Source organism: Ochlerotatus camptorhynchus, unplaced genomic scaffold (assembly GCF_037179485.1).
Source record: "Ochlerotatus camptorhynchus isolate MF236.1 unplaced genomic scaffold, CSIRO-AGI_Acam_v1.1 ptg000182l, whole genome shotgun sequence".
Classification (NCBI taxonomy): Eukaryota; Metazoa; Arthropoda; class Insecta; order Diptera; family Culicidae; genus Ochlerotatus; species Ochlerotatus camptorhynchus.
In genome coordinates, this window is record NW_027040672.1 from 1,654,379 (window position 1) to 1,726,467 (window position 72,089).

Sequence of the window (72,089 nt, forward strand, 5' to 3'; positions counted from 1 at the left end):
GTGCAGCTGTTTGGATTTAATATTCCTCAACTCTGTATTCGTCCGATTAGTAAGTGGTATGTGTCTCCTGTGGGATGCCTTGGCCCTCTTATCATTCTCAAGAGCTGTCATATACTAAATTTACCTGAAAAAGAACTGGCATCACTGACAAGTTCGAAATAAGGTGACTTGCTTAACGCTTCAGTGGCGCAGTATGTGATTGTGAGTATTATGTCTGTTTGTCTGTGCCCATAGTGTGTTTATTCTTCACACGCATAGTTATTTATATATATTTATTAACACAGGACTGTAAAACTAGTTGTTCGTGTTTTTTTTTAAAGTAAAATCTTCACCGATTTTTTTTTTCAAAATTGCCAAACGACCATCATGCCAAGCGACTTTAAGCCAAATGACCTACAACCCATTCACCCCTATTCTGGATTCCTTTTGAAGCGGATTCTCAATACAAATACAAATTGTATGGGAAACTGATCGAGAGGGATAGATTTTTTCTGAATTGTAAAAGTAGGTAGGTATTCAATGTCATCAAACTCCGCATAGTATTTTTAATACAGCTGAGTTTGAATTGTCGAATTGAGAAAAAAAAGGCATCGAAACGATAACTTCTATTGACGTACGCACTAGAGAGGTACAACTGCTGCTGTCAACATCATCGACAACGGTTGAGATCGAACAAGATTTTTTTTTTCAAATTACTGGTTGCACATGATAAAAATATGTATGTTAAAACTGGCCACATCAATCCTAGCCAGGTATCCTGAATGTGATATCTCACTACTGATTCAATCAAATTAGAATACCATTCATCGGTACCGTGTCTGGATTATTTAAATTGGTTTAGTTTTTTTATTATCCTGTTCCAAGATTTCGAAATAGCAACACAATCGCATTCGCATTTTAGATACATCGTTACCACTAGCTCTCTCTCTCTCTCTCTCTTTCACATTCGCTTTCGCTCTCTGCTACACACATATACAAATTGCTCCTAAACAGCGTTGGTTTCTTTTTCTAGCGGTATTCAATTTGTTTTTTTTTTCTTTTTTTTAACTTCCTGCATTTTCAAGAGGGGTGCGGGCGAAAACTTGCATGTGTGACTTCTTTGTTTTCCTATCTGTCCTTATGAATGTGATTTTTCTTCTTCTTATATTTGCTTTGCTAATTATTCTTAGTTTATGCACTTTTGTGTTACATTACTATAATAGCATGTGTGTGTGTATGTGTCTGTGTGGGTGAAAACATTGTTGTGAACTTTTACTCGTTAGTTAGTGTTGTTGAATTATAATATTATTCCTTCATTAATCATGGTTTGCTGTTTCATAACGAAACGAATATTTTTTATTTCATTTCTTTGTTTAAAAAATCTCTACTTCTCGCTCATACAAATTCCGCGTTCTCTCCTTGTCTCACTTACTTTTTCGCTTTCTATTAGCAGTACTGATGGTTTCTTCCGTTATTTGTTATTTAGCAATATTTATCTGCTTTATTTATGAATTTATGCACTGTTTCAGTAAATGTAAAAAAGCTCTAGCATTAATTTTTGTTTCCATTTTTTTCGTTTACAGAATGCAGCGGTTGTTATACTTTTCGTGTGTGTGTTTTGCTTGAATTAAATTAGTTTATCTAGTCGTTACTTTTTTCATTAATTGGAGAATTACATTGCATTATTGTTTATTAATAAATTGATTTTTACTTCCGTTGTATTTAAAAACTAAAACATTAAATAACTAATTTCAGTTGCTTCACATACCTCTGATGCTGATATTAACAAATCTGCTCTCTGGTTTCTCGGTCTAAATCTTCTGTGCCAAATTAAACGAGTATGGTTGTGTTAATTACACAATTAAACTAAGATAAATGTACAAAAAAACACGAGGGAACTGTTGTATAGAGCGGAAATGATACAATACTAGGTATAAATATAAATTAGTTCTGTTCACTTCTTTCTCTCGTTCTAGTTAACGTCTAATAATATTGTGATCTATCCAGCGCGGTCGTTTATCCACCAAATGCGGAATCACTGACCGCCGGCGCAGAGTGCTCCTATTGATATTCGTTAACGATATATCTTGTTGACACTGGAAAACTATGAAACACAACAGAAGTTTTCCCTCCTATCGAATATCTAGGTCCGTACGGTTTACTCATATTGTGTTCTACTATTATGTAATAAGCGAAGTAGTATTATTTATAAAGTATAGAAACTCGCCTTGTTCACTTCACCCACTCTACGCGACGGTTGCTGGGTGGCGAGAGCCCTGATGTTTGCTCGGAGGTAAAACTTCAGTATTGATAATTACAGACGATGAACTATTCATTGGTAATGATCATAATGGTATGTATCTGGATAATGCCATCTAATTCCGTATAGTGTATAGTAATTCAAAAGTTCCAATTCATGAACATTGTGTTATTAAAATGCCAATCGAAGACAACATATTAAAAAGACTGGTAACTTTGTCAAGGTAGAGCTTTAACCTTTGAGTTGTAGATGGCGAGATCGTATATTTATCATAGCGTTTGCAAGATTTTTGTGTTTGTATTATAGGTCATTCGTTACTAGTCCAGGGATGAGATTTTAACCTTTAGCGTGAGAGGCATGGATGCTAACCACTAAAACAGGCTTGTCCTCACGTTTATAAGAAAACTCACGAAGGGTGGTTGGTCTTTTAGACGAGATATCTTTGATGCAAATCAGTAAACTATTATACCGAATTGAGCGTCGTTATCCGGAGCAATGCCACGCTAGGTACTTACTTTCGTCTCGAACGATTTCGATCATTCGATCATTGGTCGCAAGAAAGTGTTCCAAATCTTCTCCGGGAAATCGGATTGTGTAGTTAAGTCAGTTAAGTGCAGTTCTGTCAGAAAGCTTGAAGGCTGCCGGTGGACGTGTAACTGTCCCTTGTTGTATGGAATTAACTACAATGAACATGGGACAATTATGCTTCCGCTGCATAAATCGATACGGTCGGCAACGACTTTCTCAAAAACCGGTATTATCAGAGTTAAGCTGCAAAGAAGCTTTTCTCTCATAATGTTTGTTTGATAAGACTCATTGTCTCATAAAAAATCAAGACCAACAATTGAAATGGCCTTAACTCCATTTTGTAAACAAACCTTGTAAGGCCATTTTCTCGCGAACCGAAGTCCGCAAAGGCAAACCAACATTATGAACAGGTAGGGAAAATTCTCCTCTACCCGATTGTTTGCGAATGAAGGTTTCGGTTAGCGAGAAAATGGCCTTACAAGGTTTGTTTACAAAATGGAGTTAAGGCCATTTCAATTGTTGGCCTTGAAATTGTGCCAGTGAGCATGACATATTCATGTATGGATAGTGATGATAGATTGCTTTAACATCGATTTCTTCTGGTTTTGTAGAGCCTCTTATAATATTCTGGTTGCTTGAACTACTATTTTTGCTTTCCTCTGATGACGCAGATTCATTGAAACTGATTTCTTCTATTCATCCCACCCTGACATGAATCCCACCTGGTGACCCTCGGCCTTGCAAAGGAAACATTTGTTCTGCAGTCCGTCGTAGAACACCTCACACATTGTGATACGCTAATTTAATTCCTAATTAATATCACACAACATGAAGATCCCGCGTTTCGAGGTGCTCTTAAAAATTGTCTGGAATCAACTTGAGCTCAAAATACATGCCTTTAGGTACCGTCAAGCTACCAGTCATAAGTATCATTCTCCTCGCTCTACAAGCTGTTTCAAATGCACATCTATGTGAGACTTTTAGAGGAACAATGCGGGTTCGGGCATTCGATGGTCCATCAAATTAAACGGATGTCAAACGAACCAAGGCGGTTTTCACAACAATGCTTACAGTGCTACTGAATGCAGAAAAACAATCGGTAGCATATCGGCTCAAGATCTTGGAAACAGAGCGTAAAAATATTGCCTGCTTAAGCTGAGTGTGAAAGCGCTACACTATTCAATCCATTGCTCAGACCGTTTGTACCAAACGGTAAAGGACGTGGCAATGAAAGAGCACAAAAACATTCAGTCACTCACGAACAGGCGACTCACACCGCTTGCCTACGCTCACATAGCTCACACAGCATGTAATTGAGGTATTTTTCCATAGAAAATGTACGCTCAGTCGTTCAAAACAAGGATTGGGTACCCACACGGAAGAATAAACGTGCTGACTGAGCTACTGACTGAGTGCTCGGCTGTCAGTGACTCGTTTAATTCTCAATCATTCAAACTCTCACAAGGCAGTGAATGATGAGGCAGATGGCAGTTCATATTCATATGAAAATGACTCATTGAACCTGAATGTTTTGCGCACTGCTTGGAAATCATCAGGACTTCTCTTGCAAGCCTCCTCCAGGGCTTACCATGGAAGTCTCCAGGACTTTTCTTGTATGTATCCCTGATTTGTCTTGCAAGTCTCCAGTGCTTCTCTTGCAAGTATCCAGGACTGCTCTCGTTAGTCTCCAAGATTTCTTTTGCAAGTCCCTTATTCCTTATCCCCAAGGCATATCTTACTAGGCCCCAAGGCTTCTCTTGGAAGTCCCCAGCCAGTGCTGCAAAATCTCGTCACTCATTTGATTGTCATTGATAATAATGCCGTCAGTGACGAACATGTGCAGATTTGTAGAAACGAAATTAAACGACTTGATCAAACAATTGCATGGAGCCGTTAAAGTGAACAAGCATCTACGTCCTGAACTGGTTTGATAACAATAATGTGACTCAGAATGCACGAAATTACACTTTTAGTTACCAGGGTAACTTTTGTCATTAACGTAAAACATAATGAGATTTTGACAAAGGTTTTTTTTTTTTTTTTTTGAGCTTTAAGTCTATCAGTGACTATGTGAAAAACAATTTTGTCAATATCGCGCAAACGTCTATCAACGACATAATGCCGTTTGGTATAATCGCAAGTTGGCATCACTACCGTTTAGCATAAACACAAAAAAAAGAATAGCTCAAGTTCAAAAGAAGGGTAAACTCCAATTAAAGGATTATTTTCCCTTCTTTTTATCATCAACTGCAGAATAGGCCTAAATATAACTAATTAGTGGTTCTCCACATTTATGCCTAACGACCATTATTCAAAACGGCTGTTATGGCAACCGGGGTAGAGCCAATGCTCCTATGAAAGCATATCTGAATTATTTTGAGACCCACAGATTTGGACTGGCATCGTCCGAACTTAATAACCGTAAAGACATTGGATGAACAGTAATAAGCTTCCCGACAACAACAAAACAATCCACCGAATGTTACGAAGTAAGCGAAAGAGTGAATAGGTACAGTGTCAAAAAGAATAGGAAAATAGACAAACGTAAAAATCGCGATGAATGAGCAAAATGCAAAGTATGATCATCAGTTAGTAGCACGGGACCGAAAGGAACGGGAAACACGCACCCCAAACGCACGACTCTACTTCGACCCAGGTTTATTTTTGTTTTCATCCTCTATGAAAAGCAGTATTGTATATTAGAACAAGTTTGGTATTACAAGCAAATGTACGACTATTTACAAATGAACTTACAAGCGCGCGCGGTTACGCTATCAAATGGGCCTACCTTAGCAACTAGGAATCATTCGAATTTAACATGAGTATTATCGAGGGACCGACCGACCTCCGTTCGTCCGTCGCTACAGAAACGCTTATCCCCAGTTCCTATGGTCAACGACATTGGCTAACTGATGCCTCATACTGCCAAGTGATGAAACGAAACAAATTGACTAGAATTTAGAAGGTTTGATCATACGTTCTGTGTTCACTTCCGGTAAGAAATTCGATAAACAAAAGTAATACATAGGACAGAAAATAAGCAACATAATTTCTACATTGATAGGTACACGGCAAAAAATTCATAAACATTTTAGTGGTAAAAACGCATAACATAAGGTATGCAGAGCTCATAAATAGGGGTGCAGCTCCATCCCCGGGCACTCGCCACCACATAACCCCCGTACGTCTACTGTATACGGAACTATTAAAATTACACATACTCAGTACTCCATGCGTCGTATTCGTCCCTTATTGCAAGCGCTTTGCTTTGCTCTCTTTCTGTTCCACTCGACTTCACCTACATAGAATTATGACTCGACAACGTTTGCATAAAACGAGATTTATGCTATAGTGAACCCGCCGGGAAGCTGGTAGAGCTGTTACTGTGAGCCAAGCTAAGCATTGACCCCGACAGGCTACCCTCCTCGTCCGGGTAGGTTTCCTTCGATGCTTCGGCCAACGCCAGTGCACTGCAAAATGTGGGAGCAAGTCAGAATTTAATGTATAAATGGAAAACATTAACGCATGGGTGGCGTACTAACCTGAAGCCCATCCGTGCCGATTCCTCATCGAACGCCTCCAGTTGCTTCTCGTGTCGCTCCCGGAGTAAGCGAATCCGTTCTGCGCGTTCCTGATTGAACTGCTGCAGTTCAGTTTCCATCTGAAAAAACATAAGATAAGATTTTACTTGAAGATTAGAGAGACGTCCCTTAAATCTATTAAATTCTGTACATGGTTGCTCGCTCGTTGTTGAATAACAAGCAACAATTTAGTAGGCATAATGTTCGCCGGACTGCGATAGGTTTCGTTTCATGCTCAAACTGAACGAATTAAAAGGAAATGATCTTCCGACTTTCAGGGAGACTATAGATGACTCTGATCATGATCTCGTTGGCAATAGGTTTGTTCTCGTACTTGCTTTTTTTCGTTTGCTGTAAGTTGCTGTAAAAAAAATAATACGGGAATCCCAGATCTATGCGATGGGTGGTGCATTTCACAACAATATTGCAACCAATGGAGCTGATTTTGTGTATGTGATTAGGGCCAACCACAAACTCGACACTCACAAAAAGTCAGCTCATTTGGTTGAGACTGTTGAGAAATGGCGGTGGGTAGACGGCACCACCCACCGCGCAAAGCGGGGATACCTGTAGTATGGTCTTACAGCAACTTACAGCAAAAGCCAAAAAGCAAGTGCGGGAACAAACCTAGTATTGTTTGGGGACTACCCCTTTGGTATACAGTCATTTGGCACAATGCCGTTTGGCATAAACATTTTTTTACAAAGAGCAACAAAACATATTTTTGAATCAACAAAATGGTTTTTAGAATCAACGAACAAATTATTGACTCTACAATCGGTTTGTTGATTCAAAAATAATTTTCTTTGAATAAACCGAATAATATATTTGAATCAATACCAAAAATATATTAGGCCATGGCCAAAAATATATCTATTTGAATTTAAACATCATTTCTCTGTGTGTATCCGTTTCCAGATAGTATTCTAAGAATTGCTGGAATACTCCAACAGACCATTTTCTTGTTCGCACTCACCTTACTTTCCAGCAGTGCTCGCCGCACGCTGACGCGATCCTCGAGCTCCTTCCGCTCGCGGTCCCGCTGCGCCTGCGCTTGCATTCGATTTTTGCTCTGGTAAGCTGTGAGGATCTCCAGCTCGTACTGTAGCCGATCCTTCAGCTGATGGCATTCGACTTCCTGACTTTCGTCTAACCTCAAACTCTGCTTCTGCAGCATGTCGGCAATACTTTGTTCATACTGAAAGTGAGGACGGGTATTTCCATTAGGAATGTCTTTCTCGGTTTAAAACTCAAGAAGCAGAACCTACCTGATCACCCAATAACGTTAACTTACGGTGTTGCTCCTCTTTTAATTTCTTTATCACAGCTTTTTGTTCCTCCTTAGGCGTTGTCTGCAGGATTTGAGCTTTCAGTGCCTTGTACTGACGCGTCTGGGTTTTACACGTCTCTCGGAACTGTTTGCGTATTTGGAGTTCTTTTTGCTACAATTGCAAAAATCAGTTAGAATCAATGTCACTACATCAAGGTCAAACCAAATTACCTTCAGACTCTTCGGTTGCTGTTTGAGTTCCAGCGCATGCCGCCTCAACAGCTCCCGCTCGGCCCGATCCATGTACTCCTTTTGGTTACGCAGCTCACTTTCGTGTTGTTTTGATATCTAATCGTACGAGGAGGTCAATTAATATTTCATTTCACATCGATGTCAACCGGTTCGGTACATACCTGCTCTTCGCGGAGAGCGTGAACACTCTTTTGCTGACGGTATTCTAAATCCTGAGTCTTTTCGTGGTGTTTGATAAGCATGCCGTGCGCTTGCTCCAGCTGCTGTTGTTTTTTACTCAATTCCTGCGGCAGGGGGAAAAAACGTCAATTTGAATCATGCTTATACGCAGAGTTGGTATAAGATGTTGAACTTACATCACGCAGCAGCTGGTTTTCGAGCTCGTGCAGAAGAATCATCTTTTTCCTTCGGAACTTGCGCATCTCTAGATCGATGTAATTCTTCTGCACTCGCAGCATCCGCTGCTCTTCTTGAGCCTCCGCTTGCTTCAGATTATCCTTTTGGGATCTGAAAACGAATGACGGTTAAACAATCGTTCTTAGAAGTGATCAAATAAGGCATCTTACTGAAGAGTAGCATCCCGCTGCCGCTTCGGAGTCGAATCGTCCATCGATAGCTCTCGCTTCCAGCGTTCCTTGTTGGCTTTATACTCTTTCTTTTTATGCATATCGAACGCTTTGCGATCGCCTTCTTGTCGAGTTGATATCTCCTTATAAAGTTTCTTTTCGGCAACGGTGTTTTGCTTCATCCTACGATCGATTTCTTGTTGGTGCTTTCCCTGTTAAGATTCACAAAAAGAGAAGTAAGTTAAGCAGTTTGCCGACTATATGGATCATCCTTACCGATAGTTTGTCTAAATCCCTAGTGAAACTATGCAATAGCAGATCATATTCCTTGTCCAAGGCTCCTTTGTGCTGTTCCATTTCGACCTTGCACCTTTCCTCTAGTTTCACTAAGGCTGCTTGATGTTCCCGGCGCATTCGCTTGTAGCCGGACATTTGCTCGTGCATTTCCTCCTGATTGAATGGGAAATTTACGATAAATATTCGCAATTCGCTCACCACAGCAAGTTAACTACGCTGAAACAACCGAATCCACTCACCTGCATATGTTCCTTTTGCTGTTTCGTCACAATACTAGTAGTCCTAATAGTAGCAAAATTGTTGGCACCATGCTCGGCAACCGCATTCGCTGCCGCCTGCGACACGTGATTATGATGCGGATGATGATGAGGTACAACGGGACTAGATGAAGAATTTTGATACCCAATACTAGCACCCATACTGCCGGATCCGGATCCACTTCCACCAAGGCCTCCACTACCCATGCCACTGCCGCCACTTCCTCCGCTCACGCCCAGACTCAACCGGTTCAGGCCATCACCCACCATCAGACCATCTCGGCCGCCCGAATTGTTCATACTGTTGTTATGCATCGGAGGCAAACCAGGCGCCGGCATCCGATGCCTGGATGCATTTCGCAGCACACCTCCGTGCTGGTCCACCGAATGTAACGAATGTTCCGAGGTTATACTGTTACTCTTGCTGCTATCACCACCAATCTGCTCATCCGGAGTGTCTTCAGCATCGCCGACATTACTTTCCGTCTCGCAAGAGTCCACCATTAGGATCTTTTTCATCTTCCTATAATTCAGATTGTCCAATTCCCTAACGGCAGCTTTAGTTCTGGAAAAGAAAGAAAACACATAAGAACGCCATAAAAAGCTAGTATACCCTTACCCATATACGAACCTCGCTATTAAATCAATCAGTACATTTGGCGATCGTATCCTCGTCATGAAAGAATGGGTTAACAGTTTACTGGAATTTGGCCTTTCGTTCGGGGATTTCTTCAAGCAAAAATCCACAAAGCTCCGAAAAATATCGGACCAGTCTGGAGCCTGCAAAACATAGAGCAAAAACGTACATCTTAGTTATTATGACCTGCCGCACTGTGTGCACACGTCCACACCAACCCACCTGTAGCGAAGGAGCCTCATTTTGCGCAATATGATACAGCGCAGACATCGCGTTCATATTGAAGTAGGGAGGTTTCCGCTCCGCCAGCTCGATGCAGGTAATGCCGAGCGACCACACGTCCACCTTGCCATCGTACTGACCTTCGTCCATCGCCAGTATAACCTCCGGTGCCATCCAGTACGGTGTCCCCACGAAGCTGTTGGCGGGACATTTGATGGCTGCACTGCCGAAATCGGCCAGCTTCACCACACCTTGCTCGGTCAGCAGAATGTTGCCCGCCTTGATATCACTGCAGGATGAAAAGAAAATACGGCAAGAGAATTGATTAGATGCTATCGATTGTCTATAGGTAGTTCAAGTTGAGATGCAGAGAGCATGGTAGGAATTGACAATCAACTTTTAAAAGTGTCCGGCTTTGTGAACTAAGTTTCCTAATTCGAGCCTTTACGGTATTGAATCGTTTGATTAAACCATCATGGTTTGTGTTTATGTAATAGGTCTAAATATTGAAATGCTTAGAAAGCCCTAAAGAAAGCTGTAAATTACAAAGTTGGAAAGCATTTAAAATTTTTACAATGAATGGTTCTGACTTTGGGAATAAATCGTTATATGTGTATGTTCTGTGTAACTGTCAAAAACTTACAGCTTTTTTTGTAGATTATAGCTAGACTAACATTTGAAAAGGGCGGAATTCGAAAATCGCCATATCGAGAAAACCGCTTCCGAATTTTGATGACCACAAAATTAATCCCATTTCACATATTCCTATTTTCTTTGTGATTGTATTAGCTTGACATATAGTTACCAGTGTAAATCTAACATCATGCATCACTAAAAACTAAACAATGTTTTTGCCGTGAAATTGAGAAAAAAAAACATCATACACCCTGATAATTTCTTACATGTTGTTACCCCCCGGATATTCCACCCTGAACTGCCAACACTGGTGATACGCCGTGGAAATACACACTGGATTTTATGTTTGTTGTTCCGCCTTGTTTCTTCGTACGCAAATTTTGTGAGAGTGGAATTCTCGCGTAACTTTTCCAAAAGGTCCTAAGTAACAAGACCGTCATGGATCACTGTTACGAAATTTTAGTTTTGACCGAAATATGGCTCAATTATCGAACCATTTCAAACTATGTCTTTGGTGCTGGCTACGAAATATTTCACTGCAATCGAAACACGAATAATAGTAGGAAAACTACTGGGGGAGGCGTCCTTATCGCAGTTAATTCCAAGCTGAAAGCAGAAGTTTTCGAGGACGATTCCTGGAACAAGGTTGAACAAGTGTGGGTGGCTATTCAACTTGGGGATCGTCAATTGCTTCTCTGTGCAGTGTACATCCCTCCAGATCGAACCCGTGACTTGGACGCACATTGTCGATCCGTCTTGGCCGCTTCAGACAAAGCAGGCCCTTCCGACGAAGTTATTGTTCTTGGCAATTTCAACCTACCGGACATTGCATGGACTCCAACCCATAGTGGTTTCTTTTGTCCTGATCAGGACAGTTATAGTACCGCAATAGTCTGTTGAATGAAAACAACCGCACCCTGGATCTCTGCTTTGTGAGTGCTCGTGATTCAGCTCCTTTCCTCTCCACGGCACCCGAACCTTTAGTCAAGGAAGTGCATCATCACCCTGCTTTAGTTATCGTGATCGAAAATAATATTGTCTATGATTTCACCAGCACTCCAAACGCTGTGTCATATGACTTCCGTAGAGCTGACCATCGCAGTATTGTCCATGTGCAGTCTAACCTAGATTGGGAGCATATTCTAGATCCTGTAGACGCCAACATTGCTGCACAAACCTTTTCTCACGTCTTGGCATATGTCATTGACAGACACGTTTCCAGTGGATGACGAAAGATCTTCGCTCGTTGAAAAGAACTAAGAAGGCTGCTCTCAGAAGATTTACTAAACTCCGCACACTGCCGCTGAAGGATTCAACGGCGGCTAAAATCACACCCGAAATCCTTCTGGAACTTCGTAAATGAGCAACGCAGGGAAATCGGCTTACCCTCTTCCATGATTTTTAATGGTGAAACTGCTGGAAATCAACAAGACATTTGCAGCCTGTTCTCAGCCAAACTTGCTAGTGTGTTTCAAGCCGAGCAACTCTCCGCTAATATCATTACTTCCGCGGCCAGTAATGTTCCTTTGATCAACCAAACGCTCAGCATGGTCGAAGCCACTACAGATACGATTTTTAGAGCAGCATCTAAACTTAAGACTTCAACTTAGGCTGGACCCGATGGTGTTCCGCCGATCATTCTTAAAAAGAACATCACTTGTCTTATAGATCCACTGCGCCGCATATTCCAGCTCTCTCTTTCCAGCGGCATCTTTCCGTCTGGCTGGAAGTCTGCGGATATGTTTCCTGTTAATAAAAAGGGAAGCAAACGCGACGTAAACAACTACCGAGGAATCACGTCGCTGAATGCTGAATCAAAACTTTTTGAATTGGTTGTTGAGGGTCCCTAAATGCGCATTGCAAGCAATATCTAAGTATATATCCGCGTTCCACAACTACGAGCCTGCTGTGCCTAACGTCTTACATCAAGCTTGAAAGGCTAGGGATCGGTGGAAATCTTTTGAGATGGTTTCGTTCATACCTCACGGAGCGCCAATTGACAGTAATCTTCTACGCAAAGTCCGGTAAAGCTCAGGGTAGCCATCTGGGACCATTGGTATTTCTCCTTTACTTCAACGACGTTCACCATGTCTATTGGGCCACGATTATCGTTTGCAGACGATCTGAAAGTTTTTCTGCGGATCCGCTCACTCGCCGACTGCCGTTCTCTCCAAAATCAGATTGACAAATTTGCAGACTAAGTCTAAACCGACTGGTGGTCAGCCCAGCTAAGTTTACAGTTATTACTTTCTAACGCAAGAAACAACCGATTATTTTCAACTGCAAACTACTAGACACGTCCTAAGTAACATTGCTCTATTCTCTTCATCGACTATCTCTTTCGTTAATAACTTGGGTACAGAACCGTTACTTGTCGTGTTTGTCGTAATAGAAGCTATATAAAAACTTCTTTCATCGATCGGTGTGCTGAAAATAGCTGGGAATGTATTAACATGGCCGTTAGGATGCAAAGAGAAAGTCGAAGAAGAGTATCTGTAAATGTTACTTAGGACCTAATGCATTGATTTTGCCACATATAGAGAGAACAGTTCTCGCGTCACTTTTCAAATAGACCAATGTAATATATCCACCATTTTGAGAAAATTGAAGTTGAAGTTCGACAGATTATTATTTTAACTGTTTAAAAACAATACATTTTGCAATACTATTTTTAATGTAGTCAGTATATAATAACGTTGAAAATTCAGAGAAACGGTAAAATCACAATTTTACTTTGAATTTCATGCTACAACATAGAAAAAAACCACATAGGACGTTTTCACAAGTCGAGTTGTACATCGGACATGTTACATTGGACGATTTTTCTCACTGACATAATCAATGAGTGTTACATTGAACGTTTTGTCTACATGATACTAGATTCCCTTTCACAGATTTCAGAGTATAGTGCCTAATTTAGATTGGCCCCGCCTTTGGAAAATGAGCACCAATCATGTTAGGCACTCCGAATGACCGAAGTAACAATCATATACCCATCATTTCAAACTGTACATTGGACAATTTTTGATCAATGATTATTGTAAATAAATGAAAGTAAATTTGGATGGATGTTTTTGTATCACATACAATGATAGAAGAGGAAAAGTTTGTATCGACTAATTCAATTTGTTTACATTTGTTACATTGGTCTATTTGAAAAGTGACGCGAGAGTTCACAAACTACTCAATAAACACGAAAAAGTAGACGAAAACGACGAAAAGATCATTTCAGATGATCAAAAATGCTTCTTTTTACATGGCGTATTTCCAATTTTCAACTCTATAATACATCGAGTTGTTACGCCTTGCATCAAAACTACGAATTATAATGTTTTAATATGCAAAACGCACTTATTCTGTAGCATATAGTCACACCCGATTTATTTGAAATGAATCCGATTGATATTTGACGTGTAAACAACGAACAAAAAGAAGACCAAAAATCTCCGTCCACTCTCACAAAAGTTGCGAACGAAGAACCAAGGCGGAACAACAAACACAAAATCCCGAGGGTTTTTCAGCGTATCATCAGTGTTGACAGTTCAAAGGGTGGAAGATTGAGGTGTAACAATGTGTAAGAAACGATCAGGGCGTATGATGTTTTTAGAGTTTTTGGAGTTTTTAGTGCTCGATTTCACTATTCACTATATGTCAAGCTAATAAAATCACCCAAAAAATGGGAAGCCGTGAAAAGGGATTAATTTTTTGGTCATCCAAATTCGGAAGCGGTTTTCTCGATATGTTAAATTTGGATTTATGCTCTTTTCAAATCTAGACTAACGTGTTTATTGAGTAGTTTGTGAACTGTTTTCCCTATACGGGGTCAAATATGGTTTGTTTACATTTTGGCTATTCCGTTCTTTTCAAATGTTGCATAGATTTATTTAGATATGCTACTTAGATATATTTAGATTTATTCGAACCGCCACAAGAGAAAAATAAAGTGCCAAATCAGGCTTGTTAAAAAAAACGCTAGCCGTCATCCGAACCCAATGACGTTTATATAAGATCCGAGCCAACAGGTAGTGTTGTCAGATTGTTTTCAAGCTTATCGGTATCAATGATTATAATAAATCGGTATTTATCGATATTTACTATTTTAATTAATTTGGTGTAGTGGTAAGCGTGATTACCTCTCACCCCAGCAGGCCTGGGTTCAATCCCAGTCGGCGCCGCCGGGATGTTCTAAGGCATAACATCTCTTATCACGCCTTTCTTCGAAAAGGAAGGGCCGTTGCAAGTAGTAGACGAAATACGCGTATCTGTCAAAAGATAAGCAATTATAACGGAACTTAAAGGAAATAAACCAACACACTCAAAGCTTTCACTGCAATTTTCTCTGACATTTGAGCGAAGGTAGACAATTATCATTTTGATATAACGTTGATTTAAAAAAAAAAACGGTATTCTGAGGAACCTTATCTGTATGTATATCGGTATCAAGTTCGAAAATCGGTATAAATACCAATGGTATATATGGCAACGCTGCCAACAGGTGTTAGAATAAAAAATATTGTAAATATTTCAACGTCACTCTACCACAACATTCCATACTGCGAACAGTGAGAATGACGTCACTGCCAACAGCTATTTCGTGTAAAAAAATAAACATTGCAATAAAATACGAACACCACTAAACATATGCACATTTCACTAACCTCAATAAGCCTGTCGACCCGGTCCTTATACGAAGGACATTGGTTTTAACGTTTTAACTACCTTAATTTCATACGATCACAACTCTTTTCAGAATTTCTTTAAAATAAGCTTGAGATTATCTCTGATATTTTCTTGAAACTTGGTTATTTTTTTTTTATTTCATTTAATACACCCTACGATCTCTTCGAAATTTCAGTGACTCCTCCTAAGAATTCGCAGAAATTTCCATCCAAAATTCTATTTGACATTCGCCTCCCTTAGCTCAGTCGGTAAAGGCGCAGCTACAAAGCAAGACCATGCTGAAGGTGGCTGGGTTCGATTCCCTGTCCGATCTAGGAATCTTTCGGGTTGCAAAATTTTTCTACTTCCCTGGGCATGGAGCATGATTGTACTTGCCACACAATTATACTAATGCAAAAATGGTACCAGGCATCGAAAGCTCTCAAATAATAACTGTGGAAGGAACTAATAGAATTCCACACATTTTTATTGACGAATTTCCATGTAAAATTCCACATGATTTTCATGTGACCACACATAAACAGAATCGACCCAGAAGCACACATGAAATGTATGAGTCAAATGAATAGTATGTGTGGTTACACATGACTTTTATGTGTACACATATTAAGTATGTGTCCGACACATAGATATCATTTGTTGATCACATAAAAACAATCTTTGAAATTTTATCAGTGTAGAACACTAAATTGAGAGCACGCAATGAGGTGATATGCGATAAGCAATAAGCTTGAAATGCGAAGAAGAAAAGGAAGACTACAACACCAGCACCGATGTAAACTATAGTCGCTATATTCATAGTCTGGCGGATAGAATCTCGGGAACCAATTGAACTGTCAAATAGCGGAACCAATCGAGCAAATCACGACCAACAACAGAAAAGAGCACAACAGCTATTGCGAACAAAACTTCGGAAACCCTTTTCTTGTGACTCAAGGCTCGCCTACGCAAACTAACACTATCTTTGCGTTGGGGAAAGATTCCCCTATCCGGTGATGCCGGTAATTTGCGTTCGATTGTCAAGGAAAGAATAATCAACATTTTGTTTATGAGTGTTGATAGGACCTTTTCAATTGTTGGTCTACAAGATATTGAATTGGTTCCGCTTTTTGATAGATCGAAATTCTATCCGCCAGACTATGAATATAGCGACTATAATGTAAACCCTCATTAGTCAGTGATGACATAATCCTCACTAAAAAAAAATTGTTTTTGCTCTAAGGGCTCCCAATATCACGCGTGATATTGGTATAAAATATCAAGCATTATATTGATTTTTTTGATATTGCGAGTCTATTCAGAACATGTAAAATGGTAGCTACATATTAACTCAACATAAAAGACTGTTGGTTATCGTGGGCGTGCCTTGAATTCCTATCGAAAGAAATCATTGGTTACAAACAGTGCTGAGATTTGTCATTGTCATTGACAGAATTTCACGCGATATTGACAAAATTGTTTTTCACATGGTCACTGACAGACTTGATCCTCAAAAAAACCTTCGTCAAAATCTCATTCGTTTTTTCGTCAATGGCAAGATTCACCTGGTATAGCAAAAAAGGGTAAGTCACATTTTTGTTATCTAAATAGTTCAGTACGTAGATGCGTGTTCACTTTAACGGCTCCATGTAACTGTGTTGCTCAAGTCATTTAATTTCGTTACAAATTTAGTTAATAAAAAAATCTACACATGTTCGTAACTCAGGCATAACGGCACAAAAGCATTTGTAAACAAACTTTCTAATGCCCTTTACATGCGAACCAAAGTACGCCCACGCAAACCAACAACATCATCGGATAGGGACAACACCTTTCCGAAAGTGGTATTGGATTGCGTGGGCGTACTTTGGATCGCGTGTAAAGGGCCATAGAAAGTTTGTTTACAAATGCTTTTGTGCCGTTATCAAATGTTATGCCTGAACTGACTGCATTGTCATTGACAATTGACATGGTTTGCCTTGACGATGACTGTTAGCTCCAATGAGTGACCAAAGCAGAATTGTCAATATCTACGTGTATTGACGAGATTTTGCAACACTGATTACAAAAAACTGTTACGCCCTACTTCCAGCTCTATCTATAACAGTGGCGTTTCCTTAACCTCAATCTACTTGTGCACCAACTCTCAAAACATAAACAATTATCAAAATATTGCTTGCAATGAATAGATATCGAGTAAACTAGAAGATTAAGTGTATTTTTCACAGTGGCGTCGCGTAACCTCACTTTTTACCTGTTCAACAACTTTGAAAACGTTATTTAGGGGTATGCTTACATTCAAATCAGTTTCAAAAGGCACAGGATCTTCTAGTTTCACTGATTTGTATCCATTGGAATCAGTATTGTTTTATTTGTTTACGTTTTGTGAGTTGTTGAACAGGTAGATTGAGGTTAGGGCGACGCCACTGATTTTTCAACCGACTCGAGTATGAATATGGTATGGTAGAGCACTACTTCGTCTTAATCGCCCATTTCCGTTCTATCGATCAGAAAAGATCAATAATATCAATGATTTCACCATGCACAAATCAATAATAGGTTTGTTCCGATGCGTTCGTTCATTAGCTACAACATAAATCCTATTAGAGCGCATTGTATGAATATTTACGCTCATTGTTCTCAAAACAAAAGAAGCACTCCTAGCGAATCCCCTTTTTCTACGTTTATCCGTAGGACGAAGAAAATCTAACGGCGTTTCAATGCGTTAGGACGGAATTGAAACTCGTAGAACGAATTTAGAATCAAGAAGCAGTATAAGATTTTAAACATATCTCAAAAATGTGTGACTCTTTATCAAATCCAACGGTACGTATGGAAAGGTGAATAAATTTAGAAGTCATCTTTGAGAGAAATTTTCCATTTTTTGTTCAAACCCGTTCAAAAAAAGGAGGTAAAGCGCGGGTTGTGCTTAGTAGGACGGAAATTAGATCAAAAACCCTATTAAATCTGGTTTTGAAAGTTGGTGCACAGGTAAAAAGTGAGGTTACGGGACGCCACTGATATAAAGAAATAAGACTACAAGGATGGACGGCAAAACTCATAAGCAAATAATCTCAATCATGAAATTTTAGTTTTCGAGTTTGCAATGGCGAACCCCTTTGTGATTCACCGTACAAGCTTGCCCCACCCTAATGAGCATGCTATCAGTTGATGTTTGGGCGGTTTTGTATGAGCTTTAAGAAAATGCATGAGAATCTCAAGAATGAGATACGTTTTGCAGATTCGCACGCAAGTTTACTCTCTCTTGAGCAGTGCTGGAAAATCACGACGATTATCAAAATTCTGCTTTGCTCACTTATTTGAACGAACAGTCATCGTCGTGGCAAACCATGTCTATTTTCAGTGATAATGCTGTGAGTGACTTGACCAAAACAATTACATGGAGCCAAAAGTGAACAAGCATCTACGTCCTAAACTGCTTGGATAACAATAATGTGACTCATGTCGTTTTCGTTTTGCTACACTACACCGGTTTAGTGTAAGCAGCAATAAGCGCGAGTCATTGACAGCTCGTCATCATTTGTTTGTAAACAACCATAGCTACACCCTATTTTTTTTTCGGTGTTCGGTGGTGTAGCACATGTGTAGCTACACCGCAAAAACGAAAACGACATCAGAATGCACGAAATTGCACAGTAACTTTGTGAAAAACAATGTTGGCAACAGCGCGCGAGTCAATGTCAATGACAATACAAAATTTCAGCACTGCTCCTGAGCGCTCAATGAATGAGACGTGAGAATAATTTCCCATTATTAGTACGTGCGTAAGGCACACAGCCACCAATCAAAAAACATCAGAAGAACTCATCACGACCCTTTTTCTGATCCGAAACAGTGTTTTTTTATTGAATGATCGTAGAGTTGTTTTTAAAGACTTTACTAGACTCCGTAAAGTTTGCCTAACCCTTTATAAGGCCGAGCGAACCAAGCATGCGATACTTGTACTACAGTAAAAGATAAGTTCATGTGGTTTTTAATTGTTTATTAATTTATTTGATAAGGCTCAACCGAATTAACTTTACAGAGCCGAGGATTCTTGGTCACTATACAATACATTTTAAAACTATAGTCAAAAGGTACAACACAATAAACACTTTATCTTCCGCTATCCAAAAAGCCTCCTCCATCAGAACTGGAGCCGCTTCTAGTAGTTTCATTGTATGGCAAATTGTTGTACGCCAACGAGGGTCAGAGCGCGTCCATTGCAGCAATGGACGCAAAACGTGGTCAGCACTCACACACTCATCACGAAACGGTTGCTTTCCAAAGTCGACGACGCATCGACCGAAAGAACTGCTGATGAAGAACAATGAGGAGGACCACACAATGGTTGCTGCCGAGAAAACAGACGATCGCGTAGCACACATCGAGAGTGAACTGCTTTTGTCGACAGCCGAGTGAACACTGAAGTTCATGTGGTGTAATAAACAATTCTCAAAAAAAAAAAATGTAAAATTGTTCTTAAAATTTCTGATTTTATTCAAAACTGTTCAAAGCGGTGTATCAAAATTCCTGAAATTTTGATTACTGATTGAACAAATATTCACTATTATACATCTGTACAATTTTGGGCTTGAACGATTGGGTCTGTCGGCTGCTTGAGCAACTCCTGCTGCTTGATTAAATCTCTTCTTATTGAGAAACTTGTTTCAAATTGCTTTATTTTTAAGAGCTAGGAGGAAAATGACCTGAAATGTTGCTAATTCATGAAAATTGCATAGATCTTTCATTTTATTATACCGTAAACCGCTCTAATTCTGCGCATCGCCTAACTCCGCGCATTTTAAATCAAATTAATGATTTATGTCAATTAAATGCTATGTTGAGCCTGAATTGTCGATGTGTGGCATGCTTTACTGTATGAAGATATGTGCTGCGTTGAAATGAACAACAATAAACATCCTGTGTCGCGTAGAGAAAAAGAAAATCACTTGCGGATCCTGTCAGTCGCCATTTTTTCGCTGCGTTCGAGCGTTGTATGTATTGTATAAACAAGACAATTTTTTTTCTTTTAAAAAGTGTTGTTTGCAGTGATATAGTGTACACTTTGAGTCTCGACAGGAATGTTTAACATATTTCAGTGGTTATTTGAATAGTGACATGCATATAAAGTGAAATACAGCAGAAAATCTCTTGCGCGGAATTACGAATCTTTGTTTTTGACTTCGGCTTAATTCCGTGTGTTTACTTTTCAGAATGCCGTCACGGAAAAATATGCAGTACTCACTGGAACATTTATCAACAGCACTGGCATCAATCCGGAAGGGTAACCGGATCCGTCAGGTATCTCGTTCCAGTGGAATCCCGGAGAGCACACTGCGGGATAAATTGAAAACAACCTCCCAACAAGAGAAACCTGGAGCGCCCACCGTTTTAACATACGATGAAGAAACCCGCATCGTTTCTTGGGTTTTGGATATGGTAAAAGTGGGATTCCCTGTCAATACCCAGAAATTGACCGCATGTGTGGCACATTACGTTCAAGGAAGGAAGAGAAAGTTTAAAGGAGGCATTCCGGGCGGAAATGGATGAAGCTTTTTTTGAAACGTCACCCAAACATAGCTCGACGTGTCCCAAGTGTGCTTCCGAAGCACCGAGCTGCTGTATCCGAATGCCAGATCAGGCACTGGTTTACGGAAATTAAAGGATACATCCAAGCTGAGGGCCACGGATATATTTTGAAGGATCCATCGAGAATACTTAACATGGACGAAACCGCAGTGCGCACAATACCGACTAAAGAAGTGGTTTTAGCTGACACAGGAACCCGTCATCTTCATGTTCGTGTTGGCAATTCCGATAAAGAGTCCTATACTGCTTTATTTGCCCCGAACGCCTCCGGAACATTAGCGCCAACTCTATTGCTATTTCCATACAAGCAACGGATTCCCGGAGAAATTTTCAAAAAATTACCACCGAATTGGGCAGCTGGGAGAACGGAAACGGGATGGATGAATAGGGACACGTATTATTTGTACCTTCGCGACGTGTTCCATCCATGGCTGCTGACAGAGAAGATTGCTTTACCGGTTGTAGTATTTTTAGACGGCCACAAAAGCCACGTGTCCCCCCTCACTACGGAGCTGTGTCTGAAAGCAAATATAATACTGATATGTCTACCACCCAACAGCACGCAAATTACGCAGCCACTCGACGTTTCATTTTTCCGGCCATTGAAATCTTTTTGGAATCAATCATTAACGGAATGGAGAATCGATCACGGAGGTGAAATACTTTCAAGAAGTGAAATCGCACCTCTGCTTCAAAAGGCCATTGGACAGATGGTTCATTTAACATCAACCTTGGTGAATGGCTTTCGGCGATCCGGATTGTACCCTTTTGATGTAGACGCAGTCAACTACGATTCATTGGTAACAGACAATAATGAGACATCGAGTCTTGAACACCACGAACAAGGAGCTTCCACATCGTATCCACGATCAAACAATGATTTCGTGAAGGAATTGGAAACATACTTAACACCTGAACAACAACAACGTTTCCAAGCAAATATCGATACGGGAGATTGGGCGGGTCCGATCCAGGACGCTAATTTATTCTTTGTATGGAAAAAAGCAAAATTAGGAATGGAAGCCAGTTTTGTGTCATCATCCATGAATTGTTATTTTGATGATCTTGAAAACGAACCCCCATTTAAGGGTTTTGGAGTCGACGATCAGAAATCGAAAGGTATTCCGTTTTGTTTTACTTTTTTGTTCACCAGCTGTTCAAAAATACGTAACTTGTTTTAATTGTATTAAGGTAACACCCTTGATGTATCTGCACCAAGCATCGCTAACTCACAGGAAGAGGCTAATGACAGTTTCAGTGAATCATTTAAGAAGCCAACATTGAAGGTTCCTGCCCGAAAGATGAAGAAAGGCCATCCGCCGTCGGTAGCCACGAGCAAGGCCTATAAGGATTATGAGGATGGAATTGAAAAACAAAAGCTGCAGGAAGAACCCAACAAACAATTTTAGCTGCAGACTAGCTTATACAGGCAAAAATTAGCTGTATAAGCCAATTTTGGGCTGTATAAGCTAATCTGCAGCTAAAATTGTTAGCTGGGAAGTGGAACGCCAAAAGAAAAAGGACCAGAAAATGCGCAAGAAAAAACAGAAGGAAAGAGAAATGTTAACGAAGAAATTCGATCGATTGCTTAAACAGAAGAAATGAAGAGCAAAATTTTGGAAAGATCAATTCCAAACCAGGTTCCAAACATTGTTTTTAAAGCTCAGGACCAAGTAAACCTTTAATATGCTGAATTATTGAGTTGTTTTTCATAAAGACATGTGTTTTTTTTTTCATATGGAAGAATCAACTAAGGGAATATCCATAAATGACATAGCATATTGTTGGTTAATTTTAGACATCCCCTTCTCCCTTGTAGCATTTTTTTTTCTTTACTCTATACATGGTTAGTCACAACTTGTGTAAGCCCCCTCTCCTTTCCCACAAATGCTACGTCATTTATGGATCGTCCCTATGGGCGTGGGATATCCCTGGACATGCTTGGCAAGCACAGTTGTACACACCAACTGCTCATTTGGTAATAACTTTTTCACTCAGATGTTGAAATTTATTTTTCTTTAAAGTAATTGATAGATTAGGCTCATAGTTTACTATAGATATGCGAATATTAGGTAAAGCTTAACATTTGAATCAACACTAATCAATTTAACACTCAAATTCCGAGATGTGTAGTGAACATTGCTCACCTCATTTTTACAATGCAAAAACAAATACAGTTTACTACTAGCATTAAAATCTACTTTTTTTTACATATCTATAACAAGCTTACACTCTATTCTATCTACTGCTTCAAAAAGAACTATGTTCCGTCAACTGTGTGCAAAGTTATTAGCAAACGAGCAGTTCGTGACCATGACTGTGTATGCCAAGCATGTCCCTGGATGTACGACTAAGTCGCAATCACAAAAGCGCAAAAAATCTCTCAATTATAATTATTTTTAACGTGCGCGGAATTAGGGTCATTTTTGCACGGAATTAGGATTCGCACTTTTCAAATGCGCGGAATTAGGCACAAGTACATCGAAAACAATTTCCGTTTAAAAAAAGTTTTGGTCGTAGATTTTGGTTGTGCTTCATTTTTCTGACATACTACTATAATAGCACTACTTTCGGGTAGAAACAGTTTATCGCTAGCATCTATGATATTTTTTTAATACTTAGTTGAATTTTCATATTCCTTAACTGCGCAGAATTAGGGCGGTTTACGGTAATACGTTTAGTTGGAACGACCTCTTTGGAACGAAGTTACAACAGTTTAATTTTGTTTGTATAAAAACTGGCTGTTTTTTATAATTTATGTTCGTATAAAAACTGGCTGTTTTATAAAAGGATAAAAGTAGTTTAGTTTGTAGGTAGCATTATACGAAATCTTTCAAGAACTCTAGCAAAGATTTCACCTGAAGCATACCCTTCAAAATGATCTTTTATATAGGTTCTCCCCTGATGCAAAGAATACGGCGGATATCTATAAAGCTTAAGATACCATAACGTATTCACGAACCATTTCCTTGTCACCAAATGATTGATACTTGAAAATGACCAATCGTTCTACGAATCATAACCAACCAACTACTTACCGATGAATCCTTCCGAGACCGTGCAAGTAGCTCAACCCCCGCAGCACTCCATCGCAGATGGCCGATATTTCTTCCTCCTTGAGGGGCCGCTTGTGCACCTCGATTATATCGGAAGCCGATCCGACGCAATACTCCATCACCAGCCATGCCGTGTTCTCGTGCAGATAGCATCCCTTGTACTCGATCGTATTCGGATGGTTCAGCTGCCGTAGGAAGCGAATCTCCTTCAGGATATCCTGCCACTTTTCCATGCTCTGTTTGCCCATGTAGGACATTTTCTTGATCGCGACAATCTCGCGCGTGAGATTGCATTTTGCGTAATACACCGCACCGAACGATCCATGGCCGATTTCGCGCAGATCTTCGAAAATCTTCTCCGGGTCATGCTTGTTGAACAGCTCGGCTATCTCGGGATCCTTCAGGCTACCCGGCCTCATTATAGGCATACTACTGACAGTAGTACCAGCAGCACTAGTAGTGACGGTAACGGCGGGGCGATTATCACACTCACGTCACGTTTTGAATTATGTTTACCTTTCCGGATTGCTTCTGTGCTTTGCACCACTTTTTCACTATCGCGCCGCGATTGCTGTTTAATTGATTCGCTTCTTCCGATGAGCCACTACCAGTGACGTCGCTGTTGTTTGTGTATATAACGAATCTTCACCGCAATGCACTAACTACCACGAACGGTGATGAATTGTGCACCATCCGTTTCTACACCGCTTTGATTATTGTCATGTGTTTGCTAATTGATTAGACCACTCGGTGCCACCGGACTATTTTTGCTCCAAGACCATATATGAACACTGAACACCGCATTGTCACTGAGTTGGTTTGCTTGATCCGATCTTTGCCACCTTCTGCGCATTTTCACTGTGTGCCTGGAGCACCTCCTTTGCCAAACCGAGGTTTGTTCAAATCCTCCGGTTGGTTACGGGATTCTCAGAGGCCTGTAAAAAAATAAAAATAAAACAAAATTAATTAGAATGAAAAATTTATATGAAGGTCATCCAGTGTGACTAAAAGAATAACTAAATTTCGAGCAACCTCCAACGACGTATTATCGCCCTTTAAATAACAGAAAAATTTAACTGCCAAGATTCGGGCAGCGGGGCAACAAATATAAACAATATCGAGCGTCAATGACTAATTAGCCAGTTGTCGTTATTCCGCTAGCAGCGCTGTTTGTGTAATGGGGAAATATGTATATGGCAAAGGCAGCGATTATATTTTTAGCGAGGAAGTGCAAGCTATTACGGCTCCGATATATCTTCGTAGCTAACTGTTCTGATTCATGGGTAGATCACAACTATGACCGAGCGAGCAAGGAAGCTTCAGTACAAAGCCGTCGTTATCTCACTTTCTCTCATGATTAAATGGCAATCATATTGTTGACAAAGAAATATGCCTTTTAATCCCATCAGTTGACTGGAGCCACGAGCCATGCCCATCCATATAGTATTTGACTCGATGGTCATATCGAACTTCTTCGCTCGACGAAACAATTCCCCGCCGACCGACAGACCAATGAAAATAAACATCTATACTGTGTGAATAAATAGAAAACACACTTTTTTCGAACAAAATTACAAAACATAACCGCCACACGGCAAACGGCCTTGAAATTCTTTGCAAGATAGAACAGAATCACAAACTGAAAACAGAAGAAAGGAAGCGTTAAAATAACTACGAAAAAGGGAACAGCTCGTATGGGTACAGGCAAGGGAAGGCATCGGCTGATGCAGACAAGTGCGAAAAAACGGTCATATGAGAACCTTTTTGAGCGACCTGCTGCCGACATTGTATTGACTTTAAATATGGTGTAGGGCTTCGCGAGAAATGGATACCGCTACCTGCGTTTGTGCGATTAGCCGTTGGGGGATCTGGAATCAGCAAAAAGTGCGTTCATAGTTCAGAATCATAAGGCCCTAACTGTTATGTTCGATTATCTTCTGCAACATTTAAGTGAATTAATTTTCCGAAAGAAAAAAATCAGTACAGTGATCTAAAAGGTTGCCTTGACCAAAAGAGGAAATCGATCATGGCCGTTAGGCTCTTATGATTCTAAACGCTAGCTATACTGCCGCTCATCGCAAGACGGTCCCATTTGCGTTTTTTCGGAACTGTTTTTTTTTTTTTTAATGCTAATCACCAATATTTTCACAATACTAGATGAACTCAAAAACTTCGTTATGTAAAAGTTAGGAAAAATAGCCAAACGGATTGTCCCATTACATAAGAAGCAATGGTGAGAAGCAAACTCTAAACGCGTTTTTCTCAGTTTGCTGAATTATTGTGCTATGGGACGGACTTGCTATGAGCGGAAGTATAGCAAAGATCAAAAGGGAGGGTGAAAAAAACCTTGATTTTATGATGTTATTTTGTGTACCTACTGAGACTTTAGGCCGGCCCTCAAACGTAGTGTTCTAGATGCACTTCCACAGTTATTGAGAGCTTTCGAGAAATTGTTATACCTACCCGAAAAATCCAAGACCAGACCGGGAATCGAATCCAGTTGCCTCCAGCATGGTATTGCTTCATACAGGGTGGCAACTGAATTTCCATTTAAAAAATTTCCGTATGGTGCAGAAAATACGGGAACCTACTTTTGCTTTTTGTTGTATAGAATCTTACAGAAAAGCAAGTACGAGAACAGACCTAATGTATCTATACAGTTCTGCATACATTATTAAAAGTTCCCTCAATCTTAGTCCGGTTGAGCAAATTTTGAAATTTTAAAATACAAATAAATTGGAGTCACAATAAGGGAATTTACGGACCACTACGGGTACTTTAGTAGAATGAGTAGGTATTACGACTTCACTTTTACTTAAAATTTTGATTTCGACTGTTTATATAACAGTTATGAAAATAATTGCAACACATTGTGGTTAGGCAGAAAGAGCATTTTAACCACTTTTGAGTGAATAAATTAACTGAAAATTCATTCATTCAAGCGAGCAGCAAAATAGCAAATATTATAAATTCACAATATGGTCCACTTCCCGAATTCCCTTATGTTAATTGAAAAGACGTAACAGTAAGACGGTAATACCCTATACCGGTGAGAAAGGTGACTAAAACCATTCGTGGCATTATTATGTAAGGGGCCGTACATTAATTATGTCAAGCAAAATTAAGGAAAAATTAACCCCTCTCCCTCTTAGAGCGTGACATAATTTATGCATCATCCCTAAGCGTATAATCAATTCATAAGTGTATTCTTCTTTCCTTTATTTACCGTCGGTCTATGTTCCGCAAGCTAGTGCCAATCACCGACGGATGTGCAGGAAGGCAGCTTCCACACCTGCGTAGGATATCGCACCCATTCAACACACATGGGCCGGGACCAACAACTTTACTTCCCTTCCGAAGGAAGACGTGACCAGTAGACTGATGCAAAATTTGAAATTTTCGCTCCACAGTGCTCAAACGGTTCCAAATTGGGCCCTGATTAGCCTCCCAAAATTTGAACTACTTTAGTAGGAAACTGACTTGGCACAAACCATTTCAAGTTTATATGGGAATTACAATGGGAAAACTTATGTTTTTGTTTGTATTTATCTAACAATTCACCACATCACTGTGCTTTTAAAAATGATAGCAGTAATTGTAGCAAATTTTCTCAGCTACAACTTTGTTGAAAACCACTTTTCAATAAAATGCACGGAACAAAAGTTATTAATGATTCAAGTCACTGATTTCTTATGATTATGCTCATTCAACTGTTCAGCAGGCAACATTGGTGTTTCTGGTGAGAAGAATACAGCACAAATATCATGGCTACTATGTCACACTGCAGAATACAGTGTTTCTAACAGAACAGCTGCTTGATCATGCATTAAGATTATCAATCTCTTAAACAATTAATAACTATTTAATTTGACATTTAGCTGAAAAACGATATTCCGCAAAGTTGTAGCTTAGAAAAATTCCCTTTTCGTAAAAGCAATATGGAAAATGGGTAGAAGACAATGAACAAAAAGATTGGTTTTCCCATAGTAATTTCCATATAAACTTCGAATGATTTGTGCCAAGTCAGTTTCTCACTAAATGAGTTTAAATTTTGGGAGGCTATTCAGGACCTGATTTGAAGCCGTTTGAGCACTGTGGAGCGAAAATTTCAAATCTTGCATCAGTCTAGTGACCAGCCCCTTTGGGGTGAGAAAACAGTCACGCTTACCACTACACCACCGACGCCGGTTGATTCATAAGTTTAGTAAAATACAGGGCTGTAACAAGATTTTCTAAATTTGATCCGCGAAATCCGCGATTTCTCAAAAGAAATCCGCGACTTCAAATACTAATCCGCGACAAAAAAAAACTGTTTTCATTACCTAAAAATACCATTTGTATACTACTACATGGCATTTCAAGCTTATTGCTTATAGTATATTAGATTTTTGCCTGTTCTCAACTTAGTGTTCTTTGAAGTACTTTCGCATTTTAATTGAGAGCTTTCTATGCCTGTACCATCCTATGCCCAAGGAAGTAGAGAAATTTTCCAACCCGAAAAATTAATATAGCGGACGGGAAACGAACTCAGTCGCCTCCAGCATGGACTAGCTTTGTAGCTGCGCCTTTACCGACTGAGCTAAAGGAGTATCGTTTGCAACCATTGAAAAAAAATCAAAAAATAACAATGTATCATCTTCAGTTATTTATGTATAGTATAAATTCTGAGTAATTAGTGAACATAATAAAACACCCTTACATTATGAGATTCTATTGATTAATACCGGCCTAGATTTGATGAAACATTATTTTTAAAAAAATTAATGCAAATTTTCTTGAAAATTAACCTTTGCGTCTCTGACGTATTTTGCTGTCCTAAATGTTTTAGTTAAGAGCCAGGCTCTAGATTCCTAAATTTTTAACCGATTCAAACCAAACACCCTGCACATAATCGAGAAATTACTAGAGTTTCATAAGTCACACTTGTTGGTCACGTCGCGGTTCTGTATTTACACGGATTTTCCAATGGTGAGACATTTTCATGATAGTTTTTTTTTCTAATATGAACCTAGCACTTTTCGTTGTCAAATCATAACCGAATCGTATATATGTGACTTTGCGGATCATTCGCGACTAATTACTATGTATACCGGAAATTATAGGTTTTTCAAATCGTCCAGGACATCAGTTGATTTGTTCTACTAGATCAACTAACACTGCAATAATGTCTGTAGTATCGAAAAATGTCCAATCAGATTAAGTGTCTATGTGGATCACGCATGATCTATTTCCGTGTAATCCAGATGTTCAAGGTTCTTCAAATCGTCCTGGAGTTCAGATGATTTATTCTACTAGACCAACCATGACTAGGATAAAGTCTGTAGTATAGAAATATATCCAAACAGATTCATAGTGTCTATATGGATAATGTTTAATTATTTCCACGTATACCAGACGATCTAGGTTTTCCAAATCGTCCTGCAGTTCAGATGATTTGTTTTACTATATCAACAAAGACTGGGATAATATAGGTAGTTATCGAAATATCGATTTGGAAATCCTAGAACATTTGGCATACACGGAAATAGGTTGGCATGATCCACATAGACACTGCAAATTTGGGCATACTTCGATACTACAGATATTGAATTAGGGTAAATGTTGGCTTCGGCACCCATTGACTGTTTTCGGCAACCAAAATTTAAACGTTAATTTCACTATGTTTTCCCATCAACGCACTTCCCTGAATGTGTCCAAACGATTGTTTAGCCTTTCAGCTTCAATCTGATTATATTTGAACGATCGAGCAATCCAGTAATGCTACATTTTTCTTCAAATAAAGCATACGCACTACAAAATGAGGTTGATTTCGAGTTGCCGATAATAGAACAGCTGGTTAACACGCAGTTCTAATGGGAAGGTTGCCGAAGAAAAAGAGACTGCCGACAATAGTCACACTCACCTGAGAAGTTTGGAGCGATGTAAAAACGCTTTCAAAACGTTTTGAAAAATTCTGTCGATTGGAATGGATAGAGAAGCAAGCAGCAGATGAATGTAAACAAACAGACACATCATATATGTGCGTGACGCTGAGAAAATGCTAGTAGAAGTGCAGACGCTGCTTAGATTGACGAGAATACGTAAATTCCCCTAGTATTAGGTGATTCTAGTAAAAAAATAATCTGATCTCCAGAATGATTTCAGAACCTATTACATCTTGAATACGTAGCAATAGGTCGGCCACGATCAACATATACATTTTGAATCTGTTTGGACATATACTATTTCGATACTACAGACATTATTGCAGTCTTGGTTGATCTAGTAGAACAAATCAACTGAACTCCAGGACGATTTAGAGAACATACATACATAGGTATACATGGCAATTAGTCGCATATATACTATTCGTTTATGATTTGGTAACGAAAAATGTTATGTTCATATTCGAAATATAAAACCATGAACATTGGACAGACCCCAGGGAATTTCCGTGTAATTCCGGTGCGAATTATGGAATTGAGATCATTTCTCAATTATTTGCAGGGTGTTTGGTTTGAACCGGTAAAAAATTGAAAGCAAAAGGTTAGTAAGGTAAGGTAAGGTTACAATGAATTCCACAATTTATGTGACAGGATATCAGTCCCTTCGCGATTTTCGCGACATCATTTAATGTTTCCGCGATTTTCGCGACTAAAAGTTCAAATCCTCGACATATCCGCGAAAATCGCAAAATCCGCGCCTGTTGTAACAGCCCTGAAAATATAAGATTTGGCCAGTGCTGCAAAATCTCGACAATACACGGGCGTCACTAAATTTTTGTTCACCAAAACAAAACACCTCGTCTCTCTAATTGACATAAATGTTACATACGACCCAATCAAAAAGGACTCCAGAGTTGATATCACGTAATACAGGGTGTTCAATAAGTTCGAATACAACTTTTCAGCGTTGTGTTGGTGCGCACCATGTGCAGTTTGTGTATTGGTATTGGTGTCAGCTTTAGCCTCATATATAGGCTAACCTAAAGAGCCTGAATTTATAAAGAGGCGACATCTTATCCATTAGACAGGTCTTCTGCTCGATTGGAATGACTTTTCCTATGACTTTGACAGACAATCGATTGTTCCAATTTTGACATGTCGTCTCTTTACAAATTCAGGCTCTTTAGGCTAACCAACGCGCACGGTGTCGACTTGCTGTAATTTGTTGTTTGTTTACCGCACACGATGAAGAAGTACTGCGACGTCGTAGTAAAGTTGTTTGCGAGAGGTGAGCGACCCGGAGACATATTCCGGCGGTTGAAATCCCACGGGGTGAAGCGAAATTTCATCTATAACACCATCCGTCGGTACCAGGAGACGGGCTCGGCCAAGATCCGGGCGGCCACGTTCGGCGAGGACGCCAACAGCCATCAAGGTGGTGAGGGAGCGGGTTCGTCGAAAAATGAACCGCCCGATCCGGAAGACAGCTGCTGACCTGGATGTGTCGATCGGGACTGCCCACACCAACATTACGCAGGACCTGGGATACAAGCCGTACAAACGCAACGGAGACTACAACGAAGAAGAGACTGGACAGAGCCAAACTGATACTTTCGCGGCACGTGTTTTCTGATGAGAAACTCGTTGTCTTGCAACAGCCGCACAATGTCCAAAATGATCGGCTGTGACGGTGATGGTTTGGGGGGGCGCATCCAGGCGTGGGAAGCTCCCACTGGTGTTTATCGAGAAAAACAACGCCGTGTACTATAATACCGAGGTTCTGGAGAAGGTTGTGGCCCCGGCACTTCGGGATCTCTACAGGAAGGATCATTACGTCTTTCAACTGGACGGCGCACCGGCCCACACGGCGAATATCGTCCAAGCGTGGTGTCGGGAGAATTTGACTGATTTTCTTGATAAGACTTTGTGGCCTGCCAGCTCCCCGGACCTTAATACCCTGGCCTTTTATGTATGGTCGTACATGCTGGCCAAGCAGAGCGAACATCAAGTGAGCACTATGGACCAATTTAAGAAGCTCATTTCCAAAATCTGGGACGAGAACCACGTGCGTACCGCGTGCGATTCTTTTGAGAAACGTCTCAAGCTCTTCGTGCAGCACAAAGGGGGGTGATCCCAGCTAATGTGTCGTAAAGGTTCTTAATAAATATTGCTTCAATAAAAATTGACTCAGAAAAGAATATCTTGTATTTTCATTTTTTTTTAACACATTTTAAAGAGTATTCGAAATTATTGAACACCCTGTATACATAATATGAAATCAAGATAGCCGATATTACGTAGTACAGTCAACTCTCCACAACTCGATGTCCACTAACTCGATATCGAGTTATAGAACCATAGTAGAAATAAGTTTCATGGTTACTGCGATGGCCATTTCCTATGGGATTGTTGTTCTATAACTCGATAATTCTATAACTCGATGGTACTTTCAATATAGAGTTGTAGAGAGTTCACTGTATTAGCCATTAGCTTAAAGGTGAACCAAACAAATAAAAGAAAAGGCTAGTTTTATCTGCCATCCCTCTTTACATATCAGATTGGAAATTGACAGGAAGCAAAATCGTTAACCCAAATTTGGGTAACCGATTTACACGGTCATTGAGAATAACTCTGAGAAAGAGTTACTAATACTCAGTTGTATGAGCGCTGAGTACCTGCAGTTTTGATAAATTTGTCATACAACTGAGAAGAGATGACTCTCTGTGAGTTATTCTCAGTGGCCGTGTACACAGATTTGAGTTCTCCAGCAACGCGTTCTCGAGCAACATGTAAAAAAGCCAAACGTAAACAATGCATTTAAACGTCAAACTTTCTCTGAGATGCTGGTTTTGGTTTGCCAGAATGAGTCTATAGTCACGAGAAAGTCATTATTTACATTTGAGACATAGGCTCTTTTCCCATGTTGCCCTAGTTACTAGCTTTATCCATCATACGTCAACACAAAAACTATAAAGTTGAGTGTTGCTAAATACTATAAAGATCGGATTTCACTCGATGTTTTTCAGATTTCACTCCTGGATTTGGAAAACACCGTATCCTTTGGTAACGAAGAAGAACAACTCGCATGGCAAGCCCAAATAATTATTTTTTTATCCCTTGATTTGTTTTCCGTCGATCTTGCTGAGCACCAATGCTACCGACGCCAGGAAGGCAGCTCTCCTACACCTGGACCCTACCTATCGACCCATCAACTCATGAACCGGGGACGGCTTTACGTGATCAGAGATGTTTTGCCTCAGAACATCCCGGTGGCGCCGACTGGGATTGAACCCAGGCCTGCTGGGGTAAGAGGTAATCACGCTTACCACTACACCACCGGCGCAGCTTAAATGATTAAATTTATTAGGTATAAATATTTACAAACATCACATCCAACCATTGAATGTATCTTCTACTTCTAATTTTTCACAATACTGAGTAAATTTTTACTCAATTGTGAGTTATTTATAAATTCATTAATTTATCAAGACTCAAAGGCGAAAGCTTTACGGAGCCGGAATTCATTTTACTTATTACAATGTTTCTTAACATTAAAGTTAGTACAAGAGGGTTCCGAATCTCGGTCCGAATACTCTGTAGACTTGCAAAATTGTACCGGTTGTTAGTTCGTTGCGATAATCGTCTATTTGGAGCATATTTCGTTTTGTGGAAACAGTGAAAATGTTATCTAATCTGACATCTTGTAATGTTTACTGTTGTGTTATTGTCGATATCAGACGCTTTGCAGAATCCAACTCCTCCTTGCGTTTTTAAACATCTCCACCGCTGTTTCTAAAGTAAAGCATGACTTCCGCCTGTGACCAATACGCTAAATCAGTTAAAGGCGTTCAAGAATCCGTCTCCTGCATGGCTTTTTGCGACAGGATGATTCACCTAAAATGCGACGGCACAAAGTGGAACAAGGCTTTTCTGAATATTGTCTACACTAGCCCGAACTTTTTTTGGATGTGCAACGAGTGCGCGAAGCTGATGAAATGACTCGGTTCAAAACTGCTGTTTCGTCGTTTGGTAGTGCGATCAATTCTATCACCGAGAGACAGGAAATCGCACACGCTGAGCTTTGGAAGGAAATTACTAAACAAGGACAGCAGATCGCTCCTCAGTTGTCAAAACGAATCGCATTGATAACTCCAACACACGTCGAACAAGCCGTGGTTCAAAGGATTGGACATGAGCCGTGACTTTATACGTGTCATGTCAAGGCTCATGTCCAATCACTGCTCGTTAGACTCGCATTTCTTTCGAATCGGGCTCGCAGGCAGCAATTTGTGCGCTTGTGGTAGTGGTTATCACGAGATCGACCACGTGCTTTGGTCATGCACCCTACATTGTGTTGCTAGATCCGAGTTATCTGCATCCCTCAGGACCCGAGAAAAAAACCTATAGAGATATTTTGGCGAGCCGAGATCTCGATTATTTTCATTTAATTTATGTGTTTTCAAAACGGATCGATCTGAGGATTTAGTAGTTAGTGTCATCTAGTGTTCTCTCAAGTTGCTAGGTCTCCATCGGTTTTAACCCCATGTTCGACTTTTTATCCAGTATGTCGCTTAGTTCTAGATCAAGATTGCTCTAAAAAACCTTGTGTTCTTAATTCCTACCCTGCTATCCGTTTGTTACATTTTGTTACCCCTAATCTAGCCGCAAGTAATCGGCCCCCGCTTTACTAACGTTAGTTTTATGTAATTTTGTAACCCAGACGATGAATATCGGCTCCGCGAAGCTACGGCAAATGAGCCTGGAAAAATAAACGCATTATACAAAAAAAAACTCCAACACACTTGGGTTGCGGTGATTAAAACGGCGTCGCGATGAAGGGACGCTCACCAGAAAACCACTTGTTGGTGGTACTAAAGCAGTACCGGATGACAATGTATTTACCGAGGTTCTTACTGTCCCTGAACCCACCGAACTATTTTGGCTGTACCTGTCTCGTATAAATCCTAGCGTGAAATCGGAATCAATCGAAAAGCTGGTCAAAGGTTGTGTACAGTGCAATGATTCGATTAAGATTGTGCCGCTAGTTAAGAAAAGGATCCGACATCAGCCGTATGAGCTTCATCTCGTACAAAATCGGATTGGCTCCCAAAACTACGAAAAGTTGCTCTTAAATCGGACACATGGCCGAAAGGAATTTTGTTCCGTGAATTTGAGACGGTTGAAAAAACATGTGGATGCCTCGTTTGACCACGCCTGCTATCACGATCTCTCCTGTTCCGGGACCTTTCGAGTTCTCAACTCCCATCTCCGGGCTAGACCCAGCATGCTGATTCAGAATCGGATGCCGCGTTGTGAATTGGAACGCTGTAAATCAGAACCCACTGCCGCAAGTCGTTCTATTTCCTGGCATCAGAGTTGTTCGGGACCTGCGGTCGAATTCGGTAGTGGGGTCTCCCAACCATCGTCTTCAGGCAAGTATGCATACATTACTTACTGTAATTTTCCTGATCAGCTTCCGTGTTCCAGTGCAACGCCTCAAGCATCTGCCGGCTGTTTCCAGTTGAGAAGCACTCTGATACTGCTCATTCATAACATCCGATTTACTGTCCGAACAATCCTAATTCATCTTCGGGACGCTCAATAGACCGCTTTTTGGAAGCTCCTGGTTCCTCCAGCCCATTCGTGCCGATTCCTGCCAGCGCTCAGCATAGTCGTCCTGGATCTGTGGCTGGATATGAATCAGGAGTCTTCCACCTTGCTTCTACAGGCAAATACAATCAATATATAGACTATTCACTGCCTGATACCGATCAAATTTCAGCAATTCGGACTATGTTAGTCATTGTGATGATGCCTCTGTAACGCCCAACCCGGAACGCGCCGTAGAAAGCCCCCAATCCCTCCATGCCAGTCTTACTATCAGCAGCTTTCGTTCATCATAGTCGTTCCGGACCTGCTGTTGGATGTGGAGAGGGGGTCTTCCAACCCACTTTTTTTTTTCCTCTGTTCGGGACATAACACTACTGCGACCAGTAATTTGATCTATTGCAGTATATCCAGTGTCCTTAGTTTAGTGCATGTTGTATTACTCCATCACTATTGAGAAATGATGAAGTATTCGGTTTTGATACAGTTGTCATTCTTGCTTTCATCGCAAGGAATCGATTCTAATTGAAAGGTCCCGCTATTTATACCCTTCGGAGTGTTGGAACACCCTACAAAGGCGCGTCCCTTTGTCAGTCTCAAAGCTATGACACCGATAATGACCATGCATCCGAACCCTTAACCATTTCAAACTAGGGAACAACGATTAGAAGATTTGGAATCACATAGGTGAAGACTAACTAATTTATTTTTTTCTTGTTTCAAGATCATCCTCGGTCCAGGCAACCCAAGGACTTATCACTATCAACAGGGCATTAAAAGTAACAAGGACTAAGATGTGTTGTTACGATGTAATTGTCCTGTGCGAAACGTGGCTCGATTCTCGAACGCCTTCCAGTCAAATCTTCGGTCTTGACTACGAGGTTTTTCATTGTGATCAGAATCCTAGCAACAGCTGTAAATCTACTAGTGGAGGTGTCCTTGTAGCTGTCCGAGGCGGGTTGGAGGCAAAGGTCATCGAGAATGATTCATGGAACTATTTGGAGCAGATTTGGACAGTCATCAATCTGGATGATTGCACACTACTTCCATGCGCTCTGCGGTCAGCACTCAGGACAGGGCTCCAATAATTGCCTCGGCTTCTTGTGCACTAACTAAGCTAGTTCCACATCACCCTCCTCTAATTGTCACTGTTGAGGACAAACTTGTGCGTGATTTAGACGATTGCTAGCTTGTTAATTCCGCTTCATCGTCTGTTCCGCATGTCCTGCTGGAAATTTGCGCACGTTTCCCGTCCACAAAAAGGGAAGCAAATGAGATAGTTATCGAGGAATTACACTGTTAAGTGCCGTTTCGAAGCTATTCGAGCTAGTGATTATGGAACCGTTGCTGTCCCATTGCAAGCAGTATTTGAGTGCTGATCAACATGCCGGCCGCTCTACAAATCCTCCGCTATTACGTTCTCACGAAAACAGCAACCGATAATATTTAGCGATGACCTGCTTGGCACGCCAACACATTGCATATTGCATATGTTGTCGATAAGGCGTCTAGAACTTCCTCATGTCTCCTGTCTAAAATCTCTCTATTGTGCGCTTGTTCGATCGACGCTTGTTCAGCGGTTTGGAACCCAAACTACAACAACAGTGCCGAGATAATCGAATCTGTTCAACGTCGCATTCTTCATTTTGCGCTACGTAGATTGCCTTGGACTGATCCGTTTCGAGTACCCAGTTACGAAAGCCGTTGTCAACTTATCGACCTAGAACCTCTTCGGACTAGAAAGGGACCCAAGCAGAGCCCCAACCATTTCCAATATCCTGCAGGGATGGACAGATTAAGAGGCTATCCTGAGGTAAATTGATCTGAATGTTCAACCCCGACCGCTTCGTAACAACCTCATGCTAAGGCTGTCTCTACGTCGCACAAATTATGGAGCATACGTTGCGATTTGCGGGCTGCAGAGTGTTTAACAGCGTTGCAATATAGTCGCTATATTCATAGTCTGGCGGATAGAATTTAGATCTATCAAAAAGCGGAACCAATTCAATATATTTTAGACCAACAATTGTGAAAGGTACTATCAACTTTTATAAACAAAACGTTGATTATTCTGTCCTCGCCAATCGAACGCAAATTACCAGCATCATCGGATAAGGGAAACTTTCCCCAACCCAAAGATGGTGTTAATTTGCGTAGGCGAGCCTTGAGTCACCAGAAAAGGGTTTCCGAAGTTTTGTTCGCAATCGCTGATGTTCTCTTTTCTGTTGTTGGTCTTGATTTGTTCGATTTGTTCCGCTATTTGACAGTTCAGTTGGTTCCCGAGATTCTATCCGCCAGACTATGAATATAGCGACTATGCGTTGCATATGTCTTCGACTTTCATCTCACCCGTGATGCGCGTCGTCGAAATTTTGTCTTCCTGTCGGCAGGAGTAATTGACTATAAGATTCAAATCCTCGAATGCTCTGAAGAGAATTCTCAAAAAAAAAATTTATTCTTACTAGAATTCCACAATAATTATGGGATTTATAATTCTGCAGAAATTGAAGGGAGAACTTCAGTGAAGTCTAATATGAATTTCAATACAGTTCTGAGTAAAATTCTAGGGAAATTGTGACGAGTATTCGGTGCAAGTAATTCTGAGCAGTTCTGAGTTCGTAGGAGAATTCAAAACAAATTTCGTGGAGCATTCCTATGCAATGCCTAGTAGAATTTCAAGGCAAATCAAACGAGAATAGTATTAAAATCCAGTGGAGAATTTCGGCAAGAGTCCCGGAGTTAATTATAACATTGGTTAGAAATTTGAAAAGAACTTTAGATATAATTTCGAAAGATACCTGCAAGGAAATCCTACAGTACTGTGCAGAAAATGAAGGGAATACAAGACCGAGAGACAGTTTTCAGATGGACTGTATAGAGGAAATCCATAGCTTGTATGTTGTAATTTATGAAAAAAATGACAAATGTTTTGAATCATCGATACAGAAAAAAATCAAGATTTGAAAAATTAATTAAATTAAAAATCTTCTGATTATTCTTCAATGTTCAAACTTAGAAGAGCTTTCTAGATCCCGGAATGAGATTTTTTAAGACTCTGAAACTTTAAATATTTTAAGATTCAAAACTTAAATGCCGGACGATTTAACATTGATAATGCAATGTTAAGTTGCGATATAAAGTATAAAAAATATCATATATTACAATTCTTCGAAACAAACAAAGAAAATGAACACTTTATTTGAACTTTGCGAGCTTAGCGTTCAAAAACCTACTTAAAATAATGATACTTGTTCTACTTAGTTGTATATTTCTATAAATAAATTACAGCAACAATTACAACTACGTTATAACATATTTTTGAGTGGGTTTTAAAATAATTACCACCTGAGAACACCGTCAAAACCATCAATCAAAACTTTTACGTGAAAATATGCTACGCTACATTACCCCGAACTCACTGCACAGGACGCCATCATCCCGAATGTGACAAGAGCAAGCAGCAATCAAAAGGCAAAATTTCATTCGACGAAGTGGCTATTCGAACGGCGTCCGGAAGAAGTGACATCCGCGGTAACGACTAGCAAATCAATCTTGCATCGCGCTTCATCTTTTTGCATGAAATCTTCAATCTATCTACTCAGCATGCGCGCAGCTTAGCACAGCATAGCGGAATTTTTCCTAAATCAAAGATACAGTCATTTGAAAAGGGCGGATTGTTTTTCGTTTTTTATGCAGAATTCCAACAAAAATATGATTAGACCTACACACATACGGTCAATGAGTGTATACTGTTGAAAATTGTCTGAATTTTCATTAAAAAAGATGTACACTTGTATATAAAGATATCTCTGAACCTACCAGCAATAATCAGAAGAACAAAATTTCAAATTGAATTATCGTTGTGAACATAGTGTTATGCTGTGAAATTGCGACATCCATTGTATCATAACGTTTTGTATTTTTGCTGAACACGATTAGTCCTTCTCCAGATTTGTTCAGGCTAGAGCAAATTTTTGAGGGAAAGAATGAAGTCTATGCCTGTAGGTAACTAATAAATACCTAGATTGAAATTATTTCAGGTCAAAACTTATTACTACCGAATGTTGTAGAACAGAAAGATGCAACGTTAGCTGACATTGGATTAAAAAAAATCACTGCAACCAAGCAGAATGGGGCTGGGCACAGACGGTGCGACAGAGCCATCGAGAGCATCGACATTTAGAAGGTAGACCGATACCTTACGACTCACTCACTTCCGTCCGTAATGTGTTTGAGAATATGAATCGTCTTTCTTCTCGCCAGCCACAGACAGAAGAAACGTCAGATTTTTCGTTTCATCTTTTTTTCCTCGTGTGCTTTCTTTCCACCCAATGCCTATAATTGCTGCCGTATTATCGATCTCCCAGAGAATAATGCGGGGACAACCAACTAGAAGTCACTGACTGGATTCCTTACCACATGATATACTTCGCAAAATAATCCAATAAGTACCTGATAGATCCTTTGATGGTCCCATCGCTGACAACCGTGGCTGCAGTACCAGCTTCGACGAACAGACGTTGTTATCCGATAAGGAAAATTTCAAGCTTTTACATATTTTGGGGAGCGCCTCTCGAGATGACGTTTCGTGCTTTCCTACACCAGACACCACGATCCACACAGAACTTGTGCACTCTTGGGTAACAGGAAACTTTCCTTGCGGCGAACCACCGCTGCCCGGAGGCAGTCCCTGGAAGTCTCTGCTTTTTGGCAGTCTTGGCCACTGGGCTACTCTAGACTTTCTTCCCTTTCGTTCGATCGGTTCACTTGCCCGTCGTCGGAGCACAAAATGGCGATTGCACACAAAAAATATATACCAAATACACACCACTTCACACTAGTGTTCACAAGGCGAAAGGAGTGAGCTGAGGGCTACTCATACTGCGCTCACAGTGGGCGATAGACGTGATTCCGTCTGGAACCCCCCGAAAAGGACTGCTTTTCCTCCTTTACGGCCAGTCTGCTTGCAGATTGTGTGAAGTACTTTTCTTCCGGAACACCAAAGATACTGATCCTATGAATGAATTTCTCTTCTAATACATTCGATTCACCAAAACAGCAGATTACAGCACACACTCTCCTACACTAGGATGGGCGAATTATTGAATCAGTAAAGCGAAAATAAAATCACTACATATTCTTCAATTTTCGCATTTCACACACACACGGGAGCGAAAATTCGAAACTTCAAAAAACCAATGCAGCAACAGCAGACCTTGCCTTCATTCGCTCGCTCTGATGATAGCTGATGGGGAGGGCCAGAGTGCGTGAATCAATCGCCAGACATTTTTTTCTTTCTTCCGTTGTACGATTTTTCATCCAGTAGCCAGGCTGATTGCAGCAACACTCCCGTACCGATTATTCCCGGCGAAAATAGCACTCCAGCTTCCCGTCGGATACGGGAATAACCGTAATCGCGAATAATTTTCTCCGAAGCCACCAACGCCGAAGCTTTTCACTTAAATTTTCGCACACGGACAGACAAGGAACGCGACGACGACGACTGCAAAATTTCAACTCCACTCTCTTTGGCTGACTGCTGGCTACCTGACCTGCCTGATGATGATGTCTCTAGCTGATGATCACTGCTCATGAATGAGCCATGAACAGTCTGCTCACTCTCTCACAGCGCGACAAAAGTTCATTCATAATTGTTTGACCAGGGATGGATCTATGGGAAAGAATGGACGGCATTGAGGCTGTGTTGTTGGTGGTGAATTTTCACTTAAATTTCATACTTCGAAAATAAATTAAAGTGTTCGAAAATCCCTCTGTTGTTAATCGTCTGATTTTGGAGAACGTACGCGGTAAGAAAAAAGTACCAAAAAGTAAGTTATTTTCATTCATCTCAGCACTATCACAAACGAAGTGACAGACGATTAACTGGCGAAGAAATCAATTAAAATGATGTGGTTCGCAGTAATAGAATTTTCTTAGAAGCTTGTGCCATCAGCCAAAAGATAGACTAGTATTTTTGTTTTGATTTGAACTAAGTTGATTTTGTGTACAATGATCTTTGACAGTGTGCAAAGAGTGTATCATTTTGTCATTTTTAGCAAGCTATGTGAGCAAGCTATGGACTTGCTATTGGTCCCAAGCAAACGATTAACGTACCCTATTCTAGTTTAAATTCTATTACTACACTATGTTTGTTTTGATTCGCTATGAAAGTTTGACAGATAAAATGAGGGGTTAGTGGATTTTCCCTTGTTTCAAGGGGTGAATCGATTAGCTTGGGACCGAAGAGAGTACCAGAGCTGAGCCAAAAAGTTGAGCACGTTTCTTCGGGACCTTCTTGTCTTAGAGTTACCTCTATGCAGGGTGGCCACCCGCATAAACGCGAACCATAAATTGACCTTACCTAAAATGGTTAAAAATTGTTTATAATCCCTGCTAAACTTTAACTGAAATGGTTATGGAACTTTACATGAACGTTTAATGATAAAGTTTCAACCTTATGTATAATGGTTTTTTGGAACTGGATCTTACAAATAATGGGTTGTTAAGAACCATTACCGTTCCAAATTCTTGTTTTCTCCATACATGTTCGGAAAGAGAACTATATTAGAACCTTTTAACTTATGGTTTGAGAACTTTAATGGTAATGGTTATGGTAGTCAGTAAGGTCCACGAATGGTTTTGTAACATCGATCAACTTTATGTGGAATATATCGCGGATTGGTTGCCTGTAATTTACTGATTACCAATTCACGATATATTCCACGTAAAGTTGAGCGATAATACAAAACCATTAATGGACCTTACTGACTACCATAACCATTACCATTAATGTTCTCAAATCATAAGTAAAAACGTTCTTATATAGTTCTCTTTCTGAAAATGTATGGAGAAAACAAGAATTTGGAATGGTAATGGTTCTTAACAACCCATTATTTGTAAGGTCCAGTTCCAAAAAACCATTAAAGAGCCTGAATTTATAAAGAGGCGACATCTTATCTATTTGACAGGTCTTCTGTTCGATTGGAATGACTTTTCCTATGACTTTGACAGACAATCGATTGTTCCAATTTTGACATGTCGTCTCTTTATAAATTCAGGCTCTTTAAAAACCATAATACATAAGGTTGAAACTTTATCATTAAACGTTCATGTAAAGTTCCATAACCATTTCAGTTAAAGTTTAGCAGGGATTATAAACAATTTTTAACCATTTTAGGTAAGGTCAATTTATGGTTCGCGTTTATGCGGGCAGTGAATTTTCATTTTGAAAATCCCGGTTTTTTCCCGGTTTTCCCGGTTCAAATCTTAAAAATTCCCGGTTGTTAATATGCAAAAAAAAAACAAAATTTACTGATAGGATAAAAAAAATGTGATTTAAGAAGATTCCCAAGATTCTGGAGCTTTGAAATTTGTGTAGAGTCTGAAACTAGAACTTTTCTTCAAAATTTGTGATTAATAACATGCTTCGTGATGCAAGATTTGGAGAAACAATAATTAAAATGTGAAATTTTGAATTTTTTTTCAAGATCACAGATTTATAAAAAAAAACATCATACTTATGAGTCGTGGAGTCATAATTGTCACGCTCTGAGACTTGGAAGCATTTTAAGGGTAATAAAAAATTACATAGCAATCTGTAGAATCTGGCGGACAAACCCTGGAATTTTTAGTAAAATTTAAAAGAATTCAAAGTGTTGATTAAAAACAAATATTGAGAAGGATTCCCTTACAGTTTTCGAAGGAGAAGAGCAGATTTCCAGAATTATTCTTAGAATTATTTATGAAATCCATAGAAATTGTTAGATGAATTTGGAAGGATTTCTTTGGAGAAGAATGCAAGTTCTAAATTAAACTGTTAGGTAATTTTAGTAGATTTAAAAAAGAATTGTGAAAATAAAAATAAAACATTGCAGAAAATTCCTACGTGGTTCTGATGGGATTTAAATGGGCATCGTGAGGAACATGACAGATGAATTTTAAGAAGAATTCCAAGAGAATTATGATCGGAATTCAACAAGTAACAGAGTTCTTAAAATGTTCTGGCAATAATTTTAACCCTAGTGCGAATGATTCATCACATAACCCAAACAAAATTGATTCCAAAAAATTTGCTGATAATTAGAAAGAAATTCTTTAAAATACTCCAAGGGGTTTATAAATTAATTTTCGAAAGATTTCTTTTGTTTTGAATAGAGTTAAAAGAAATGTTTGAAAAGATTTTTAAAGGAATCAAAGTCTCCGGATAGGCGGGAACGGGAATTATATGAAGGATTCTAATAAATTCTTAGAAGGGGTTGGATGAAAATTCCTAAAAGAATTCAACGGTAATTATTACGCGGAGTGTTTTCTGGTTTATTTCAGAACAATTTCAAGATAATTCAGAGCAGAATTCCAAGTTAATTCTGGAATTCATCATGAGAATTTTGAACAACGAAAAATTAAAACCCCGGAAAAGAATAATTCAGTTTCGGTTTTTACAAATATTTGTTTCCAAACTCCAGCATCTTCAATATTTTCTTTAGAGGACCATGCACTTTGCATCTGAAATTGAAACGACAAAAATCAATTTGCAATATTGCTGAGTGATTAAATTCTAAAAACAATAAGACGGTATACTGAAGAAAATTATGCAACAAATAGAGCAAGACATTCATTTGCTAAAGGATCACTCTGTTTTAATGGTTTATTCTGAAATTCTGATGTATAAATTTGTTCCTATGATATGGTTAATTTATTTTCCCGGTTCTCTTGCAGAATTCACGGGTTTTTCCCGGTTTTCCCGGTTACTTTCCAAATTCCCGGATATTTCCCGGTATTCGCGGATTTCCCGGTTTGCTGGCCACCCTGTCTATGGTACAATCCAGTAGTAGCATGTAGTAGTGTTGCCTTGTGGTACTCTGAAAAAATGCAATAGCAGGCTCGTCACCAAAGTTTTCGAGCCGCTCCATCTGTCACTTCGTTTGTGGTTATATCAACAACAACAACGTTTGTGTGATAAAGTTTTAACCTTATGTATTATGATTTTTTTTGGAAATGAACCTTACAAATAATGGGTTGTTAAGAATCATTACCACCGACAAACCGACATGAATGACCACAGCAAAAACAATAAAATTTCTGACCAAAGCACAGCACTGACATCTGGCTCCGTGTTCGTGGGAAATATTTAGCTAAGTCATGAACCCGCATGCAAAAGTTATGAATTGGTTCGTGTCTGATCTATTCTGGACAAATTATGTTTATCTAGATCAAAAAATCCTATGGTTTTGACAGTTCGGATCACTGCACATTTAAATCGGCCGTTTTCGGACATAAGTAAGCATTAAGGCTGTGAACCATTTGCCGAGTTAAATTTAACTCGTGGTTAAAAGTGACATTTCGAAAGTTATTTTCTATGTTCGAAAATCCCCGTGCTGTCGATCGACCGGTTTTCGAGCCAAGGTTGTCAAAATTTAACTTCTTGTCTGTCAGAAATAACCACGCTCGGATAGCAGGGTTAATCAATAACTTTCCATCTGTCAAATTTTAATAAAAAGTTTAAAAAATCCACCAAATGGTTCAGAGCCTAAGTGTCATGTCGGTTTGTCGGTGCCATTACCATTCCAAATTTTGGTTTTCTTCATACATTTTTGGGAAAGGAATTATATTGGAACCATTTTATTTATGATTTGAGAACTTTAATGGTAATGGTTATGGTAGTCGGTAAGGTCTATAGATGGTTTTGTAACATCGACCACCTTTATGTGGAATATATTGCGAATTGGTTGCCTGTAAATGACTGATTACCAATTCGCTATACATTAACGTAAAGTTGACCGATAATACAAAACCACAGACTAACAGACATAACACATAGAATATTTCGCACTGTAAAACATCGTCGCTAAAACATTACCGCCATCTGTTTAGTACAGTGTGGTGGGTAGTACCATAGAGGTAACTCTAAGACAAGTAGGTCCCGAAGAAACGTGCTCAACTTTTTGGCTCACCTCTGGTACTATCTTCGGTCCCAAGATTGTCGAATCACCCCTCGAAACATAGGAAAAACCAATAACCCCTCATTTTATCTGTCAAACTTTCATAGCGAATCGAAACAAACATTGCGTAGTACTAGAATTTCGACTAGAATAGGGTACGTTAATCGTTTGCTTGGGACCAATAGGCTACTAAAGTGGTGAGCCAATTTAAAATCGTTAGTTTCGTATTGATTGTTGGTAGTACGCTGAACAGATGGCGGTAGTGTGTAAATGTCAAACGCAAGGGAATTGACTATACGCGCCACAGTTGGTGGTTCTACCAACTACGATACTTTTAAATTGACCGTTAAATCACAGACAAACATTGCATATTTATCACTCGTCATCGTCGCTTAAACATTACCGCCATCTGTTGAATACACTGTGTTGGGAAGTGCGCTGAACACATCAGGCATAACATTTGATAACGGCACAAAAGCATTTGTAAACAAACTTTTTAAGGCCCTTTACACGCGAACCAAAGTACGCGCACGCAAACCAATACCACTTTCGGAAAGGTGATAGTTGCCCCTATCCGATGATGTTGTTGGCACAGACAAACAGACATAACCATCATAAGTTGTTCATCGAGCAATCATTTAACGGTCAATTTGAAAGTATCTCAGTTGGTAGTACTGCCACCTGTGGCACGCATAGTAAATTCTCTTGCATTTGACGTTTACACACTACCGCCATCTGTTCAGCGTACTACCCACCACAGTGTACTCAACAGATGGCGGTAATGTTTTAGCGACGATGTTTTATAATGAGAAATATTCAATGTGTTATGTCTGTTTGTCTGTGTTGTTAATTTGCCTGGGCGTACTTTGGTTCGCGGGTAAAGGGCCTTAAAAAGTTTGTTTACAAATGCTTTTGTGCCGTTATCGAATGTTATGCCTGAGATGGCCGTAGTGTGTAAACGTCAAACACAAGGCAATTGATTATGCGCGCCACAGGTGGCGGTACTACCAACAATCAATACGAAACTAACGATTTTAAATTGGCTCACCACTTTAGTAGCCTATTGGTCCCAAGCAAACGATTAACGTACCCTATTCTAGTTGAAATTCTATTACTACACTATGTTTGTTTTGATTCGCTATGAAAGTTTGACAGATAACATCAGGGGTGTGTGGATTCATGCAGAACATGCAGGGGTGAGTGAAATAGCTTGGGACTGCTTGGGACCGTTGTTCTGGTACTGAGTGAGCCAAAAATAATAATGATTTTCTTCGGGACCCAGTGGTCTTAGAGTTACCTCTATCACAGACAAACAGACATAACACTCGCAAGTTGTTCATCGAACAAGCATTTAACGGTCAATTTAAAAGTATCGTAGTTGGTAGTATCGCCACCTGTGGCGCGCATAGTCAATTCCCTTGCATTTGACGTTTACACACTACTGCCATCTGTTCAGCGTACTACCCACCACAGTGTATTCAACAGATGGCGGTAATGTTTTTGCGACGATGTTTTACAGCGAGAAATATTCAATGTGTTATGTCTGTTTGTCTGTGCCTCTATGGTACTACCAACTACGATACTTTTAAATTTACCGTTAAATGCTTGTTCGATTAACAACTTGCGAGTGTTATGTCTGTTTGTCTGTGACAAAGCCATTAAAACGCTGGTCAGACTACAGAGTTATAACATGTTATAACGGTTGTCAAATAATTGCAACACAGAAACCACCATCAAGATAGCGCTATAACATGTTATAACTCTGTAGTCTGAACGTACTATAAAACGCTGTACAGACTGGAGAGTTATAACATGTTATAACGGTTGTCAAATAATTGCAACACAGAAACCACCATCAAGATAGCGCTATAACATGTTATAACTCTGTAGTCTGAACGTACTATAATGGACCAACTGACTACCATAACCATTACCATTAAAGTTCTCAAACCATAAGTAAAAAGGTTCTAATATAGTCCCCTCTCCGAAAAGGCATGGAGAAAACAACTTTTTTGAATGATAATGGTTCTTAACAACCCATTATTTGTAAGGTTCACTTTCAAAAAAGCATAATATCACATAATAATACATAAGGTAAAAACTTTATCACACACACGTTCATGTACATCGAAAAATGCGGGTCTGACTCTGGTAAACAGTACCACGGTACCACTGAAATGTCAGTGAGTTCATTAGTGACGTCACGATGCAGAACCTAACTCACGCTGATGAATGACCTCTACTCACGCCTCGTTCAATCATTCTCAGCAATCATTTTCTTGTTTTGACTTTTGGACATCACCGAACTCACCAGTAAAACTCCAAAATCTGTGTGGATGTCAACATTATTTTATCTAGATCAGCTCGACAGGGCGAGAGGCTACCAGATTCAAAGGATTATATAAATAAACGAACTACAAAATGCTGACCAGACTGCCTCGACCTCGGGCTCGACCCTGATAAACAAATACCGTAAACTAACAATAACCCAAATGGTAAACCCATTCCATACATTGCTTGGATGATACCACGAATACGTCGTTCAGCACTTTGTTATAGTTATTTCTATTAGGTCGATCACTTTCAATTTTCAAGTTATTTTGCATGAAAAATATTAATTTTCTTGCCTTTGTTTACATCCCCTCAACACCGCTCAAAAATTGGCGCCTTTCTCCAGAGCAAAATTTAGAACTCGTTCGTGGCTTTCTCATTATATTTTACAATATCTTGATTGAGCCAAAAAAATCTGTATACCCTAATACAAATTGTATGGTTATTTTGCTTAACCTTGTTCAGGGTATCATTCAAACCATTTTTGTGGAATAGTTTTATAATTGAGTTATCATTCGGGTATGGTATTTTTATTAATGTATGGTTTGAAATGTAAGAAACTGATCAATATGATGTCAAACGGTCGAATATGCTTCTATTCTTTACCCCTGACCAGTTTATTTTGATGTTTAAGTTTTCTTTGTTGATGATGTTTATGTATACAATCATTAGTGATTATTACAATGATTTAATCATACTTTTTCATTGGTATGATTAAATTAGGCCAGCCTTAAGAAACACTTTGTGATAAACTTTACAAATTTGATTTAAGGATAAAATGTTAAGTATTGATCCTAACTTTATCTTATCTGTCGAACAAATCTGTTAAAGAGACGGCCCAAACGCAATGTGGGCGGAAGCGGAACGGAAACGGAAAGTTTGACAGTTGTCATAAATGACATCAAGATGTCTAACCGAAGTCGATTTGATACTAACTAGCTTTCAATCCGACAAATCTAGATAGAGCTGGAATTAGGGCGTTACAGCTTTTGTAAACATTGACTTCTATCGATGATTTCTAGGAACTCAAGACATGCCCACGCAGACGAATACAACCATCGGAAAGGGGAAGTCTTTCCCTACCCGATAAGGATGTTGGTTTGCGTGAGCGAGCCTTGAATTTCTAGAAATCATCGATAGAAGTCATTGTTTACAAAAGCTGTTAGGCCCTAATTCCAGCTCTATCTAGAAATACGCTTACTCAGATTGGGCCGCTTCCGCTGTCATTGCGCTTGGGCCTTTAAGGCTGGCACACAATGTATAAGTTTCCGGGTTTTTTGACAGATAATGCATGTTATAACTCTCCAGTCTGGACATCGTTTGAGATTTTGGCAACAAAACCACAAAACCGTTCTTATTTGGCACCGTGCCAAAATCGAACGGATTTTCTTCTTCATTCCTTTATTTAAAGTCGGTCTCTGTTCCGCAATCTAGTGCCTAAAGCCCTACAGTAAAAGTGTGGACGTCTGTCAAAAGTTGTTCAAATCGAACCGTCGAAATGCACCGCTTTGCTCGATTGGAACAGCTTTTTTTCAGTTTTGTGGTGACAGTCGTTCATACTTTAACTAGAGGGCTTTAGTGCCAATCACCGACGGCCACGGACATCAATTGCCATCCATTGACGGCAATCGAATGTGCAGGAAGGCAGCTTCTACACCTGCGTAGGTTATCGCACCCATTCACACATGGGCCGGGACCAACGGCTTTACTTCCCTTCCGAAGGAAGACGTGAACAGAGGTTTTTATGCCTTAGAAACCGACCTCGGCTGGGATTGAACCCAGACCCATTGGGGTAAGAAAGTAGTCTCGCATACCACAACACCACCGGCGCCGGCAAAATCGAACGGATTTTACTCCTTGTGATTACAATTCTTAATACAAGATTAACGTCCATGTCATGAAGATGACTCACGGTGGTCCAAAATCAACGAAACGTCCATGTCATGAAGATGACTCACGGTGGTCCAAAATCAACGAAACCATAAATTAAATTTCAAAATAAAACCGTTCGATTTTGGCAACACTAAATTTTTGGGCTTGTTGTTAAAATCGAACGGGTACGCCAAGTTTCATTGAATTCTTAGAAGTAAAATCTGAAATTCGATTACTTGTTCGCTATTTTGCGTCTATTTGCTCACTTGGGCTTTCAGAAAAGTCTATAATATTACCAACGTTACGACGCCCAAAATTCTGTACTAGGGCATTAGAAAAATCTATAGATGTAATATCTTCTTTATAGACTTCTCTGAATGGCTAAGTATTAGTGCAAAACTTTGGGTGTCTCTATCTGCCGCTATTCGCATAACAGTCCTATGTAGGAACAGGAAATCCATAGAACATGGGACTATTATGCGAAAAGCGGCAGCTAAGTATAAGTTCAAAAATTATCGTACATGTACACGGTTTCTTGCACTTATACTTAGTATATAGCACTTCGTGTATAGTAATGTACATGGGCAAACACATTTACACGAAAACCGTCAGAGAAGTCTATATTACGTAGGCGTAACGTTGGGTCCAAATTATGTATATTAACTGCCCTCTAAATGCTTCAACCATGTAAGTACTTATTTTATATTGTAAACACATACTAGATAGATTACTTATCCACATTAGCTCATGTAAAATGTTTATAATAAGCTATAATAATTAAGAACAGGATCAAATGTCATCATTAAAGGCCTTAAAACATGTAATAACTACTATAACTTTTAAACCTTCTTAAAAAAAGGTAAAGCAACTCACATTAATTACTACACAAAAATATATTTCGTATAATTTTGAAACAATAATAGCCAATTGATTAGTAAAATATACAATGATCATAAAAAGCATTTCAAACTAAAAACCATGAACACGAGTCCTTCGCAGACGTCTTTCTTCGTACTAAAGATATTCAATGAAACAGATGTCCATAATTCAAACGTTTTTTTTTTCTGTTTCCTTATGGACTCTTATGGACACTTTGTTATAAATGCATTACACATATTTTTTGTTTGTTTTTTGATTTTTTTTATCGAAAACCCAATTCTGCTCCAAATGTAAATGCTTAAACATAAAAGACTCACTTTTGAGCGAAAAACTACAACTCATGACATTAACATCGGCACTGGTGGACTCAACGATAGCCGCCGTCCGCTCGTTCACCGCGACTCTCGATACGACCTAGCAACATAATTGACACCGACGCATCGAAAATCTGTCCCATCCATTTATCTGCGCTAAGAGTAACCGTGAAGTGCCTTCTATTGCGTCGGAGAGAATTCAGTCGGGATCAGAATTCGGCAATGCATCTCGCGAATCAATGGCACAGTGTAGGCTACGCATTCATCCCAACCGGGAGATCTCCAGGCCGACTCGCGGGTTTCCTTGCGCGATTGATAATCCTTGTAACCTGCGGAAAAGTCGAACTATAACAACACATTTAATAAGTACGAAATCAACACCTACACCAAATATGATGCACGTTGTACAGTCGACCAATCTGGGAGAAAAATCCGGCAAAGGCCTCGTCGTTATTCTGCCGGTAGTTGATTGCTCGGGCCCAATTGTTGCCCCACTCGATCATGGTGCCCGGCTTGAGGCGATACGAACGGATTTCGTAGATGTTCTTACCATTGCGCAGTGCCAACTGCGGCCAGTAGCTGAACGCGAGCAAGTATTGCAGATGGCGCGAACGAAGGAAAGTTCCCCGTTCCTGGGTCAGTTTGACGTAGTCCTGCAAACATTGAAGGGTCAAGAAAACACCTACACTCTACAGCGTATCTAAGAGTGTTTGAATACGAAAAATTACTTACTGGGTCGTCGTGTAGGGCCTTTTTGGTTTGATCTACCATTTCGAAACCACCGGTGTAACGCCACAGATGCAGGCACTGGTCCAGATCCCCAACGTCGACACTCCACGAGCCAATCAATTCTATGGTTAGATTTTTCTTCGATGACACAATTTCCACTGATTTCTTGCTGCAAAATGAGATCATTTGAAAATATGAGTTTTAAACCAGCCGCATCAAAGTAGATTTAAATTAAGTTTGTTTAACCCTTTCCTTCCCACGGTATCGCAGGTGATCCACAACGTTGCGCAGTTCAGGCAAATCCCGATCAGCAATTTCCCGATTTTTTTCCGGTATTTTGGAATTTTTTCCGGTTAAACGACATAAGCTTAAATTAAGCATATAAGCAAAAACGATTGAGCCGAAGGTATCACTAAATGGGACAAGTCTTTACTAATAGCGAATTCCGAAACCGAACTTTTCGTTGGTACGAACCTCAACCTGAGGCAGGTTTAAAAAACAAACGAAAAAAACGACGGCCCGATACCCGATCCACGTTGAAAGTTTTTTTTTTTTTTTTTTTTTTTTCTTTATTTTTGTGATTTTTAGCCGTAGGCTAGTTCATCACATACACGTTGAAAGTGAATAATCTAGGTTAGAACTGAATACCCGGATTCAACAATATTTGTCGAACTTTTTATGTATATTTTTAGTAGTCTTAACGATATTGAAATTCTCCTGAACACTGCCTCAAAAACACACTCATTTGGAATACTGCCAGAAATTTATTAAAATTCTCTTGTTTAAAAATTATTTCTATTTTTATTTTATTTTTTTTCTTTATTAGAGAGATTTTTAGCCGTTGGCTGGTTCATCTCAATAAAAAAAGATAAGGTTTTGACGTAGGACTACGTCTTTGATTTCTATATGAGGGTACACTTTGTGAAAAACAAAAATGGAACATGTAACAAATTAAGAAAGATTTTGAACGTAAATAAATCAGCTGCCCCTGGTCCAATTCCAATAATTTTATCACCAATCGATCAGAAATATGGCTACGCATCGATAACAATGCTTCCAAATGTTGATTTTCAACAAGAAACTATTGAAAAATTGGTAAATGTCCAGCATTTTCCAAAAGCGTCGAATTAACTAACAAATCCACCAATTACCTACATGCATATGCTGCTTCCCCAGCACAGTCGTCAGAGAGTAGTAAGTAGACGAAACAAGTCGAAGTGGCATTTGCCTCCGATCCTCGGGCGCGTGCGAATAGGGAGGATGGAATTGCTTAATATTTTGCACACTCATCGCCATACTCAGAACCACACTCTCCCAACGACCACACCACTGTGTGGTGGTGTTCGGTCGTCGAAATTAGTAGCAGCAGTAGCAGTGCTTTCGGCGTGTGGCGTTGAAAATTGTTCTCCAGTAACAACGAAAGGCTGCCTGCAAGCAGCGAGCTGCAGAGCCCACATAAGCAACCATCAAAGGAGGAAGAAGCTGCACCGCTATGCTATGGATCGGAATCAGTAGCTCTTCGTGAGTCGCTGCGGTTCGGTCATCTATGCCAAGCGTGTCACCCTCGCTTCAAACGACATACAGCTCGACAGCCTCATCCGTGTTCAACAGCTCAGAATTACTCAACCATCACTACAAAACGGTCCTTTTCAGGGCCACCAAAAATTTGTTAAAGAGTATAGTTCCCACAAGCAGCTAGCTATCAAGACTCAACCTGTCTATAGAAGGTGTGGAATTGTAGGCCTGAATATATTAGTGCAATTAGTATTTCCTCGGCTTTCATTCCGCACGATTCGTTTCTTTCGTTTAATCAATCACCCTTGTAGTGACGTCGAAAAGGTTGTTTCAGTCGGCGCTTACATACGAAATTCATGTGGATTATAGAATTTTTTGTATGTTACCAAAATTTATGAATGGTTTGCCACTAAATGTTGAGATAATTTATTGATTATTGAGTTATCACACTATATACCATGAAAAAGCAGCCTGTTTGTGAGTTTTTGCCTGTTTTCAAGTAAGGAGTTATCATAAAAAACAAATCGCCAGCTGGTATTTCCCGGCTACTTAAAAAATAAATAAAATCAAACAAAATCATCATGCAGAACAAGCTAGGATTTGTTTTACTTCATATTTCACAAAATTTCTTTCGAGTGTTAAAACATCGTATCCCGCAAAGTTTACATTTTTCCCTCTACCAACACATACATCAGGGCTAGATAGATCTCCACAGGATCTATATTTAGAATCAACGCAATTTCAAAAAACCAAAATCCACAGCATTACTAAAAGAGGTCAAGTTTCCGAGGGGGGCGACACATCTAAATCTCAAGTTGAGATGCTAAACACTCTCTCACACTAGCGAATCTATCTTCGAAAAATCTTCTTTCATTTGCCGCATCTACTTGCATCGCTCATCATCTTTTGCAGGAAATCTTCAGAATCGTCATCAATCTTCTTTCTATCTACTCAGCGTGCGCGCAGCTAAACACAGCAAAACACAATCTTTTTTGCATCGTAGATAGAGTCGTCCCCCTCGCAAGTTTCGACCAATAGCAGATAGACTTTAATTCTAAACAAGCCAAACGATTGGAAATGTATCTACCAATCTGCTAAAATGAACTCTTAGTTAATTTTCAATAAATGTCCAACTGTTGCAATGGTGATCAAAATTATCACCGAATGTCTGAAAACAGCGCATTCCCTAACACAGACTTAAAAATCGAATTCGATGCGGTCCCACTGTACGGTGCTCATTTAATCACCGTAAGTGGTGGTGTCCAGTCCAGCAGCAGCAGCAGCAGCAGCAGCAGCAGGAGTGCTTTCAACAACAACAACAACAACGAAAGGCTGCCTGCAAGCAGCGAGCTGCAGAGCTCATATGAGCAACCATAGAGAAGGAGGAAGAAGTTCCACCGCTAGGCTAGGATCGAAATCAATAGCTCGTCGTGCTCAGCTCAGCATTACTCAACCATCACTACAAAACGGTCCTTTTCAGGACCACCATAAATTTGTTAAAAGTATTATTTGGACATTTGTCAAGGTCATCAGTTCCCGCAAGCAGCTAGCTATCAAGGCTCAACCTGGTCTCTATATAAGGTGTGGAATTGTAGGCCCGAATGTATTGGTGAGATTAATCATCGTCCAACCATTATCCAGAACACACTGGTAGGAAGTGTTAAAAATCCATATAGAATTTGAGAGATGTGGGAATAATTCGCTATTCAGTCCCCAGAAAGCCAATAAAATCAAATTTGTGAGAAAATTAGCTCTCACGAGTTCAATCTCTCGAAATTCCTCCTTTTTTACATATTCTGCACAAACGATACTTTCCGCCCCCCTCCCATTCATATAATTCGGAAGGAAATCCTGTGAGGGGTGAATTGAATACACTTTAATACCAAAATGCACAAAATTTAAAAATTCATAAATAACAAAAAAATCAAAATACACCTTTTAAAGTCGGGTAGATGAATCGAAAATACTCAAGTTGACAGTCCCTTGGATTCTCTTCATCAACTTTCTGTTTGAAATAAATACTACAAATTTGATACGCTTACAAATAAAAAACGGAAAGAGTTAAGATAATTGATGATTGATCAATTAAAAGAACTAAATGTTCACATTTGTTCCGTCCACTAGCGGTCCTACGTCAAGCTTCCGTTCGTGCCCCTAGGCATAGACCCTTCTACTTTTTTTATGATAACTCCTTACTTGAAAACAGGCAAAAGCTCACAAACAGGCTGCTTTTTCATGGTATACAGTGTGATAATTCAATAATCAATAAATTATCTCAACATTTAGTGGCAAACCATTCATAAATGTTGGTAACATACAAAAAATTCTATAATCCACATTAATTTCGTATGTAAGCGCCGACTGAAACAACCTTTTCGACGTCACTACAAGGGTGATTGATTAAACGAAAGAAACGAATCGTGCGGAATGAAAGCCGAGGAAATACTAATTGCACCAATATATTCAGGCCTACAATTCCACACCTTCTATAGACAGGTTGAGTCTTGATAGCTAGCTGCTTGTGGGAACTATACTCTTTAACAAATTTTTGGTGGCCCTGAAAAGGACCGTTTTGTAGTGATGGTTGAGTAATTCTGAGCTGTTGAACACGGATGAGGCTGTCGAGCTGTATGTCGTTTGAAGCGAGGGTGACACGCTTGGCATAGATGACCGAACCGCAGCGACTCACGAAGAGCTACTGATTCCGATCCATAGCATAGCGGTGCAGCTTCTTCCTCCTTTGATGGTTGCTTATGTGGGCTCTGCAGCTCGCTGCTTGCAGGCAGCCTTTCGTTGTTACTGGAGAACAATTTTCAACGCCACACGCCGAAAGCACTGCTACTGCTGCTACTAATTTCGATGACCGAACACCACCACACAGTGGTGTGGTCGTTGGGAGAGTGTGGTTCTGAGTATGGCGATGAGTGTGCAAAATATTAAGCAATTCCAAACTCCCTATTCGCACGCGCCCGAGGATCGGAGCCAAATGCCACTTCGACTTGTTTCGTCTACTTACTACTCTCTGACGACTGTGCTGGGGAAGCAGCATATGCATGTAGGTAATTGGTGGATTTGTTTGTTAATTCGACGCTTTTGGAAAATGCTGGACATTTACCAATTTTTCAATAGTTTCTTGTTGAAAATCAACATTTGGGAGCATTGTTATCAATGCGTAGCCATATTTCTGATCGATTGGTGATAAAATTATTGAAATTGGACCAGGGGCAGCTGATTTATTTACGTTCAAAATCTTTCTTAATTTGTTACATGTTCCATTTTTGGTTTTCACAAAGTTGTTGAATTGCCGGCTGATTGCTCGAATTGGCTCGTGTTGTGTATAATTCCGGCTCCGTGGTTCCAAAAACAGAAAGTCGCGTTGACGAAGAGACCTCTCTGGGGCATACATATTTAGCTGTGACAGCAGTGTTGGACAGTCAATGTCACCCGTAAGCAGCTTTCTAGCGAACATAGCTTGAGCGACCGTCCGTCTCACATCTAATGGCTCGATTCCCAGGAGACGGCAACGCTCCTCGTACGGTGACAAGTTCGTTGGGTCACACCAGTTGAACAACTGAACTTGACTCCAATAAATATCGCACAAGCGAGCAGTAAAGTGACCTCAGGCATAGCGGGTCACGAAACTCGTCGGCAATTTTGAAAATAAAGCCCAATTGTCGATTTGCTCTGGAGATGATGTCATTGTAGTGGATTCTGAAAGTGAGTCTGCAGTCCAAGGTAACGCCGAGATCCTTTATGTGCTCTACACGAGCTAGAGAGCGTCCGTAGAGAACATAGTGAAACATGATTGGTTCGATTTTTTCGGTGATAGGAAATAATGTTACATTTTTCTATGCTTAGACTCATCAAATTTCTTGAGCACCAGTCAGCAAAAATACCTAACATATTCTGGAGATCCCAGCAGTCCGAGAGGCTTTTAATAATTTTGTAGATTTTCGTATCGTCTGCATAGAAAACGCGGCATCCTGATGATATCAGCAAGGCGACGTCGTTTAAAAAGATCGAAAATAGTAGCGGTCCTAGGTTACTGCCTTGAAACGCCATTGAATTTACTTTGGCCTACCGGATGGCTGAAGATAAAAATTGATTCGGTCAGAGCGCTTCTTTTGTTTTTGAGAAAAATGGGTGTCAACATTCATATTACGCGTTCTCATTCATCAAACGCATAATTGACTTGTTAACTCTGAAACAATGGATTTATTTGATGTTATCTGCTCAAAAGGCCCAAAATGGACGATTAGGCCGAAGTAGTGCTCTACCCTAGTCATTTTAACATTTTTGGGTCATTTGTGACTTGTCCGGGCCCGGGGATGAGATTTGAACGAGTGGCTTTGGCGTGTGAGGTATGCTACCGCTATTCAAATAACAATCCCACTCCTGTGGACTTCCTATCCACATGGAACTGTTATGTGAATAGCGGCAGTATGGATGGAAACCACTACACAGGTGCTGTCCCCTCCTTGTTGCTATTTATAACCAATAACCAGCAGAAACCCATCAGAGATAAGCAAAACGTAATCACACAATTTTTGTGTTTTTTTTTTGTCAACAATACAAAACAGTTGGTAGACAAATTCAACTCACTAGTTCTCCATGTACTGTCCAACCGAGTCCGGCCGGATATTGTGCGTGTGCAGCTCGTAGATGATCTCCTTGTCGCTCAGCATCCGGCTGTGCGATTCCTTGGTTGGTTCAATTTTGCGAACCAACAACTTGCTGAGCCACGATTCCGACCCATCCCGGGCTAGAGCCGCCGTGGTCGAGAGTGCCCTGTAATGTTCCATAGCGATAGAAAATCATTGCAAGAAAAATTGCGCATCATTCCTTCCGAACATTGAAGAAGGAACAAAATAATGGATGAAAGTCATTACCTAACCGGTTGATGAAAGGCTTTCACCATGAGCCGAAGCGAAACAAAGGTCATCCTTTGGCTGTGTTTCGGCTAGCGATTGCAATGAAGAGGAAAACAGAGCAATTTCCAATAATATGGTATGCAGATTACGTTATCTAGTGCTAACAGTAGCAGCACTTCGATCGAGCTAATATGAATATTTTCGTAGATAATTTAACCAAAAATAAATGCAATAAAAACAACAGGATCGCACTACTTTTGCGTTTGTGGGCACGAATGAATAAGAAGACTGATAAAAACAGCCATCGCTGATTCTGCTGATTTTGACGTTTTTCCTTGGCGCCGTTCGTTTTGAAGGTTATCGTAAAGTCGAAATAGCCCGGCGCACACATTCGATACCTTTTGGAGCGCGTTCGCATCGACGTATTTTCCATCAAAGATTCAAACCGAATCGAGATCTTCCCTCCGAATGCACGGCCAATCATACTAACTCAGAGAGAGAGGCACTTTTACTCAGGTATATGAGAAATTTCTAAAAACGTAGGTCACAAAGCGCTAGAAATAAAATCATACGCTTTTAGAAAAATAGCTCACACAACTGAGGTAAAGTAACTCTTTCCCTGAGTTAAGGGCCATGTACAAGGGATACGTTGCTTTTGCGTGAACTTGACAGTAAACCCATGTAAAATTTACGTCAACGGAACGCAAACGTATCCATAATGCATGGCCCTTTAGGTTGTACGACTTTTCCCAGAATACCAGTTCCCCGAATGTACTGTTTTCCAAAAAAACTTTTCCCCGAATGTGCCCGCTGTTTTTATATTTTTGGGCTGTATAACATTTGCCAGAATCCCAATTGCCAAAAAGTCATTTCGCCAGAACGGATTATATTCCAGAAAGCCATTTACTGGAGTTGTTAGGTAACAATTGAAAATGAATTTGTTTGGGACAACTCATTTTACATAAGGTATTTGTTCCAAACAGCAATTTGCATAATAGCCATGTGTTTGAGACACTCATGATACCCAAGGCTGTGTTCCATTTGGTGAATTTTCGCTTAAATTTGACCGATGGAAAATTTCCAAATAAACCTGCTATTGTACCAGACTTATTCCTGATAGATTTGACAAACACCTTCTCGAAAATCGAACGACCAACAACAGAAGGACTTTCGAACATTATAATTTATTTTCGAAGTGTCAAATTTAAGTGAACAAGGTTGTAAACCATTTGCCGAGTTAAATTTAACTCATGGTTCAAAGTGACATTTCGAAAGTTCATTGGACAGTTCGTATACGCCACGATCAGTCAAGTTGCTTTTTACACCGTTGCTTTTTCGCGAGATTGCGAGTTATTAACAGATTGTTTATTCCTTCAGTGAGTGCGAATAGTTTGGTAAATTGACAGGAAGTCGTGTCACAGTGGGGGTTTACCCCGATAAAACCATACCGGCGAGTAAAATTGAAATAAATAGTGAACCATTATTATCGGACAAGCGTATAGAGTCGCAAAAGTGGCGACAGCCATTGCTGTCAATTGACCCATATCAGGTGATGTAGAGATCTTGCATGCAAGTTCTTATATAATCACAAGAAGATTGTGTCGTGATTTGAAGTGACGGTTGATTACATTTAATTAATTGGTTGCGAGTTATATTCTCTGTGTGGCGCGAGTGGAAGACAAAAAAAAAAAATTCGAGCAAGTGTTTCTCTCGATTTTAGCTTAATTTTCTCTAGAGTTTCATCGAAAAAGCGGTTCTGACAAACAACTTCCGTCACCGATTCCCCCTAGCCATGTCGCTGGCGTGGGACTTTCCCCCCCTCCCAGACTCCGGAGAAGGGGCAAGTAACACAATCTATGGATCATATACGGGTGCGACACTGCCGGCCTACATGGACCCACAAGGTTTGCACGGTGAAATTGTGGTGTTAAGGATGGAATCCGATACCGAATCCGGAAAACTACCGGAGCATCCTTTCTTGATTCGCTCGTCTATCGAGAAGTGGATAAAAGGAAAAATTGATGGTGCTTTCCCTGAATCTAGAGGTAAAACATACGCACTCAAAGTCCGTTCGCAGAACCAAATGAAACGCCTCCTCGCCATGGATCAGCTCTCCGATGGAACCAAGATCAGGATCACCAAGCATGCCAGTCTCAATACCACCCGTTGCGTAATCAATTGCCCAAGCATAGCAAAGGTAACCGATACCGACATTCTGTCGTATCTCAAGGATCAGAAAGTCACACAAATTCGCCGGATTACTAGGAAAGCAAGAACCGGGACCGAAAGAGAGAATACAGCTACTGTTATTCTGACAATCGATGGAACCCGCATTCCAGAACACGTTGACGTTGGGTATCTAAGGTGCAGAACCCGGCCCTATTACCCAGGACCGATGCTCTGTTTCCAATGCTTCGCTTTCGGGCACACAAGCAAACGATGTCAGCAAGCAGATAAGACATGTGGCCAATGCGCAAAAAAACACATTACTGTTCAGGGAGAAAGCTGTTCTGCCATCTCGTTCTGTCCCAGGTGTAACACGAATGATCATTCCATAGCTAGTCGGAACTGCCCGGTGTATAAGACGGAAGACGCAATACAACGTATCCGTGTTGACAAGGGAATCCCATACCCAGCGGCCAAAAGGATTTTCGAGGTGGCCACCGGAGAGAAATCCTTTGCTGGAGTCACCAACAGGAGTAAAGATTCCGATTTCGCTGACCTCTCAGCTAAATTTGACCTTCTCCTCAGCCAAATGGAGGAAAAGGACCGCAAGATTGCAGAATTGGAGGCAAAGAACCAAAGTTCTTCAACCACTAGCAAAACGGATATTGATGAACTCCGACAGATGATCGTGAACTTGCAAACCGAAGTACGACGTAAAGACGAACGTATTCAAGCCCTAGAATCAGCCCTGAAACCGGAAAGTCGGTTGAACATCATACAGAAACACGGGACCATCGAAGACTTAGTAGCCAGAGTCAAGTCTCTCGAGACCACCGTATCCCAAAAAGATAAGGAGGTTGCCAATCTTCGCCTTGTTAATCAGCAGTATAAAAAGCTCATCACAAATACCAGCTCAAAACTCCCGACACCATCTGTCCCAAAAGAGAACACCAAACAGGAGCAACAACAACAAAAATCCCAACATACACCACACGAAAAACCCTCTGGAACGAAGAAGAAGCAAAATAAACAGACAAGCGACGAAGTAGACTCAAAACGGTCAAAAACACTGGCATACATCTCTGATACTGAAATTGAACTCGACCCTTCGCCATCTGTAGAAAAGGTTGTCGACAACGAGCTTATCTCCTCGGAAGACGAGGTGATGTCCACCGAGGACAACTCAACTCCAATGGAAGACTAGACCTCCACAACCCAGTCCGTCTTACCTGATCAACCGGAAAAGAATTCCCATAACAATCAACATGCACTTTACATCTACACCACCCTCTACTGAGGCTAGAAACAATCAGGAAACAAAGCGGACTGCATCTATCTCAATCACCACAAACATTACAACGACATTGAAAACACCGGATAAGGCCTCGGGTAGTCGGGGCCCTGTCAGTGCGGACGCTATGGACCAACCGGAACTGGCAGACACCCCCCGACACTCGTTGGCAAACTCCGACGAGCACCGGAATTTCATCATCTCGGCCGTGTCACGGAGCAGTCGAGGCCCCCTCGATGCGGAAGTCATTATCCCACCGGAATCGACGGACAACCCTCGTCACCCTGTGACCGCCGGAAGAGGGACGGAAAAAGGAGGACACTCCTATCCCCCTTGGGACAGCGTGGGACCAAAGGCAACCGTAATGAATAAGGACGACGAGGGATTCAAGAAGGACAAGCTGCACAACGTCAAAAATTGTGGAAATAATGGGTCGAGTGATAACATCACATTCCCCCAACGAAGCATAAACGATGATCCCAAGGAAGATGAGAATAGCATGGAATGAGAAAGGACCAGTGGGTCGCGTGATAACTTCACTCTCCCCCACGTGGAATCCGAAAAGGCTCAAGTCGGCAGGCTGAGTGACATAAATACACCCCGAACATTTGAAACACCGCTGCATGAATTAAGTAACATGAGAGATATTCCCAAACAAGCACTATCAAATGCCCGCGAGTACGATAAATGGCGAACCCGGATTGGAGGGAGTCCCCTTCCGATCGCTGGTTCCTCATCTAGTCCGTCCTTCGTATCGATGGCTCAGACGATTTTGCCAGCAGCGGGGCCAGTTCTGGCTGCTTCTGTTGGTGGGGTCCACCATTCTCCCCTCAACACTGATAAACATCCACACATCTGAACCCAATCGATTCCATGCCAAGTCAGTCATTGGACCCGGACAAACGTCGCGGGTCACTACTGGTGAAGAACGACCTATGACCGTCGGTCCGTTATCCAGATATCCATTCCTTTCGGTGACCCAGACAACTCTACCGGAAGCGGAAACAATCCTGACAACGTCTACCGTTGATGAATTGCTGGAGTCCATCTCTAGCTCTCCAACCTCGACATGCTCCAATGCTGCCAGCTCCAAACGGCTCCACACCAGACAAGCGCAACTGCCCTCACTGTCCACTAGTCCTATCGGCCCTGGTAGACCCCGCAGCACTACTTTAGCGATCCAATGGAACATGAACGGATTTTTTAACAATCTTGGGGACTTAGAAGTTCTGGTTCATAATATCTCACCCAGGATTCTGGCTCTCCAGGAGACCCACAGAGTCAACATAATGCAGCTAGACCGCACACTTGCAGGCAAATACCGGTGGATCAACAATTGCAGTCAAAGCAATATTTATCACTCGGTTGCCCTCGGAATTGCTGATGGCATTCCGTTCATCCCTATCGACCTTAATACCGACCTCCCAATCGTAGGAGCCAAATTGGAATCCCCATTCCCGGTCTCAGTCATCAACCTATACCTACCAAACGGGAAAATCCCGGACCTTCTACACAAACTTCAACGATTTTTGGCCCCAATTGATGGCCCTCTTATACTCCTCGGCGATATCAATGGGCACCACCCATCTTGGGGGAGCTCTAAAGCAAACCTCCGTGGTGCTACCATAGCGGAACTCATCGAGTCCCTCGACTTAGTGACCCTCAACGACGGATCGAACACCTTCGTCCGTGGCCAGTGCGAAACAGCGATCGACATCTCTGCAGCCAGCCCAGCCATTACCGGGCGCCTCCTCTGGAAAACTCTGGATGATCCAGCAGGGAGTGACCACTATCCTATCATCATCTTGTTAGGGGGAGAACCTCCAGAGACCTCAAGGCGTCCCAGGTGGCTCTACGATCAAGCTAACTGGGAACTCTTCAACGCTACCGTGACTCAAGCACACATCGACCATCCAGTGGCAAGCATTGAAGAACTCATGGAGATCATTTCTGAGGCCGCAAAAATCTCCATTCCAAAGACCAGTTCAAACCCCGGCCGGAAACCCTTACACTGGTGGTGTCCAGAAGCAAAGTCTGCCATTAAAGCGAGAAGAAAAGCTCTTCGTGCAGCCAAACGCCTACCCATGAATCACCCAGACAAGGAACGAGCTACCGAGCTCTACCGCTCCAAGCGAAATGAATGCCGGCAAATCATCAGGGATGCTAAGAAAAGTAGCTGGGAAGAATTTTTGGAGGGGATCAACCCCAACCAAGCGGTGTCAGAGCTGTGGAGTCGAGTCAACGCCCTCAAAGGAAAGAGAAAGGCCAGAGGGATGGCCCTTCGTCTCCAAAGTGGGCTCACACGAGACCCACAAACCATCGCCAACGAATTAGCAGAATACTTCGCTTCACTTTCGGCCATTAATCGTTACGACACGGCGTTCATACAAAAAAACCATGCGTCCACACAGAGTATTCGTGACATTGCCATCCCGGAGGACCCAATGCCAACAAATATAAACGCTCCCTTTCGGTTCGAAGAACTTAATCTAGCATTATCCCGTAGCAAAAGTAAATCTGCTGGTCCAGACGACATCGGATATCCCATGCTGCAACACCTCCCACCCAACACCAAAATCGAACTGCTAAATCTAATAAACAAAATTTGGTCGGACAACACCCTGCCTAAAGAATGGACTCACAGCCTAGTAGTCCCCATACCAAAGCAGGGACAAGCTGCTTCAACACCGGAAAATTTCCGTCCGATTTCACTGACGTGCTGTACCAGCAAAGTCATGGAACGGATGGTCAATCGCCGACTAATACGGTTCCTTGAAGACAACAACCATCTCGATCACCGACAGCATGCGTTCAGACCCGGCCACGGGACCGGAACGTACTTTACCGGCCTGGGAGACGTACTTCAGGAAGCGATGGAGGAGGAACTCCACATCGACATAGCGGCCTTGGATCTAGCCAAGGCATATAACCGCGCATGGACCCCTCAGGTCATAAAACAATTGGTTGACTGGGGTCTAAGTGGCCATATCCTTCACTTCGTTAAAAACTTCCTTTGTTGTAGAACTTTTCAGGTTCTGATTGGAAACCACCGCTCCTCACCCCAAACGGAAGAGACTGGAGTCCCACAGGGCTCCGTCATTGCGGTCACCATCTTCTTGGTTGCAATGAATGGTGTCTTTAGTGACCTGCCAAAAGGAATATTCATCTTTGTATATGCAGACGACATCGTTCTGCTAGCTATCGGACGCACCCTCAAAGCATTGCGAAGAAAATTGCAAGCTGCTGTATCAGCCATCTCAAGATGGGCCTCCAAGGCCGGCTTCGTACTGTCCCCAGAAAAGAGCATGGTTTCCCATCTATGCCGCTCCCGCCATCGGCCGATACCAACGAACATCTTAGCGAACAACATTCCGATACCCAACAAAAAGACCATTCAGGTTCTCGGAGTGCGCCTGGACCGAGAGCTGAGGTTCAACGCACACTTTACTGACACTAAAGCCAATTGCCGTACGCGACTAAACCTCCTGCGAACACTCTTAAAACCACACCACAGCAGCAACAGAGAGATCCTACTAAAGGTAGCCAAGGCCACCGTAAACAGTAGACTATTTTATGGGATTGAACTAACCTGCCTCTCCAAAGACTCTCTAACCACGCATCTAGCCCCAACCTACAACAAGGCCATCCGGATCGTCGCAGGTCTTCTGCCCTCTACACCCGCTGAATCGGCATGCGTTGAACTTGGTGTACTGCCGTTCCAATATCAAATCGCCGAAACGCTGAGCTGCAGAACATCCAGTTACCTAGAAAAGACCACTGGGAACCACGAGGTCTTTCTCCTCAGAGAGGGGAATAGAGCCCTAGGAAGCCTGGTCCATCAGGAACTCCCATCCGTGTCCAGGTTACACTGGATTGGAGCCAGAGGATGGACAGAACCAACCCTACATGTTGACCTTTCGATTGCCAAGCACTTTAAGGCAGGGAACAACTCTCACGCTATGCACAGCCACCTAGCGGAGTTACTCAGAACTAAGTATGCCAAGTTTCAACACCGCTTCACGGACGGCTCCAAGGCTGCGGGAAAAGTAGGATACGGAGTAGCAGATACGTTCAACAGTTTATTCTTTCGACTTCCCGATCAATGCTCCGTCTTCTCGGCGGAGGCCGCGGCCATCTATTTAGCCATCACTACGCCCTCCGATAAACCCATTTGCGTTCTAACAGATTCTGCCAGCGTTTTATGTGCCTTGAATTCAGCAACATCAAAACATCCCTGGATCCAAGGCATACAAAAGACCGCACCACCGAACACCTCATTTGTCTGGGTACCTGGCCATTGTGGTATAGGCGGTAACTGCGAAGCAGACCATCTCGCCGCCACTGGGCGCACCGGCCGGATGACTACCACATCTGTTCCCAGTTCAGATATAAAAACATGGGTGAAAACGACCCTTCGAGACGCCTGGTACCAAGAGTGGGTTACAAAAAGGGGACCTTTCTTAAGAAAAATAAAGGACGACATATTCAAATGGAAGGACACTACGAGTCGACGGGAACAACAGATCCTATCTCGGCTCCGATCTGGACACACCCGAGTAACCCATAATATGGGCAGCGCTACATCTTTTCAGAAGTATTGCGACACCTGCAACACTATAATGACTGTCGAACACCTGATCGTTAACTGTCCCTGCTTCCAGAACATCCGGGTCCACAACGGAATCCCGGACAACATACGCAATGCCCTGTCTAACGACCCATCCACGGAAGCTGCTCTAATAACCTTTCTTAAAGATGCTGGATTGTTCGATAAAATTTAATCACCGACCCCCTATACAAAATAACAACGCACCGAACACGGACCCGATTGACTCTAGACTGGATACCACACAACGATTATCTGATTACCCTTCACAACGACCATCCCTTTTATGAACCGCCAATCACGCTGAACAACCACAAAACACAAACGTTAACAAACTCTGTAAAAACCACTATGTACCAAGGGAACACCCTAAGCACATCTATACCCAGGAGAACCCCCTCAGGGTTCACCGAAAAAATCTAAACCACGTTACTCGGGGAGCCCACTTCAGGGTCTCTCGGAGATGAACCAGCCTACGGCTGAAAATCTCCTAAATAAAGAAAGAAAAAAAAAAAAAAAAAAAAAATCGAAAGTTATAATGTTCGAAAATCCCTGTGCTGTCGATCGACCGGTTTTAGAGAAAAACTCAGCCACAGTTGTCGAAATTTAACTTCTTGTCTGTCAGAAGTAACCACGCTCGGATAGCAGGGTTAATCGATAGCTTTCCATCTGTCAAATTTGTACCAACAGTTAAAATAATCCACCAAATGGAACACAGCCCAAGAACTCAGGTGGGTGCAGAAAACCAAGTACATAAACAGACATAATAAATAATTCTAAACTCAAAATAAGGATTTTGTTCGGAAAAAAGAATAACTACATTCCCCATAGAATTCAATGACTATATTAAATTCCATCGACCAAGCTAGTTACACACTTTGGTCCAAAGTTCGCTGAATCCTCCGTCGGATAATGCCTTTCACGTTGGCATCCACGTTGGCGAGGGGATTGTTTGTCCTGGCAGAATACTCCACTCGTTGAACTGCACCGATTTCCGCTTGATTGGATACGATATTCGTTACCAGACAATCGTTTCTGCTTCCAACTCGCCCTATCCGGCCAATGCGATGAATGTAATCTGCAGCATACAACGGAAAATCAAAATTGATCACGTGGCCTGCCCGGGTCGTATCCAATCCCCGACTAGCGACGTCGGTCGTCGACAGGACATTCACTTCCCCTAGTTGGAACTTTTCAAACTGTCCTAGCCGAATTTTGAGCAGCATGTCACCGTTTAAATTCACACAGGGAATGCCTGCTTCATTCAGATGTATCGACACAAAATCACAGGCAGGTGTTTTGTTGCTGAATATGATCAATGGGCGATTCCGCTTTACATCCTTCTTCACCAGATCCAACAGGACTTGTGGTCGATTAGATTTCTTGATCCGCATGAATCGCTGCGTAACGTGCGACAACAGTCGGTGCAAATTTGGACTAACCACTTCTTCGATCGTTTCAACATTCACTATCCGGCCCAACAGCTCGTCCATGTTGGAGGGCATCGTCGCAGCAGCTAGAATCAGCTGCGTCCCTTGAATGTTGTCGCCGATGTCCTGTAGATGGTTTTTATGAAACGGAAATCGTTTCATCAAATGCAAAAGCTTTGCGTTGAAACTATCATCTAGAAGTGTGTCTGCCTCGTCCAAAACCACCCAACGCACAGCATCTGTTCTGTAGATCCCACTCGATATAAGCTTACTGATCGCCCCAAAGCTGGACACCAGAATGTCGATATCCTCGAAATGAGGATTCGTCATTTGCTGTCTGGTACGACCTCCCAACAGTACGCGTGACTTTATGTTCAATCCCCGAGTCAGCCCTTCAACGACTCGTCCAATCTGCTGTGCCAGCTCTCTTCCCGGGGTGAGCACCAGCACTAAAGGTGTGTTGAATTCTCTCTCGCCTCCATCAAGCTTCCTCCTTAAAATTTGCTCTATTATAGGCACTAAATATGTGTAAGTCTTACCACAACCAGTCTCCGCCGCTAACAGTGCATGACCTCCGTTCAAAACCGCTGGAATACCATCTGCCTGATACATGGTTGGATAAAGGGCACCACGCTCTCGTAAGTTCTCCACCAACTCAGCACGGATGCCGAGATTCTGGAATGATACATCACTCAAGGCGTGCGTCTCGAATGGCTGCTGAATCGGATGAATGATGAAATAATCGCCTACAGATTTCCGGTGTCGCCAACCATCGGATGCTAGAGGTACATCACCGAATTTCTTACCTCCACCGGCAAGTTGACCGTCCTCCACAAACAGATTGTGCTCGGTTCGCTTGCATGTGATTATTGGCTTCCGAGCTGTGCTCGCTGCTAGCCTCGGAACAGTAGATAAACTTGCCCGAGTGCTGAGTAACACGTTTATAGTTTTTAACATGGTCAATTTGTGGTAATTCGTGAATAATAATATTACGTACGATAACACTCCGCAGGAGAAAATGCGCGTGCCGTTTTTATTTTTTCAATAAAAGCAAGGGTTTTCGTGTTTGTTTTGTTTCTCCTTCGTCTATCCTTTGACATTGTGATAAAAGTTAGCCCTTTGTATAATGATGAGCAGAAGCACGCTCACGTAATTTCACCTAAAGCCCTACATTAAAAGTATGGACGCGACTGTAACAATAAAAGAGAAAAAAGCCCGGGAGGAGGTGGCTGCCCGCATAAACGCGAACCATAAATTGACCTTACCTAAAATGGTTAAAAATTGTTTATAATCCCTGCTAAACTTTAACTGAAATGGTTATGGAACTTTACATGAACGTTTAATGATAAAGTTTCAACCTTATGTATTATGGTTTTTTGGAACTGGACCTTACAAATAATGGGTTGTTAAGAACCATTACCGTTCCAAATTCTTGTTTTCTCCATACATTTTCGGAAAAAGAACTATATTAGAACCTTTTAACTTATGGTTTGAGAACTTTAATGGTAATGATTATGGTAGTCAGTAAAGTCCACGAATGGTTTTGTAACATCGATCAACTTTATGTGGAATATATCGCGAATTGGTTGCCTGTAATTTACTGATTACCAATTCACGATATATTCCACGTAAAGTTGAGCGATAATACAAAACCATTAATGGACCTTACTGACTACCATAATCATTACCATTAATGTTCTCAAATCATAAGTAAAAACGTTCTTATATAGTTCTCTTTCTGAAAATGTATGGAGAAAACAAGAATTTGGAATGGTAATGGTTCTTAACAACCCATTATTTGTAAGGTCCAGTTCCAAAAAACCATAATACATAAGGTTGAAATTTTATCATTAAACGTTCATGTAAAGTTCCATAACCATTTCAGTTAAAGTTTAGCAGGGATTATAAACAATTTTTAACCATTTTAGGTAAGGTCAATTTATGGTTCGCGTTTATGCGGGTGCCATATACGAATAATCGTCGCCTACCTCGCATAACTGGTTCCAAACGTATACAAGCCATAAAAAACCTACAGCGTTTGTTTACGTTTGGAACCAGTTTCATACAAGATGATCAGTAGGCTGATTTGACAGCACATCCCCCCCCAGGCAGAAGCACGCTCACGTAATTTCTCACGTCACTTTTCAAATCGACCAATGTAACAAATGTAAACAAACCGAGTTAAGCTATACAAACTGTTGCTCTTCTTTCATTGTATGTCATACAAAAACATCCATCCAAATTTACTTTCATTTATTTAAGATAATCATAGGTAAAAAATTGTCCAATGTACAGTTTGAAATGATGGGTACATGATTGTTACTTCGGTCATTCGGACTGCCCAACATGATTGGTGCTCATTTTTCAAAGGCGGGGCCAATCTAAAGTTAGGTACTATACTCTGAAATCTGTGAAAGGGAATCTAGTATCATGTAGACAAAACGTCCAATGTAACACTCATTGATTATGTCATTGAGAAAAATCGTCCAATGTAACATGTCCGATGTACAACTCTACTTGTCAAAACGTCCTATGTGGTTTTTTCTATGTTGTAGCATGAAATTCAAAGTAAAATTATGATTTTACCGTTTCTTCTGAATTTTCAACTTTATTATACACTGGCTACATTAAAAATAGTATTGCAAAATGTATTGTTTTTAAACAGTTAAATTAATAATCTGTCGCACTTCAACTTCGATTTTCTCAAAATGGTGGATATGTTACATTGGTCTATTTGAAAAGTGACGCGAGATTTCACCTAAAGCCCTACAGTAAAAGTATGGACGCGACTGTCACAATAAAAGAGAAAAAAGCACGGGGGGAGGTGGCTGTCATATACGAATAATCGTCGCCTACATCGCATAACTGGTTCCAAACGTAAACAAGCCATAAAAAACCTACAGCGTTTGTTTACGTTTGGAACCAGTTTCATACAAGAATGATCAGTAGGCTGATTTGACAGCACGTCCCCCCCAGGAAAAAAGCTGTTCCAATCTCGGTTCCAATCGAGCAAAGTGGTCCATTTTGACGGTTCGATTGGAACAACTTTTGACAGACGTCCATACTTTTACCAAAGATGAATACTAAGATGAAACTGTCGGAAGAAAAACTTTCTATTTTAGTGTCCTCTTTCACGGTCCCTTTCATCCAATGAATACCCCCCGTATTCAAGGTAATTTTGTGGTTTTGCTGCCCCTTCAGTAGAGATGAAATTTTGCGCTCATTTTTATCAAAACAATCACACCAAAATCAGAGATGTCCCATTTTTTAATTACTCGACTAACAACTAAACGATTTTTTTTGTTCGCTGTGCTGCCATTTTTCCACCAATGAGAGTGCAGCACATGTATGAAACGATCGGTGATGACCCTCTGGAGATGTTAATGCTTATATCGGCATGATATAACCGATTACAAATATTTTACTTTTCGGTTCGTTAATCGATTAATCGATTATTCGAATTAAAGTCGGCCATCCCTAGATGAATGTGAAACGTCATTTCAAATATAAGGACCGTCATAAATAATGATACAATTTGAAAGGGACCGGGGCTAATCACAAATTACGTCCCCACGGTAACTGAAACAAACACGAGTGTTCACCGGTTGCTTTTACTGTAGGGCTTTAATTTCACACTTTTGGTAAATAGGTTTAATTAAAGAGCATGAATTTAAAAAGAGGCGACATCTTATCCATTTGACAGGTCTTCTGCTCGTTTGGAATTACTTTTCCTATGACTTTGACAGACAATCGATTGTTCCAATTTTGACATGTCGTCTCTTTATAAATGCAGGCTATTTAGGTTTAATATTCCCTGAACGAAAATATTTTCAAGGTTTCTATACAGGAGGTTGATCAGTTGATTCATCACCTGGTAATAATTGTTTGATTAGCTTTTATTTCTACTACTCCCACTATTAGTACGTTCAGACTACAGAGTTATAACATGTTATAACGGTTGTCAAATAGTTGCAACACAGAAACCACCCTCAAGATAGCGCTATAACATGTTATAACTCCGTAGTCTGAACAAGGCATATTCCATCAAACTTTAACGCTGTCCAGACTGGAGAGTTATAACATGTTATAACGGTTTTCAAATAATTGCAAACAGAAACCACCATCAAGATAGCGATAACATATTATAACTCTGTAGTCTGAACTAGAAATACTCAGAGGGAGGGATAAGCGGAAGGAATGTTTTGAGCCAAATGAACTGTCAAAATATGAGCTAATCGAACATTCCCAATAATTTTTCCGAGGATTTCTTACTCTTACTAGATTAATTAATAACCTTAATGTTTCGTGTGCTTCTCAAATTCAACTAGGTTTTTGAATAAAAAACAATATTCTAACTCTATTGATTAATTGATCTTAGTTGGTTAAATAATAGCACCAAGAAATTTGCAAAATATTCCCGCATAAACGCGAACCATAAATTGACCTTACCTAAAATGGTTAAAAATTGTTTATAATCCCTACTAAACTTCAACTGAAATGGTTATGGAACTTTACATGAACGTTTAATGATAAAGTTTCAACCTTATGTATTATGGTTTTTTGGAACTGGACCTTACAAATAATGGGTTGTTAAGAACCATTACCGTTCCAAATTCTTGTTTTCTCCATACATTTTCGGAAAGAGAACTATATTAGAACCTTTTAACTTATGGTTTGAGAACTTTAATGGTAATGGTTATGGTAGTCAGTAAGGTCCACAAATGGTTTTGTAACATCGATCAATTTTATGTGGAATATATCGCGATAATTTACTGATTACCAATTCACGGTATATTCCACGTAAAGTTGAGCGATAATACAAAA

At 40.7% G+C, this 72,089-nt stretch overlaps 3 protein-coding genes across 4 annotated transcripts; all 3 read right to left on the minus strand.

Moving 5' to 3' along the window:
- Nucleotides 1-4,887: 4,887 nt before the first annotated feature.
- On the minus strand, nt 4,888-40,848 carry Tao (Serine/threonine-protein kinase Tao). Of its 2 annotated transcripts, none has more exons than XM_065222992.1 (14): nt 39,776-40,848; nt 23,775-24,727; nt 9,850-10,138; nt 9,622-9,770; nt 8,973-9,555; nt 8,713-8,883; nt 8,437-8,648; nt 8,227-8,377; nt 8,032-8,154; nt 7,850-7,966; nt 7,617-7,790; nt 7,325-7,546; nt 6,310-6,428; nt 4,888-6,237 (listed from the first exon to the last, which is right to left on the minus strand). In XM_065222992.1, the coding sequence occupies exons 2-14, from the start codon at nt 24,218-24,220 to the stop codon at nt 6,114-6,116; spliced, it is 2,880 nt and encodes a 959-aa protein (XP_065079064.1). In that variant the 5' UTR covers nt 24,221-24,727; nt 39,776-40,848; the 3' UTR covers nt 4,888-6,113. The 2 variants fall into 2 exon arrangements, with proteins under 2 accessions (XP_065079064.1, XP_065079063.1); XM_065222991.1 differs by having other exon boundaries at nt 8,713-8,886.
- A 9,987-nt stretch (nt 40,849-50,835) lies between these two features.
- On the minus strand, nt 50,836-58,093 carry Nipsnap (nipsnap). The gene is made up of 5 exons (XM_065222930.1): nt 57,791-58,093; nt 57,504-57,689; nt 51,390-51,555; nt 51,043-51,310; nt 50,836-50,986 (listed from the first exon to the last, which is right to left on the minus strand). The coding sequence occupies exons 1-5, from the start codon at nt 57,841-57,843 to the stop codon at nt 50,838-50,840; spliced, it is 822 nt and encodes a 273-aa protein (XP_065079002.1). The 5' UTR covers nt 57,844-58,093; the 3' UTR covers nt 50,836-50,837.
- Nucleotides 58,094-66,704: 8,611 nt separating this feature from the next.
- On the minus strand, nt 66,705-68,286 carry Dbp21E2 (putative ATP-dependent RNA helicase Dbp21E2). The gene has a single exon (XM_065222953.1). It carries the CDS (start codon nt 68,220-68,222, stop codon nt 66,705-66,707), a length of 1,518 nt encoding a protein of 505 aa, XP_065079025.1. The 5' UTR covers nt 68,223-68,286.
- Between the last annotated feature and the right edge of the window lie 3,803 nt (nt 68,287-72,089).

What these genes read in the sequence shown, in the direction of transcription:
- Tao (XM_065222991.1), bottom strand. Translation starts at nt 24,220, where the DNA reads ATGCCTATAATGAGGCCGGGTAGCCTGAAGGATCCCGAGATAGCCGAG. An exon ending in GGTCTCGGAAGGATTCATCG is followed by an intron (nt 10,139 to 23,774) that starts GTAAGTAGTTGG and finishes TTCATCCTGCAG; the next exon opens with TGATATCAAGGCGGGCAACA. An exon ending in CAGCGGGATGCTACTCTTCA is followed by an intron (nt 8,378 to 8,436) that starts GTAAGATGCCTT and finishes ATTCGTTTTCAG; the next exon opens with ATCCCAAAAGGATAATCTGA.
- Nipsnap (XM_065222930.1), bottom strand. Translation starts at nt 57,843, where the DNA reads ATGACCTTTGTTTCGCTTCGGCTCATGGTGAAAGCCTTTCATCAACCG. An exon ending in GCCTTTCATCAACCGGTTAG is followed by an intron (nt 57,690 to 57,790) that starts GTAATGACTTTC and finishes GGAACATTACAG; the next exon opens with GGCACTCTCGACCACGGCGG. An exon ending in AGGCCCTACACGACGACCCA is followed by an intron (nt 51,311 to 51,389) that starts GTAAGTAATTTT and finishes CAATGTTTGCAG; the next exon opens with GACTACGTCAAACTGACCCA.
- Dbp21E2 (XM_065222953.1), bottom strand. Translation starts at nt 68,222, where the DNA reads ATGTTAAAAACTATAAACGTGTTACTCAGCACTCGGGCAAGTTTATCT.